The sequence below is a fragment of the Pinus tabuliformis genome, chromosome 3_1, assembly GCF_031772625.1.
Source record: "Pinus tabuliformis cultivar Carrire ecotype Pingquan chromosome 3_1, CPIR1, whole genome shotgun sequence".
Taxonomy (NCBI): Eukaryota; Viridiplantae; Streptophyta; class Pinopsida; order Pinales; family Pinaceae; genus Pinus; species Pinus tabuliformis.
The window spans coordinates 686692200-686764288 of record NC_142301.1 but is presented as its reverse complement, the minus strand read 5'-3'; positions in this window follow the sequence as shown (position 1 = coordinate 686764288).

The window sequence follows — 72089 nt, the reverse complement described above, 5'->3', positions numbered from 1 at the left end:
ATTCCATAAATAAAGAAACAACATCGAACAAATTACTTTCAGAAACATCCTCCAAAACATTCGAAATGCAAAGCCAACACTTGAAGACTATAAACTTCTCATGTCATGAACACACTCCTTCTTGTCTGAAGATGCAATACATTCTTTCCATGATTTCATGCATTTATTCCCAACTGATGCTCAAACATTACTACATAATAAACAAAAGTTGAAATCTTTAAAGACTCTGATCGCAAGATCCATTGTAGAAGACAACAACTCAAATTCAACCCTTTCCTCAGAAGACAACCAATTAGAGCCAATCATCTTTCTATGCACAGACCAAAAAGTGATTTTGATCTCAAAATTTTGGGTTTTAGTTGAAATTTTCAATGGTTTTCTTGGGCATATTATATCCATCTTATATAAATAATCAATTGCACCTCCACAACTTCTAGCCTTTGTCATTGTAGCTTTTCCTAAATACATTGGGCCTCCTTGGGATGAAAGAAATCCTACTCACTTTCCTATTCCACTAATAAAAAGAAATGGGCATATGCAAATTCCCCTCAAAATGGCTTGGGAATTAACTATACATAAATCCCAAGGTATGACATTGCCAAAAGAAATAATAGACATTGGGAAGATTGAACGTCAAGGTCTTACATTCACATCAATATCAAGAGTCCCTTCTCTACAAGATCTTCACATTTATTACACATTCACTTTCGATTGTTACATGAAAATGCAAGACAACAAAATTATTGCACGGGGAAAACATGCAGAAGAACTCCTCCATTCAATTCCTCCACAAGATGAGCTTCTCCAATGCATAAATTAAGATCTCCAAAAGATTTCACATAATAAATAAGCTCTTTCTATTTTTATAACATACCTTATCTATCTATTAGCAATTTTTATATTCACTCATTATTAATGCATGGTTGCATATTTTACATTGTTATTATATTTGGTAAATACTTTCTTATGAAATTCTCTATCTTTTGGAGCAGGACCTATGGACTCACAAATATCAAATCTCTATAGTTACTGCGCAGAAATAGAAGCACAAGAAATTGCATTGAAAACCACACAAAAAAGGTTTCTACCGATGCCAAAAGCATACATACCACTGTACTACCTCCAAGCAAATTTACAAGTATTACTTAAAACCAAATCTCTTCTCAAACGTATAATTCACATACATGAATGTGACAAAATGCAAGTAGTTTGAGTTGACTTACAATCTAGAAATATGCATCTTCAATGGTGTTTAATAAGTCATCGTTCCCCTTGCGTTTATGGCTAAAAGTATTGAAACTGCCATGACCAAGACAACTCCATTTTCAAACACTCTGCCTTTTAAGTATAACACATGTTCTGGTGAACTAATTATAATCATTTATTAGAGTAGACTTTCATATTATAATTATAGTCATTTATCTGCATATTTTGTGGGGAAATTATTTTGGAGGTCGATTATTGCTCATTCCATTATTCACCAAGTTCCATAAGTTGCAGGATCGATTAGTTTACAATATCATTTTGGTGCAACTACATCAATACTCTCTCACAGACACCACAAAAGCTACTTTTCAGTCTATAAAGTCAGTGGCACTATTGCATCCATTCCCTTCTTGAAAAGTGAACACTAACAAATGCACGAATGGAATGACTTCTATACTTCAAACGACGTTTGAAAGGTTTAAATGTGACATACTTGAGTGTAGTATACTTCTTGGTGCTCGGTTACTTAGGTTATGTGACATCTATGAAATTGTTCAGTTATGAAATATTTGATTCTTTCATTTCTTGAATTGATTTGATTCTTGTGCCCCTTTGGTATAGTGTTGATTAAGGTACAATTCTAGTTAAGGATATTGTTACTGATTACCATTAAGTGTCAATATCTCATATTCTTTTTAATTTCAATAGTAAACTTATATTTTGTGAATATTCCCAGTGGAAAGTGTGTACAAAATGTTTGAATAATTTTTCTGACCTAATTATACATTATGCAAATATCTCGTCTTTTTCTCAATTTCAACTGTAAACTTACAGTTTCTAAATGTACACATTGGAAAATCTTTCAATAATTTTGGTCATCTAATAATTACACATTATGCACACTTACATCTATTGTCATTACATATTCTTCTTGGCAATACCCAACTAATTATATGGAGCGTAGGCTCTGTTGATTTGTACTCACTATTAAACAAATAAACATTCATCCTTGACATTCTGGCATACAAAGAATTTCAACATGGGATGGACACTTAATGGCCATGGGTTTAAGCTAAAATTGGGGATGTTTCTCCGATGAAAAGTATGAGTTGTAACATTAACCTAAGAGCTTATACAACTAATTGGTATTGACAAATAAATCATAAGTGCAATGATGTTGTTTAAGTATGTATTTATACTAAATGAGGTATGCTTTCAAACAAGAAAGTGTTGTTGAAGAGATGCTAACATAAAGAATATGACCTAAAAGTTAAAGAGTGAAAACAACACCATATGGTATAGTAACTGCTCCATTCAATGATCATATACCCTGCCATATGCACTAAAAATCACAGTAGTCGCTCCATTTGGATGATCAAATGCACTTCCATATCCTCTATAAACTATTACATTTTACCTTGTCCAGGTACATTAGAGAAACAAGAGTGTAGCTTTCCATGTTGCAATTCGAATCTGAAGACTCATTGGTTCACATGAAGTTTACCTTTAGTAAGATTACCATTGTTGCTATGAATAGAGTATTGTACTATAGCAATGAGACATATTTCTTTTGCAGGTCGGTTATTGCATGTTCCACTATTCACCAACTTCCACAGGTTGTGGGCTATGTTAGTTTAGGATATCATTTTGGTGTGTCTACATCAAATAATCTCTGACAAACATAACAAAAGTTACTTTACAGTCTCCAAAATCAGAGGCACCATTGCATCCATTCCCTTCTTACAAAGTGAACAATAGCAAAAACATGAATGGCATGTCCTCTGTACCTCAAATGATGTTTGAAAAATTTAGATGTGACATACTTGGGTGTAATATACTTGTTTGTGAGGCTAATTAGGATATGCGACATCAATGAAATTGTTTGTTATAAAATATTTGATTCTTTCACTGCTTGACTTTATTTGATTCTTATGCCCCTTTGGTATAGTGTTGATTAAGGTACAATGTTTGTTAAGGATATTGTCATTGATTAACATTGAGTGTCAATATCTCATGTCCTTTTTAATTTCAGGAGCAAACTTACTTTTTGTGAATGTACCCACTGGAAAATGTATGAATAATTTTTTTGATCTAACCATACATTATGCAAATATATCATCTTTTTCCGAGTTTCAAGTGTAAACTTATATTTTCTAGATGTATACACTAGAAAATGTTTGAATAATTTTCATGATCTAATAATGACACATTATGCAAAAGCACACCTATTGTCACTAGAGATTTATATTTTCTAAATGTATACACTAGAAAATGTTTGAATAATTTTCATGATCTAATAATGACACATTATGCAAAATCACAGCTATTGTCACTAGAGATTGTTTTGGCAGTCACCCAACTAATTATATGGTTTCTAGGCTCTGTAGATTTGTACTCACTATTAGACAAAGAAACATTTATTGTAGCCATGTCGGCCTCCAAAACATTTCAGCATGGGCTGTACAATGTATGAGCATGGGTCTAAGCTAAAATTGGAAATGTTGGTTCAATGAAAAGTATGAGTTGTAGCTCAACGGACTGCAAAATTGCAACCTCTCACTGTGGTCATTTAATATTCTAGAGTTAATCCCTACTTATTACATAGAAACTACAATAAAACACGTTGCAGATCCATTAATGTTGTTTTTGTTAAAAAAAATGCTTAATGTTTGGTGAGTTCTAAATTTATCCACAGTAATGCAATTCATATAACTTTGCCATGATTCAACTTGTGTATTCTGCTTTAGACAATTAGGTAGTGCAAGAGAAATGTTTGTTCTTTTAGTTGTGGCCATTCCTCGATCATTACTGCATTCCGTGTTGTTATGCTGCCAAATATTCTTACTATGCACAACATTGTACAACAAAGATTTTAATAACTATAAACTAAAGCATCACACTTCACTTATTTCGATATATCAAAGCAATATTAGTTTGGGCAAAGTATATTAGAAATAAACCATTCTTTTTATTTAGTTAAAATTGCTCAAAAACGTAACACTCAATACCAATTTCATTATGTTTTCTAAATTTATAATTGTTATGATTATAAAATTTTATTATTATTATTATTATTATTATATAATATATATGTTTTTTAATTTTTTTTATTAATAAAAAATTATAAAATAATATTATAAAAAATATTTTTATAATTATAATTAATTTAATTTGTTCTATTTTTTTATAGTATTTATTTTAAATAATTTTAAAGTTTTTTTTAATAGTTTAAAATTTGAGTATGTAAATTAAAATTTAGGTTCTGCAAAATTTAAATTTCAAAATTTCTCACACAAAGCTTTCTAGAACTTTCTCTTTACAACATATACTACAACTATTAATAATTAAACCATAATTAAATTAAAATTTATTTCACACATAAAATACTGATAAATAAATAAAATTCCATAAAAATTTTACTTCTATCTTCTATATTACTCTTTCCTAAGCTCTCTAGAACTTTCTCTTTACAACATATACTATAACTACTAATAATTAATTAAATTAAATTAAAATTTAATTTAATATTATTCAAAATGAACCCTCATCATAAATAAATATATTTGATTTACAAATAAATAAATAAATAAATATATTGATTTACAAATAAATAAATAAATGTTTCAATTTCCAGGTAAATAAATAAAAATAAATATTGATTTCAATGGTGAAATCGTTATATTGATTTCAGCGTAAAGAAATAAATATATTGATCTCAACTTGTTTCAAATTATGTGGTTTATCGTTTGAGGTTTTAAGATTTTACAAATTCACCGGAAATTATGAGGTATCTCGTTCGACTTTTACAAATACTCTGAAGAATTATGTGAAGAAAACTCATTAGGATGTCGGGTGAAGACATAACAAAGTTAAAAGACCGTTTGTTAAATGGACAATTGTTCATTTTTATATTTAGTTTAAATGACCATTCGCCTCAGTATTAACAGGAACAGAATATCTCTCACATTGGTGTTGTATCTCTCACACTAATTTTTTCCATATGAAGTCTCAGACCATTCATGGATTAAAAAATCCCGCGCGCTGTTAATTAGGTTTCACATAACATGAACCATATTTGACTTCTAATTTCAATAAGATACCTTTAAAATTTTGTAATGGGAAAAAATTAATTAGCATATTAAAAAAATATGCTTATATATTTTAAAATCTATTAAATCTGGATATAATCTGAATATAGATGTCTCTGGCTATGGCTTGCCGGGCCTCCTCTAAGTTGTTTGGAATATAAACTGCAATCCAATAATCCAATAATATTTTTTTAAGATTTAAACAAGAGAAATCTCATTAAATCAGTTAAAACAACTTTGAAATATCTAGCCCTTGTTATACTTATGTACAACTTTGAAATATCTGACCCATATTATCCTTATGTACTGTAAAACAAATTGATACAAATAATTCAGCAAATCGAACTCACGAATATTCAATTTTTTTTTACCAATTCACCAGAATTTGGAAACTATAACATCAACTATAGAATAAAACTCGTCTATATACTGCTAAACAAGTTAAAGCACATTCAAACACATAAAATTCCAATCAACCAAAAGTTTATATGCAAGAGTATAGACATTCTTTAAATATTCTCAAAATCTTTACCACTTAAATTTAACATTCTAACAAACTACTATAGATGAAACAAAATTTTATAGACTTCACAATTTAAAATTACAACTTTAACAAATTTTGGTTCATGCAACTTACATCCTATGACAGTCTCATGCACCACTGCCCACTGGATGCCCAGTAATGAATGTTACATGAGTATATATCTTCTTCCAGACTTATCATCTACCGCTCTCAATAGGGGCTTGGTACAGATAGGGCAAGTGGAATGAGATAGAATCCAGGGGCCAATGCATTGTGGGTGAAAATAATGCAAGCAAGGCAACAGAAATGCAACCCGCTCCCCGTTTTCAAAATCATCGAGACAGAAAATGCACCTCTTCGATTCTCCTGAAAAACTGTATTCAATGTTTTTCTCCACCACCATAGCCATCCCCCTACTGTAATTGTTTTGTTCAACGGTCTCCTCAAAGTACGTCCAATATGCACACCATGAAAAATAAATTAAAGCATGAACCACACAGTCGTGACTGGGAACCTCGAATTGTAATGACATCGAAATCGCACTTATTAAAATCAGAGCGCATATCGTCCATAGCAGCTTCATCGCTGATAGGACTGCTTTACGTCTACCAACCAATCCCCAATGCATATTACCTGCCGGATATTTTCGTGGATTTATAATGTGCAGTAAAAGAAAGTGTTTTCAATCATGCGTTCATATCTATCATGCATTCGATAATAATTTTTGATCACTGGAGTCCATCATGCATTCCATAATAATTTTTTATCACTGGAGTCCATCATGCATTCGATAATAATTTTTTATCACTCGAGTCCGCCCACGTTAAAAAAATAATTTTTTATCACTCGAGTCCGCCAATGTTAAAAAAATACATGTTAATAAAAAATTCATTGTTACAGTGCAGGTTAGTCCTTACAACTCAAGTTATAAATTATATTACTCTAAAACTAGATAAAATATATATAGAAAAAAAAAAGATAAAAATTATGTTACTCTGCAACTAGATAAAATATGGCCCTGGAGTATGCCCTAAAACTGCGTCTGCTTGGCTAAGAGCTCGTCTTCCTCGGACGTAAGGAAACAGGTTAACGGCCCAAGACCCAGAGGCATCTGGCAGGAGTGAAAGCCTGCTCCCTTACTGACCACCAGCGGGTTATTTCAGGTGGCGTGGTTTTCCTTGATAACAGTGATGTGTCAACTGACATTTGCGGATAGCAGCGAGAGATGGCTGTCCTCACTGTTGGTTTGACAAACTGAGTTTGATAGGTTTTTCCACCTTTTGAAAAAAAATAAAAAAAATAGATAAAATATGTATTGAAAAAATAAGAGATAAAAATTATGTTAATATTAATTATAATAATTATGTTAATGCTTACCATAATAATTCGATAAAAATTATCTTAATGTTTATTTCAATGCTCCCATTATGTCAGTGATATTTTGGAATAAAAAAAAAATCAAAACTCAACTTTAGGCCTATCATGCATTCAAAGTAACTTTTTCATCACTCGAGTCTGCCAATGTTAAATCTCACTTTCCAATCGATTTTCAGTAGATAATAGTTGCAGTTATGGTTTCTATACCAATTATATAAAGATATATATTAAAAAATAAAAATATAAAAAAAATTATAAAAATATTAATTAGGTTAATGTTAATTATAATAAAATATTTAATAAAGTAAAAAATAGTGTAGGTTAGTTTTAACAACTTAAATTATAAATTATGTTATGGTGAAAATCAAATAAAAAAATATTATTTATTTATATATTTATATATATATATATATATTTGGAAAAATAATAAATACGTTAATACTAACTATAATAAAATATTTCAATGTTAAAATAACATTGACTAAAAGTAACAAAATTCAATTAGTTACTAATAAAAACAAGTATTGCATGGCAATGGAGTCTCCACCTAAGTTATAAATTATGTTTAATAGTCAAACAGAATCTTATACTATTACTTTGGCATGAAATAAATTAATTAATTACTTACTCATGAACAAGGACATGCATAAATTTTAGTGGGTAGTAGGTTTACACATTTACATTTTTACTCTAAATATTGAGGAAAACATACATAAAAGTGGAAAGTAGGTCTCTTTAAACATATTTATTTACATGTTATTCCTATTATTTTTATGCAAATACTTACTTAAATTATGATGAGATGTAACTAATGGTAAATATATTATTTACTAAAAGTGGGAAGTAAGTAAAACTAAACATATTTATTTACATGTTATTCATATTATTTTTATGCAAATACTTGCTTAAATTATGATGAGTTGTAAGTGATGGTAAACATATTAAATTATGATGAGCTATAAGTGATGGTAAACATATTATTTACTTGAGTGTGAGCTATTTTCAAGAATTTGATTTTTGGAAGGTTAAGAATAAAAATTTATGAATATTGCAACGGTATCCATAATGATGACATGAAATATATGAGGTAATTATCCACATGACATTATATTGTATAAAGATTATGGTCCAATCATATGTTTGAAAAATAGTTTTTTTTTTTTTGTTTTTTTTATAATAATATTGAAAAATAAATATTTATTTTTTGGAAGTTAACATTATAAGTTGCATTAATAATGCTAAACTAATAGTAGTCAACAAAAAAATCAATTTACATGTTATTCCTATTATTTTTATGCAAATACTTGCTTAAGTTATGATGAAATGTAATTGATGGTAAATATATTATTTACTTGAGTATGAGCTATTTTCAAGAATTTTATTTTATTTTTTGAAAGGTTAAGAATAAAAATTCATTGCACAAATATATGAAATAATGTAAGAATATTGCAACGGTATCCATAAATTATGACATGAAATATATGAGGTAATTATCCACATGACATTATATTGTACAAAAATTATGGTCCAATCAAATGATTGAAAATTAGTTTTTCTTTTAATAATATTGAAAAATAAATATTTATTTTTTCAAAGTTAAGATTTAATGATGCTAAACTAATAATATTCAATATAAAAATCATTTGCTAGGCACTACTCATAGTAAGAGAAAGATTTATAATTCATTAAATTCTTAATATAAAATTAGCATGTGGTATTTAAAAATTATTACTAATGATAAAAAAATTAATATAGTTCATAGATCCATGTTAAGGAAAATATTTCAATATCAACTATATCTATATGGTTAACAATTGAAAAAAGGAAATATTATGGTTAAAAAATTTCTAGTGGCACTATTCTAAATTTTTGGTCACATATATATGCAATTTTGTATCAATCCATTAAACATCTCTGTACAAAATCCAAGTGGCCAAGGAGATTTTCAATGTATTAATACATTTATTCATTCGAAAATAAAAATTAAATAATGAAAAATGATATCTATATATAGATGTATAAATATACCTATTTTCACATAGTGGGAAAAGCTATCGTAACTCAGTGGTATGTTGAAATGTGCAACAAGAAATGCTTAAAATAGAAAATGCTAAAAATAACACTGCTATAAATAGCCCAGCTATAAATAGCAGTTCAACCATTGTGGATCTTAGCAACAATGGGTGAAAAGTGAAAGTGCTAAAAATAGTTTTCCTAAAAATGGCATTTCAGGATCCCTTCTTATTTTAGTTAGTCCCTGGACTAAACATAGGAAGTAAAATTCGAATTTGATGTTAACAACTGTTTGTAAATTGATTAATTAATTCATCTTGAGTTAATTAGTTAAGGAATTATGAACATGAAGTCTATGTGAGGAAATGCAACAGTTTCTGTTTTGATTGAGGGATTTATCCATCAGTTAAAGAGATAAGAGTGAGTTGTAATTAGTTGGCTCAGTTAACTGAGTCAAGTCCAGTTACATTAATTTAACATTTTGCTAAATTAATGAGAGTTCAGTTAGCTAATGCTTGCATGCATGTAACTATTGTATTTCAGATAAACGAGTATTCACTCATGGATAACTCATGCATGTCACTTTAGTCAGAGACCCAGTTGAGATTAGATGGAGGGACAATGTACTATCAGTTGCAATAATATTCCATTGTGGATATTCATTGCATGCAGAAGGAATTTTATTCCTTAAGGATTGCGTAGTTGGATCAGAGGTTACAGTGAGTGTGATGAGGCCAATTCACACATGTGACATCATTGGACCCCAATCAAAACTGCACAAGGAAATAGGAGGCTTGGAGGGCTTGAGGAAGATATATCTTATGTCTATTGAGTCTATGAGCTATATTGTTTGATTACAGAGAGAACAAGATAGCTTGAGCGCTGATTCTTTTTGTAACCTGAACAAGATTTCCACTTGTATGATAATACAAAGTTGGGGTTTTAGGTTGGTGCTTTCCCCAGTGTTATATCTTCTGTGTTATGGTTGATTACTTCTCATTCTCAGTTATATTTGTTCTTGGTTGATGTTGCTCATGTTCGATTAAGCTTTCGCTAAATTGTTTGTAGAAGTAGATCAAGTGTTCTGCTTTAGTACATTGCATTACCAGGTGATCTACAGTGGGAATTTCTACATGGTCAAGCCAATGGGGAGAACAACCATCACTAATTGTTATTCACAAATACATACTGACTCATCACCCTTATTCAATGAAAACCACACCATTTAGAATTAATCCACTAATGATCCATAATGGAGTGGGATTTCATTCCTTCCAAATGCCTTTGTGTCTTGGGCCATTAACTTGTTTCCTTATGCCCAAGGAAGATGAAATCTTAGCCAATACGAAGTGGGTTTAGGGTATAATCTAGGCATGGATCTATGAGGGGCATACTTTTAAAAACTAACCGGTTCAAATCATAAATAAGATAAATCGGTGAGTTAGAAAATCTTGGGATCAAACTAGCCCAACTAATTTGATTCATAGGATGGTCAGGATCATTTAAGGTGCCAAACTAGCTGATTTTTTACCAAACCAACCATTTTGGTAGCTAACAAATCCCGACTAGCCAATTCCATCAAAAACTGGTCAGTTGAGGTGGAGTGCATGTGGATGGAAAAGAGGCATCCACAAATGGTTTTTGGGAATGTTTTTTTGCAAAACACAAGTAGTTTTCCTTGCAAATCCACCCCCTTAAATTTATATAAATTCCAAGCTCCTATTCACCTCATACATTAGATTTCTAGTGTTTGTGAGCATTTGAGAGCTTAGAAATTACAACAACAACATTTTGTTTCATAACAAAAAAACCAATTTTAGAGGTTCATTTTCAGCTTGGAAGAGTTTTCTAGTGGAGTTGGCATCTTTGGGAGGAGGATTCATAAACTGATTTTAATTTTAGTATACCTTACTTTGTGGCACTTTGCTATCAAGCTCTCATATTTTAATATTTGTGTTATTTTTGGTCCACAGGTATTTGCATGAACAAGTTCCAATGGCCTTGATTATGAGTATTCTTTTCTCTTGAAGCTTACTCTAGTTTGTGTATTATGTTGTCATGTCTTGCAAATCGTTCCATTCAATTTTGAGATCTTTGGAATGTCTCTCACTACTCATGTTTTCCTAAGTTTTACTAGATTGTAAAAGCTAATATGATATATCCTTTATGTTGTAAGAAATTTTCATCCAGGGAAAATTTGAAGGATGGAAAATTATCTTGAAGTTTAAAAACATTGGCGAATCTCACTAGTCCCTAATATGAAAACTATAAAATGTTTATTGATATATTTGTAAAATTATTCAAATTTATAATGACTTTATATATACTCTCTATATAATGTTGTCTATTTTTAAGATAAAAAAAATTTATATTGTAAAATTTGGGCGAATCATTTTTATAAAAAATGGAAATTGGCGAATCCTTTTTTTTTTGAAAATCACGGAAAATTAACCCACCTATGAATATTAGTTGCTAAAATTTTCCATGTTTTCATCCAATTATATCAAACAACATTTTTCTCCTTTAACGTCATCTAGGACATACACATTACTTGTGGTATTAGTTGCATTTTTCACTAATCTTCAAGAGCCTTCTTTTCTTATCTCATACCCTTTGGAATGAAATGTGAGATCACATCCTTGATCACATGTTTGATTGACACATAGAAGAATTTTTGAATTTAAACTCCTGTGATCCATAATAATTATAACAACATCTTTCGGTAAAAATCACATAAGAGATAATCTCGTCGACGCGTTTCAAACCAACTAGTGTGGTTCATCTTCAGAACAAGATGAGGAACCAAATCCAGGAAATGCAATAAATAGATGTAGAGAGCAACTAACTAGCCATTTGGGAGTAACAACTAGTTTGACTAGAGACAGAAATTAGTAAATAGGATTTGACCAAGAAGGGTAAGGGATCTAACTAAAGAATTTAAATTTATAAAAATATTATTAAATTAATTCTTATTAATATTATAAATAAATTCAATTTTTTTTAGGTAATAGTATTATTAATATTATTATTTTAATAAAATAATATTATAAACCATGTAGTTATAATATGTTAACTTTATCCTTATTAATAAAATATTTTTGTTTTGTTTTGTTTTATTGTTTTTTTTTTATAGCACTTTATAACCCTATTATTATATATAGTATTCTAATAACTATTATTATTAATAGGTTTAAACATACATGACATTTTGAGTCATTAGAGAAATTTTGAGGTCTAAAATGGCCCTCGTAAGGAATATTATAAAATAATAGTAGAAATAATAAAATAAGATTAGATTACCTTATCATTTTTTTGGAGGGAAAAAATAAAAAACTACTTTTTAAACTCATATTTTCAACTTATCTCCTTATGATTTTACTCAAATTTTGAGTGGGAGCACTCGTTGGATGTAAATTTTAATTTTGCATCGAAGGAGTACCCATGTTGCATACTTTCGATGGAACCTACAACATGGAAAATGTGAAATACATGAAAATTTCTGATTGAAATCATCACTTTTCATGTATTTCACTTTTTTCGTGTAGTAGAGCCCATCAAAGGTACACACCATGGATACTCCTTGGATGCAAAAATAAATTCTGCATCTAACGAGTGTTGGCACTTGAAATTTGAGTAAAATCGTAGGGAGATAATTTGAAAATATGAGTTGAAAAAGTAGTTTTTTTTTTCACCTTTTTACTTAAAAAATGGTGAATTATCCCCCATGGTTGACATCATTATATTGAATCTTATTGGTTTTTATAAATTTGATTTTTGTGGTAGATTTTAATTTTGAGACTCATTTTTTACCTCAAAATTTCTCTAATGTTTAATGTTTCCATTACTAAGATTGACTATTCCTTTTGCAGTTGTCCTTATTAATGCATTATCTCCAAAAGTGGAACTGCCACATTTTTCTTCTTTTAGAGTAAGAAATTTACTATGTTTTCTCATCATGTGTTTTTAGCATCAATTACTAATATACTATTGACTTCCTTTGTTTTGAGCATATAGTTCAAGCCCACATTATTCATGTTTTTCTCACTACCTTTTCCATACCTTTATGAATTCTTCTTTATGTCGAGAAATATCTTCTTCCATGCCTTGCTTAGGAAGCCTTATTATGTTTCTTCTACAATCACATGCTTTGTTCCCATAGTTATAGCATTCAATTTGATTTGATAGATGAGAAAATGAATTGTGATTCCTAACAACACTTTGATTTAGGCTCCTACTTTTGTTGCTCACAAAACCATTCTTTGAGGTCTTATAAAATCATATGTTTATATTTCCCACATAATCATTTCTTACATAAGCTCTATAGTTTATTACTTTATACCCAAAATCATTATAAGCAAAGCAATAACTAAAAAAGAGATTTTAATGTTGAGATATGTAAGAGCTTCTTGGTGGAACAACTCTTATGAATTAATTCTTATTGATCTTGTGAGAAAAATAAAGGCCTTTCTAGTCTTTATCTCCTTTCCTGATTTCATTGTTGAAGGAATTCTTGAGAACACAACATAGTTTTTTATATTTTCTTCCTTTTCATTTTCTTATGGCTTTGTGCTTGATTCTCACTTGGAAGTATTATGATTTTCCTTTTAGAAAAAACTTATTTTGATGAAATGTAATCTATAATAGCTGAGAATATCATCTAATATTTTGGTACTTTTTTGAAACCTCAAGCTTTGATTAAATCGAGAATTTGCGTTCTCTAGTTCCTTTTTCAAGGAAATAACTTATGCTTCTATCTTTTCACAATCTTCTTCCTTTTCTTTAATCTATCTTCTTTCTAGTTTTTCCATCCTCTTTTCCTCTTCTAGTTATGTCTTTAGGATGAAAACTATTGCCTCAACAATATCAAGATCCTTTTTCTTCTCATATTTATGCAATATCTTCTTCTATTTTTTTTTCTTGCCTCTAACTCTGTATATTTCTTCTAGAATGCTATCAAGTTCTACTTCAATATTGACTTCCCCAACAACGTCAACATCATCCTGTGAGTCTGAATTCTCTTCTTGATTGTCTTCATATTCTCTATTAGTAATATTTTCAACAATGGAAATGAAAAATAAATTCTTCTTTGTCAATATAATTAGATTCATATTCACCACTCTCTTGTGATAAGATATTATTTTATTTGGAATAAATAACTTATTGGATATTTGCCTCTTTTGTATCTATAATACCTACTTCTATTTTCAAATCTTCTTCGTCATTTATATCCTCATTTTGCATATGGACATTTAGTAGAAAAACACTTATTCTACCACAATTAAAATGTTTTAATGGCATCTCAACGTAGGCACCAACCTATTGATACAAAATTTGTAGAAACCAATCTATTGTTAGAAAATATATAGTAACTAACCTATAGGAGGCACCAACCCCCCTATTGTAATATTTGTGGGAACCAATCTATACGAGACACAAGTCGCCCCTCTGTAAATTTGTGGGCACCAACCTATAGGAGACACAAATCCCCACTATTACAATCTTTGTAAGTACCAACCCACATGAGACACTAATACCATTGGTTGCAATATTTATAGGCACCAAACTACAAGAGAAACCAATCCCCTCTACTGCAAGATTTGTAGGAACCTACCTACATGAGACACTAATCCCCTTTGCTACAAGATTCATAAGCACCAACCTATAGTAGAAACCAATCCCATATGCTACAAGATTTATGGGCACCAACCTATAGGACACACTTATCCCCACTACCAAAAATATTCGTGAGAACCATTGAGACTACTTACTACTTCTAGCTCCACTAAGTCTATTATTTACTTCTTCCTTCACTAGGTTCATTTGTTGCTTTTTCCTTTACCAAGTCTACTCACTACTTCTGCCTTCACTATGTTTTCTTATCTAAAACTTTTTATTTTCGGCCTCTTTCCAAGAACAAATTTGTATATCATGCCACGTATCTAATTTTTCAAATGTGATTAAGAAAATTTTTCTTCAGGAACATCTATATGTCTACATGGACCTTTGAAATTTTCAAAGTTTAAAAAGTGCTGGAAAATAAGTTATAACAAAAATTCCAGACTAATTAATTTGAAGTTGATTTAGGACTATTCGGTAACTCTATATTCCATAAGGAATCTCTCTGAAATTATAAAGAACCAAAGTCAAAAATTTATACCAAAGATACCTAGATATCCTAACTCTATCTCTTCAATATTTCACAGCCTGAAACATCTCAATAAAAATGTTATAGAAAAATGTCAGGTTGGCCTATTTGAAGCTAATTTTAGTACTACTCACTAACCCTAATTTCCATAGGGCATATCTCTAAAATTATAGAAAAGAAAAGTTTGAAATTTATAGCATGGGTCCTAAAATATCTCATATTTGAATCCTCAATTTCACATTATGAAACATCTCATAAAAAAATTATAGAGAAAATTATAAGATGGCATGTTTAAGGTAGATTATTAGAATATGTAGGATCCTTGAATTCCTCAGAGAATATATCTAAAATTAAAATGAAGTATATTATGAAATTTTTACCCTAGGAACAATAAGATCTCCCCTATATATCCTCTAAGTTTCACATTCTAAAACATCATATAAGAAAATTTATAGAGAAAATGGAATAAGGTCATCTTTGAAGCATATTTTAGGGGCATTTAGGAACCATAGCTTCCTCAGAGCATATCTCTGAACTTACAATGAACCAAAGTCTTAAATTTATACCATATGTATAATATGAATTCCACTATATCTACCCCACATTGTTTGGTCTAAAACCTTTCAAAAGATGATTTATAGCAAAAATGTCAAGTTAACATTTTCAAAGTAGAATTCAAGAGCATTTAAGAACCCTAAATTCCTCAAACCATATATCCAAAATTATAGCGCATTAAAATATTAGTTTTTTACCACAAGTACATTAATATATCCCCTCTATCTTCTCCAAGTTTCATAATCTAAAATATCCATGGTAGAAAGTTATAGTGAAATTTCGAAGTTGAACTATTCACTCCACAAATCACACATTTCTGCTTGTTTTGTCTTTCCTAAGCCATTATCTTTGGTTGTCTTATTTAAGCCTTCTCCAAGGTATCCAAATGTGTAAATAAAATTATCTTTTAGAATCCTTTTTTTTTAATCCTTCTCTAAGGAATCCAAATGTGTAAATTACCTTTGAACCTATTTCTTTACTTTATTTTTCTTCACAATATTTGATTCTGTGTTCTCATGTAATTCCTCTGAGTGCCTTACTACAATTTATTTAAAAATTTTAACAATAAATCTCTTTATACCATTATTTTATGCCTTCATTATATTGGTGGATAACGATGGTCACCCACCTATTTCACTAGCTCACAACACAATTTCCATATTTTGAAAGTTTTCTATATTTTGACAATTTTAGGTCATGAACTTTTGAAGCTGTTTTGATTCCCTAAACAATGTTTTTTGGGGAAAAATGATGACGATAGTCATAGATTACTAATGGAAAATATAAACTTCATTTGGAAGTTTGAAATTTTACTCCTCAGATAGACCATTCCAATGGGATGTTTTGCATGTCAAACATAGATCATATGCCAAAGTTACGACCCTCAAAAGTTAACATTCCAACTTACCCCATCAGAGCCCATAATTCTTTAGCACTTCACCTCCTAGTGTTATGTTTTTGGATGTTTATGGTTTCTCATTAATTATTCATGATAAAAAGGCATCAGAGCCTCAGTATAACACAATTCCGAAGGGTGTAGTTGTCACATCTATTCTTAGAGATAAGTTACCACCATTCGAGCTAGTCTTCGTTTATTCTGCATGCATACAATTTCAACATTTTTTATTTATTAATTGAAGTCAAGTTTTATCATATCCCTTTGTTTTGGTTTTAAATTTGTATTTCATTTCATTCCCTTCATAACTTCATATTAGTGGTATCAAAGCGATCTACTCTTTGTATGTTATTTTATATGTGTCCTCAACGAGTTTGTGACAAAGTTGGGGTATAAGGAGTTAGGAATTAAATAGCTTGAGACATTGCAACAAGATCCTTGCTAACATAGCCATCCTCCCATGGTGGAAGAAAGGAAATACGAGGGACGAAGAGATCCTATCATACTATTATTCATAGAATCCCTTGAGTAACAAAGGAATGAGATGATGGATAATTTTTCCCAGATTACTCGTCGGATACCAATGAGTGACATATCTTCATTTAGTGGCCACTTGAAAGGTGCAACCCCCTTTTTGGATCTTTATGGTTTCTCATTACTTCTTCATAATAAAAATGCATCTGAGCCTCATTATAACACGATTTTTAAGGTGTAGTCATCACATATATTCTTAGAGATAAGCTACCACCGTTCAAGCTAGTCTTCTTTCATTGTGCATGCATACAATTTCAAAATTTTTCATTTATTAATTGAAGTTGAGATTTATTATATATATATATATATATTTTGAATTTAAATTTGTATTTCATTTCATTCCCCTCCTAAATTCATAACAATGGTATCAAAGAGAACTATCTATTATTTTGTGTGTGTCCCCAATGAGGTCACAACGAGGTCAGGTATAAGCAGTTGGGACTTGAATTGCTTGATCCATTGCAAGACCATCCTCACTAAACTTGATAACCTCCCATAGTGGAAGAAAATAAAGACAAAGGACCAAGAGATATTATCAAAATATTATTCATAAAATCCCTTGAGTAACAAAGGAATGAGATGATGGATAATTTTTCCCAGATCCTTTGACAAATACCAATGAGTGACACATATTCATCTAGTGGCCACAATAAAGGTGCAGTTCCATTTAAGGTATAATACTTTTGATATTATAATATTTTAAGGAAAAATAGATGTAGATGATTTAGACAAATGGTTAAATCTACTAGAAATATTTTTTAGTCCATAATTTTTGTGATAGAGAAAATATTACTTTTACACTCCTTCAAGTCGCCACCCATGTCAAGGACTATTGGGAAAAAAAATGTGAAAAATGGCCATGGAGAAATTCACATTATATTTAATCACACCCACTTAGAACTTTTTTAGGGATGCTATTAAGGAACGATATTACCCTATTGGAGGCTATGAATACAAGTCCATGAGATAGACCACATTATAGTAGGAAAGGGAACAGGCAATGCCAGAGTTGACAAATATATTTCATACCTTGTACACCAAGTTGGGTATTAAGGAATTTGAGCGACATTTGATGCTACCATGGTTGTTTTCACATATACATACAGGTATAAATGGAGTTCCTAAGCATCTCCTTTCTTGTTGCAACATACTAATATGCTATCAAAATCAATCAAAATTTTAAACAGAAGAAACGATACTTTGGATCTGCAAAATACAAAAGAAGTAGGGCAAGGGGATTTCCAAACCACAAAACAAAGGACAAAGTTAGGATGGACCACCCCAAGAAAACAAATAGTATTTTCAAGAAAATAATGGTCAATTGAAGACAAGGAAAGACACAAGAAAGTGATGCAAGTTCCACGAGAGCCACATTCATAAAACAAATGAATGTTAATTTTTGTAACTACAGTCAACTTCCACCTTGGATAACTCATATGACCGAGATGATGATGGAATTAGATTTCTCTTTTTGAGAGGACCAAAATCAACCTAAATATCACCTTATTTGAACAAGAAAAAGTTGATTTTTGAATTTATTTATTCACTCATGTATATTGGGTTAGGTCGGCCTTAATCACGTGTTAAATTGGTCAAATAAACCCCAAGTGGACCCTCATGAAAGCCTATAAATAGAAGAGATCTAAAGCTCATTTGGACACATTTATCAAGCCATCTTCTCTTCTCTTATTGTCTTGGTTCGCATGAGTTTGTTGGAGGGAAGTTCACGCAAGGGTTCAAAATCTTAGGGGCGAAGCTCACACTGATATAAGGTTTTATGATTCTTGGACGCCGACACAAAATTAGGTATTTTAGTCCCTAGATGCTAGACTAAAGTGGTCTTGACAACATCTAGGGAGCCTCAGATGTTGACATAGAGTGTTATGGAAGCGTCTGGGAGGTCAGGGTTTCCGCTGCTCAAATTGGTCCCAGACACATGCATAGTATGGTCCTGAGAGCATTTGGGCTACCATAGAAGATCGAACAGAAGCCTTCTGAGAGTGTTTAGGGCTTGAGCCAGATCTGGGTATGTTTTACCCTAGATGCCCTCATCTAATTCACTTGGGAGCGTCCAGATCTGTTCTGGACTTAGTCTTCCAGTTCTAAAGAGAGCGTCCAGGACTGCTATAAACAATCGCAGAGCTCCTCCTCCCTGCATCTAAGACTCAAAGATGAGATTTTAGTATTCTGAAGATTCTACTCAGTGACAACAATGTTTATAAGTATCCAATACTTGACTTCAACCAATGATAGCACATTATAGTCATTAGAATCACAATTGTGATTAGAAGCATGATTAGATCTATTTCATGGATATCATAGTTGTTTTGTTGCATAGATAAAGTTATGGACCATTGTACTCTCTTTTCCTAAATCATTTGATGATGATCTAAGAAGAAGAATATTTGCAAGGGTTTTCCCTAGTCTTCGACCAATCCTGGTGTCTCTATGTGTGTGCATGCTTTTCTTTTATTGTTCCTTTATGTTTCGCTGCATTGATGATGATGATGTTGTTATTTCTATATAACTGCATATGATGATGAATAATGGTGTATATATGAATAATTTAATGATGATATGGGGTAAAAGTAATGTATTAATGAAGATATGCAATTATCAAAGAAAAGAACAATGTATCCCTATGAAAAATTAACATCGTATCAGAGTTGGGATGATGAAAAGTCATGGAGATCACCCTAATTATGACACCTTTGATGGAAGTAAGAAGGGGATGGTGGAGACCTAAAAAAATTCTAAGGTTTGAAGAAGACCCTATGACACTTGATTATTGGGGTTTGATGGATTTTATGAGGATAGGGCTAAAGAGAAAACCCTATTTTATGGAAACAATATGAGATATGGAACCTAGCTGGTGAATGTGAAGATACTCAAGCACTTGAAAATATTTGATGAAGCCCTAGATGGGATAATCCCTAACATACTTGGTTGGATAATTGAAGGCAACATTGGTATATGGACCATGGACATTAATGACTCTTGAAGATTGGTTCAAGAAGGAGAGGATCACCTCTCATTGAAGATAAGTATTTCTTTACTTATGATGTCTCTTACTTTTGTTTAGACCTATGGATATGATTATTATGTTTATTTCTTATACTTCCTGCATATGTATTTGAGTATATGGATATTTATAACCTCCTTGATGAGATGTGATTAGTGGATTTGTCTTGAGGATCATTTTGAGATGTAGGAAATAAAATATAGATGTGGAAAGAGGTAAAGAGGCACTTGATGGAAATATGACAAAGTGCTTCAAGAAACCTATATATAATGAAAAGGTGCATATGTATTTGAATACCAAAAGGTATGCATGGTATGATGTATTTCAACTGTAACATTGGATGGATTGGTAAGCCCTAAGGTATGATGATAATGTCTCTTTCTTTGATGGCTCATACATGAATATGAAAGTAACTTTGATCTATGTTTCCTATGATGAAATGATGCACCTGGTGTTGAACATTTTGATCTTCTTGAATTCTATGATGCTATCTAATGTTGATACATTGATATACTTGATGTATGGCTAAAATCCATCCATTGGACATCTTGATCCTATAAATAAGGTTAGCACCTTGAATATAGTAAATTATACTCTTGACACTTGTCATGATGGATTTTATATAGAAAGACAACTCTTTGACTCCTATACATGAGTCTGCTAATAATGCTTGTGATAAGCATGACGATATGGAAAGAGAGATTGGCACTCTCATTATTTTGATAAAGCTTTATTGATGACATTACCTGATCCCATTGATCATGATAAGCATGATGATAGAGGTATACCTATGATATTGATATTCTAGACCTCTTACTACCTGTGGTCATGTCTTGATGGAATATGGTTAAACTAAATGTCCTAACTTGATGAAGTGATTTGATAGAAAGTGCTATTGTGTTCATAATATTTGAGATATGATGTTGCATCTATATGTTGCCTTGAGTCTAACCTTTGATGAAGATTAATGTCATAGCCATGATAAATATATGTTTATGATCTAACGTATCTGTTATTTCTTGAATCTTGTAGAGATAGGTTGATGACATAGATTCCCAGTCAAAGGGAGAAAATCTTATCAAGATTATTACTCTTATTACTATTTTCATTATGTACTATTGAGGTATGATTTATGTGCATTTGACATTATTTATCTGCAAGAAAGTCTATGATATAAAGCTTGTACAAAATTAGGGTTTCTCCTCCATAGGCAGGCACTAAACGGGGAAATATCATCCCTGGACGCACACATGCTAAGGCCCAAGTAGTGTCTAGGTAGCTAAATATGCCCCCATGCTAACCTAAAGGGAGCATCCAGGGGTTTGACTACAATTGGCCATCATATAAAGCTTTCTAAAGCTGTCTGAACTCTGAATTAAGGTGTCTCTAACATATTTTGCCACTGTAATCCAATTTCTGAAGTTGTTGGGTTAAATTGTTGATCGCATAAAAATGAAGAGTTGTGCATGTAATCATATGGTCACCTAGGAAATGTCAATTCCACAAATATGTTGTAGATAAATCGATCTACAAGCTGGAAAAGGTTGAATTTTTTCCATAACATGAATATGCAAACTGAACTTGTGTTTGTAGATGACCATGAGATACATCTTTATATGTCGCTATGTTTGTGCTACAAGAGGTTGGCATGATTTAGATAATTGATATAGATGAAAAATTTGTTGTCATGATTCTTGAAAATAACTTTCAATTGATGATTGAGATATGTTTTGACTATATCCCTCTCTACGATAGAAAATTTGGACTTGACCTGATGCCTAATGATCTAATCAATGCTATGTGGGCATAATGAATTATGCAGGTATTTAGAAAAGTGATTTTGTATTGGACTCCTCATTCTTAGCACAATGGTTGAGGTACTGATAGTTGTGATTCAACATGAAATTATTGCATTTGCACCTAGTGACAGAAATGACTTGTATTATGATTATGATAATGAATTGATAAATTGTGGATTGATATTGCATGGTTGATGACAACTTGTTTTCATGATATTAGATGAAGTAAAGATTTTATATGAGCTCCAGCTATCTCCTGGTTGAAGGAATTGATACCGTGATGTTGATGACTGATAATGGTTGTGATCTGAATTCTAAACTTTGATAAGATGACTCTGTTGATGTGATGGTCCAACATTGATGTATGTAAGGCTAATTATGCAGGTTGATGTCTAAATTCATGATTGAGATACTTTATTCACATAGAATTACCATCGAGCATCCTTTGAAACATCTACATGAGATATTCTATTTTTGAGTCTAAGATATTTCTCCTATGATATTTGACTGAATGGGTGTGTTGTTGTTTATAAAGATTATTGTTAAGCACATTTGGATGCTACTTTGGTATGAGAGCTGCTATGATATCTTGGATGAGAGGTCCATAGTATGATTGAGGATGAGTACAAAGTTGATAGCATGGCTAGCTATGAGGCAGGATGAAGAAGCTCCTTAGAGAGCTGGCTGAGCATGATCTAGATATGACATGGATACATTATGATGACATAGAATGAGATCCGATTAGTAGAAAGTCTGATATTTATATTTGGGACCGAGATACTCTCATATATTGAGACAATGCAACTATTCGAAAAACTCTCAGGCTTGTGGTTGGCACCTCCTTGAGAGGGAGGGTGATTATGGTATCCTTTTGTGACATATGATTTTTTATGTTCTAACATGATATTTGATTTGATGTCTTGTATGAACAAGAAACAACTGCTATTGAGACAAGCCGATACCATATTTGAGACACTGAGCTAACTCTTCCTCCTCGCCTAAGCTCCCAGGGTGAGGAATTGAGATCTAGGGCTCCTGGGGTTGAGGGAACTATGGAAAATAGGGTATGACCCTTATATTTTACTCATAGGGTTAGAGATGCTACTACCCTATCTTCATAGGGTAGGATAATGATGCTCCCGTGTTTGGTCATTGCAGAGTATACCTCAGTTGGCATCATACCCACAAGTTGGGCTTGTCTGGAATACCGCTCCTCATTTGGCCAATGAGTTGAGAGTGTACTTGGGGTGTACAACCCAAGTTGATTATGATGCAGGGGTTCTACCACATGACTATTTAGAGTCATCAATGCAAAGATCAGTAGGTAATAGGATGGGTTGAGATAACCCTATGTGATTTGAGGTTGAGATTGAGCTCCCTGATGAGATCCTAGGGTCGATATGTGCTCCCTTGTGTGTTTGGATATCCTATTACTTGATATGGGGTTGTATATCTATAGCTCCCCCATGAGATTCCGGGTTGAGATGTGTTCCCCGATGTGGTTCCAGGTTGATATGTTCTCTCTGATGATATGCTCTTCGATCATGATTGATTATGACATTCCAGGTAGTAGCCTGCTGGTAGAGATTCTAGGTAGTAACCTGATTGATAAAGTGTGGTAACTTAAGCTCCCCTCTAGTAAAAAATTCTTCTTCTTCTACATTTGAGAATGTTCAACATATGAGAAGGAAAAATCAAGAGATAATCAAGAATAATAAAGGGATAGATCGAGATGTACATTGATGATTGTGATTATGAGATGCTTGAGGTGGTCATGGAATGATGACTACATGATAGATATGATTAGAGAGGATACGTGATGACACTTGAAGACACAAGAATGGAATATTGATCGATGGACACATATTGGTAGGTGGAATTCTCCCTAGTTGAGAGGGAGTGTTAATTTTGGCAACTGCAGTCAAATTCCACCTTAGACAACTCAGATGGAGGAGACAATGTTTACATTAGATCCCTCTTTTTGAGAGGACCAAAATCAATCTAAATATCACCTTATTGAACAAGCGAAAGTTGATTTTTTAATTTATTTATTCACTCATGTATATTGGGTTAGGCTGTCCCTAAGCACATGTTAAATTAGACAAGTCGGGTTCAATCCCTAGTGGACCCTCATAAAAGCCTATAAATAGAAGATACCTCAAGCTCATTTGGACACTTGCACAACTCCTCCTCCCTGTGTCCGAGACTCAAATATGAGATTTCAGTATCTTGAATATTCTGCTCAGTGACAACAACATTCAATAGTATCAAGTAGTTGACTTCAGTCAATGAAAATACATTACAATCATCAACATAAGGTTATAAGCATGATTAGATCTGTTTCATGGATATCATAGTTGTTTTGTTGCATATATAAAGTTATGGATCATTGTACTCTATTTTGATGAATCATTTGATGATGATCTACGAAGAAGAATATTTGCAAAGGTTTTCCCCATAGTGGATTTTTCCCTGAGAAATAGATAACTAATACATAACTCAATGCCATCGTTTCCACCATCAAGGTCTAGTAAAGTGAGCCCAAAGATCCAGAGGAAGGCATGCGTCTCTTTCACTCACAAATGTGGGTAAAGGATGCTCCACTACATTTCATTTATGATAGTGAGAGTAAAAAAAACCCAATATCAACATAGGTCATTGAGCATTTAGGCCTATTGAAAACATCACACTTGTATCCATACACCATTGGGTGGTTCCACTGAGGGTGAGATGTATACATTATCCAACAGTGTTACCTGCCCTAGAACATCAAACCTTTCATGGATGAGGTATTTTTTGATGTTTCTCCCCTTGAAGTTTGTGATGTTATATTCGACTAACCATACTTTTGGAAGAATCATGCTATGTATGATTCCATACCTCATAGTTTTATTACTAATTTAGGTATTAAACTATATAAGATACTTGAGGTAGCCCCATCTATAACCATTTCTTTGATCTCTGCTAAACAATGTAGTTAGATCATTTCCAAGGCTGAGAAATTTGTATTCTTCCCGATTTTCTCTTAAAGTAAGGAGAAGTATATGGCCACATCCATGGCCTCCACACAAGGATCTTATGTGTAGAATAGCCATGTGGATAAGGTCATAGAAGAGTACATAATCATATTCTCCTCTCCCACAGGGGTACGTTTTCACTGTCAGGTCAAGAATTCAATTGATTTGACCCACGATGCTCCTCTACCTAATGGGTTAATATATTGTCACTCTCTTTTAGAAAATAAGGAAACCAAGTGGCATATCTAAGATCTACTACAGAAATGACACATTTGATTAAGTTCCTCACCCTGTGGGAGACCAATTATACTCACTCAGAAGAAGGATGGGACCTAGATACTCTTCCTTGATTATTGGGTTTTGAACAAAATCAAATCAGTAATGTACTTGATTCCCCAGATTAATGACCTTCTTCATTGGCTCAAGGGGCCCAAGTATTTTAACAAGATTGAATTGATGTCCAATTATCACCGACTTCCAATAGAATTAACTGATGTGTGGAAAACTTCTTTCAAGTCCATGGAAGGTACTTTTGAATGGTTGGTCATGCCCTTTGGTTTTAAAATTCCCCAACAACTTTCATGAGGCTAATGGATGCTATCTTGCAACCTTTCAACAACTCTTATGTTGTTGTATATATGGATGATATCCTCATCTTCAACAAGAGTTGGGTAGATCACTTGTAGCATATTCAACATGTCCTTCACAATCTATGGGACCACAAGCTATGTGCTAACTTGGAGAAATGCTCCTTTGGCATGGACAAGGTCCAATGTCTAGGTTACATTATTGACAAGAAAGGTGTGCATGTGGATCTAACTAATATCCAAGTCATTCAAGATTGGTTAGCCTGACGACTCTAACAAAGATTCATAGGTTCTTGGACCTTGCTAATTTCTGTCAAAGATTCATGTTGGGGTTCTACTATATCATTTGGACCTTAAGTCAAGGTACCAAGGTGGAGAAAAAACAATTTTTTTGTTTTTGTTTGAGACACAACATAACCCATTATATGAACTAAAAAACCACCATTTCTCTACATGAGTCCTCAACTTACTAGACCTACACCAACCATTTGAGATTGATACAAATGCCTCCGACTATGCTATTGGTGTAGTCCTCATATAATAAGGACATCTGGTGCCCTATCACAATGAGGAACTCTTTGATATTGTCCAAAGATACCCCACCTATAATAAGGAGACGTGTTACATCATGCAGGTTTTCCAAAAATGGAAACATTATATTCTAGGTAATAAGACAATCATCCACATAGATCAGGTGATTCTTCAATTTATGTAGACATAGAGGAATATTTAGAATGAACGCCATCATAAACGGTGCACATATATACAAAAGTTCCATTTGAACATCAAATACAAGAAGGGTAACACTAATCACATCATGGATTGCCTCATTCATCCTCCGATTGTAGCACTGACTATTGTTATCAACTCATGTGGGAGTGAGAACTTTCGATGACCATAACTACACAACAATGATTCATAATTTACTACCACACTAGATGTTGATGACAAGAAAGCAAGTTCTAGACTTCCATCTCCATGATGCACTATTGTGCTACCTAGTACACCTTTGTGCTCCTTTAAGCGAGTATGCCAAGTTGATTTGGGAGGCACATTTTAATTGGGTAAAAATGATCTTTGGAATGGAAAAGATAATGGAAGTATTGCAGAAACATTTTTATTAGCCAAAACTGCAACAAGATGTTTGCAATTATATCAAGTTTTTCATTACATGTGCCATTGCCAAACAAACCATTAAGAAGCAAGGCATGTAAAACCCTCTACCTACTCCTAACTAGCCTTGGAAATCCATCTCAATGGACTATATCTGGCCTTCCTTCTACCAAGCATGGTAATGACTGTGTGTTTGTGGTTGTTGATATATTTTCTAAGATGGCCATCTCGACTGCCTATAAAAAGAGTAGCACAACAAAAACCACTACCAAGCTCTTCTTCAAACATATGTGGCTACATTTTGGGATTCCATAGACCATCATATAATATTGGGATACCAGGTTCTTAAGGGAATTATAGTTGAGCCTCTGGTTATTGTTGGAGACCAAGCTCATCAAATAAACTAGCTTCCACCCCTACACAGAAGTCGTCAATAGGATTATCATGCACATTTTGTGCATTTACAACTCCAAGAATCCACGAGCATGGGTTGAGAGTCTCCCTATATTCATCACAACTACAACAAAAGTATCCATAGCTTGACTATCCATATCATGTTTTAGGCGAGCCTAGGATTTCGACCACTAGGTTCTATTGATGTCACACTACCCCTTGCCACTACATAGGTAGAATTCACACGTCTAATCCGAAGCCAAAAAAGATACCAATTTCATTTAAGGGATAAATAACATCAATATTTCAAAAAACAAATACTAAGTATATACATATCCATAATTAAAATTGTGTGCCATACAATTTTCAAGTGGGTCACAAGGTTTGGTTACATATATAGAAGGAACGCCTTATAGGGGCCCATCGAAAGATTTGGCCACTGTATTATAGACCTTACACCATGAAAAAGGCTATGGATGACAATAGTTTTGAGCTAAGTATCCCCCATTCCTCGGTTTGTACCCAATGTTCAATTTGGACTTCCTTTAACCATATTTTCTACGGTTGTTGGAAACACAAGAAACTTTAGAGTAGTTGACACAAACAAAAATTAACTCGCATTGCATTGAACATACCACAATTGATATAGTCATGGATGCATAGTTTAATGACACTCACCAATAAAGGGTCTATTTGTATTAGGTTGTCAAAGCAGGCCAACTGCTACACCAATGCAAGTGGCTCACAGCCAGGTGTCATATTCGGAAGAAGTTTCCCCATCTCATGGAGGTACTCAATGCAATGGAGACCACTGTAATTAATTCATCTTTTATTTGAACTATATTTAGAAAATGTAGATTTCATAACTGCCTATCAACTCATTCCACTTTGATTTTTTTTTCCTTCTTCACTGTGTCAAAAACATCTATCCAATATCTAAAACTCAAAACAAACAAGTTGTTGAATTTTGTAGCTGGTTAGTCTTCATAATTGATATTTTAACCCTTGAAATATTTGCAATAATTAATATAAGACATGTTCTTCAGGTTGGTTTGAAAAGAGAAAATTTTGAATTTTTGGCTCTAAAAGTAATCAAGTCCACCCTCGTCCATGTCAATTCAACCCAGTTAAAGTGGCACTGACTTGGCCTCCTTGAAATCTATATATAATACACTCAACCTCCTCCTCTAGACATAATTTCATATCTTATGACAAAAAGTATCTTCCTTTCATCCAAGAAAATAAGGAAAAGAGGAATAAGGTCAAATTTGTCCAACAGTTGACCAAGTTCTCTTTCTCTTGTTTGATCTCGCACATGTGACATCCTTCTCTCTACAACTTCGCACGTGTGAAGTTTCTAGGAATCTCTCGTAGCCGGTCCAAGATTTTTTTAGCATAGAAGAATGCTAAATTTTAGCCTAGGTAGATCAGATAGGGATGAATTGGATGGGAAACATTATGGCTTCACAAAGGGGAATCTTGACCAGGTTTGACCATAATTGTATTGTTGGTTAGTTTTACTTTATTCTTGGATGTTTCTCTTATTGAACTAAATAATTTCATTTGGGAAAAGGTTGTTTATTTTTTCCAAAGTGGGTTTTCTTATGGTAAATATTTTGTTCTGTTTGTTTGTTGTGATATCTACTATCCTACTACTTTTATGGTTGAATTTCTAAAGTGTAATTTCTTAATGATAATATGGAAATGTTAAAAATAATATCTACATCATTATAAGTAATTATTAGTTTCCAAAAAGTAGTGCTTCTAGCCATTGCACTTGAAAAATCAACATGGTGTTAGCTTCGGTGAAAGAGTATCTTTGACAAGTTAGCCTATTCTGAAGGAAAATAATCCTTAGTCATTTGATCTCTGTGTTGAAGGAGTATTCCCTAGAAGTAATCCAAATTACCTACCTTAGTTCTGGCCACAAGAATGCCTATTCTAAAACTTCATAACAAGAAGGCCAAGGTTATTTGAGGAGGTCCAAAATGGCCTCAATCCTATTCTAGTAAGGCCAAAAAATATATGATGAAAGTTACAAAAGCCAAAGAATCCGAGAAGGTTACCCTAACTAGTTCAATATGCCTTATCCAATGACAAAGCCAACAAATTTGTCTTCAGTTCAAGAAGACTACTAAAGTCTGCTGCATTGTAAGGCATGTATTATTGCTCTCAATGATTTTGGTTGAAATCAAAATTCCTTTGGAAACAATTCATGAAGATTTCACTAAGAATTACTCATGCTCCTTGGCCACATTGCAAGAGATAAAAGGATAAATCATTACATAGGACTGTGAGACAATATACACGTTTAAAAAGGACTTGCATTCGAATAAGTAATACTTGATCTCAACATTCCTTTCTCTTTGAAATAAAATGTAAAACTTACATGGTGTATCTCCCTCGATCTCTAGTACAAGTTTGAGAATACAAACTCAATATTAGATCATGCCATATGTCGTAAAGAAAATTCAAGGTGTTTTTGTTCTTCTTGCAAATAAAAGGCAGTTTAACTGAGTCTATTTGAGTCTATATTAAAATTTCATTCAAAAGGATGAATAAAGACAATTTCAAAGTATTTCCAATAAACGACCCTCTAAAAAATGTTTTCTTGTCTCGATTGTTAGAGTGTAGATCTCTGTGGAAGATATTGAAACATCTTATTTTATTGACATGATATCAATTAACAAAACGGAAACATTCCTTATTTGAATAATGACCTTATTATTTCTTACTTATGATCTATATAACTACAAATTTTACAAATTAGTAAATCTAAAAGACCTAAAGGATGTGTGTAAAGGTTTTTACCAGTAAATAAACATCTACTAGCACATAAGACGACCTAAAATGTAATGACTTCTTCAAAGTTATGAATATGGTTAAAAAATTGATGAGGCTAAAGCTAGAATAAGAAGAATGAACTAATTACACTTGTGCCAAGATCATTTGGCATCCTGAAGATGCGTTGGATTAAAGTTTTGTATAGATCTGTGTGAAATATAGTTCCTTGATACATATGTATTACTTGTAAAGTTACAGGAATCCAAGAATATTTCATCTCTATGGAAATATCATACATTGTACTATGGTGATTATGATGATATTTGGTTCCATTAACTTTATGACAAATTTCTTAAAAAGTATGGTACTTTGATCAAAGAACATGTCTTTGAAGTTCCTCCCTAGATAAAAGGAAGTTAAGAAGGACATTTGCAAGAAATATTTTTATAGGGTTTCCTAAGCCAAGAATAATTTATTCGACCTTTAAGTGGCTTGGTTATTAAATTTGAAGCAAATCCCTTGAATTAGTTTGTTAAGGAAGAATTCATCTGGGATACACTTGTTTCAAGTGTCATGAAGTTATAATACATTTTGATGAGTTGAATTTAATTCGTGCTCAAGGGATTTGTTTAATTTTGAAGGCATGATTTAATTATTGATGCTGCTACAACAAGAAAATTGAGTTACTTGGAAGGACCAAGGGTAATATTATGGCTTGCACTAATCAAAATTTTCTAATGCATAGTTGTAAGGTGGATAAAGTTATGCTATAAAATTTTATATAGGACATTGGATGTCATACCCTTATTGGATAATTTCTTGATCGTTTGCTAACATCACATATGAGGTGGCACAAAAAACTCTATGGAATTAAAAAGAAAATTTGTTGATGACATATATGAGTATTATACAAACTAGGGTTTGGAAGTCCTATAAGACTAGAATTATTGGATCTGAAAGCCCTAGGGTTTGTGGATAAAACCCTAGAACTAAACCTGGATCAACATTTCTGCTAAAATAAGAAACCCTAATAATTGATGATGGAGACAAGGATGAAAAGGTTGCATAGGATGATTTTCGTAAGATGGAAAGAATCAAGAGGGAGTTGACAAACCCCATCGATTTATCAAAATATAAGTAACTTATATCTCTCTTCCTTGATTATTGTTTTCTTTTAACTTTAGTTACCATCTTCATTTTTCATCTTTTGGTTGGTTATAATTTTTCTTCCATGGCACCCTAGTGAGAATTTTAGGTACATCATGAAGGCTACCAAGGCTTTGATAGCAGATGGAAGTATTGGAAGATCAAAGAAAATTTTATGGAAATAAGATTCTCTAAAAAAGAATCTATGTTCAAGGGGGAGAAACAGTGCCATTCTACATTACAAAAAGAGCTTCCAATTCAAATGGATTTGATTATTAGACTAACAAGTCCAGAAGAAAGATGTATATGAAAATGTGTCGAGACTTGAAGGTCTGTGTTTTTTCCCCTAGACCCCTTTTAGAAATTAACCTTGGATTCTAGCCTCATGGGATCTCTTTTATTTACCATTTGGTTCTAGGGATGGCATTTCATGAGAAACCCAAATTTTGGTTGCATGGTCCCACTCCCTTATCCACTTATATTACCCTCTTTTCATTCATTTTTACCCTATTCATCATTTTTCCCACCTTGGTCCACATCCCTCCGCTAGATCTACATAGGGTTAGCGTGCCCATTCCCCATGCCCACATCTTGGGTCATGACATGGAATGAAGCCTGAAGGTTGATGCAACTAAAAAGAAAGATAAAATAATAAATGACCACATTCAACGAGAAAATGTAACACAAAATGCAAAAGATGGTCAGGACAAACACATTTAGCACGTGGGAAAAATCCAATACATGAGCTCTACCCCATCATCATGGCCATCACCCCGGTTCCTACCAGTTCTATGAGCCTTCTTCATCATATAGGAATCCATGATTGTCCCAACCCCTAGTGGGTGATGAACCACCCCACCTTAAAGGGGGGAATTCACCGCTATACCTTATACATCATACTCTAACCCCTTGATCCCCGAGCAGTTAATCTAATAAAATCATAAAAAATGAAAAAGGCATTAAATAAGAGTGGAAAAATCAAGGTTGGGGGACCTCATGTGCCACAATTTCTCCCTCCTATCCATTATAAACCCAAGGATGGGGTTCTCTCTTACTAGCTACCCTTGTACCCCAACATGTGACCCATGGTTGCCCCTTCTCATTCTCTACTCCATTCACCTATTTGTCATATGCCACCACCTTTTGACGGATGTACCTTGAATATATTATTCCCTTTAGAAGTAGGAACCACCTAATACGATTATTGGTTAACCCCATTTGGAGTTTAAGAGACATTAGCACATCCTGAAGCCTATTATAGAAGGGTAGGCCATTATGAAGTCCCACATGTGATCCATGATTAGGTAAGCTCATTTACTCGATTTCTCTAATGACTTGTTGTACTCGAAGGCTAGGGGAAGCATTGGATCTTATGCAAGATTGCAGATAGTTTCCATCTTGGGTTTGGTCTCCCTATACGAGGTCTTGATCCTCTAGAGGGATACATTGGCACATGTAGGGTGAGCATTGAGAGCCATGGGCCTCCAAAGTAATAGATTGCACTCCATATATCCCCATAGCCACTCAAATATTGCTCGTGATTCACTTATTGGACGAGGAGGATGTGCTTGATCCATCATGCCCAGTCGACCCCATATCTACACCATACACTTAGCAGATGATCCAGGACTTGCACGATGATGTGGCATCACCTACATCATCATCCTAACCCTTGCAAGTTACCTACAGGCATCTTCGATTAGTTTGGAGACCCATGAGGACACTTTTGTGCCGTCACATGTCATTTGGAGCACCACAGGTTATTACAAGGGGCCAACACATTGTCCACTTCTTTTGAGGGTGTTATTCTTCATTATGGTACCCATGGACCTCATTAGGCCTCTTAGAGGGCCCTACAACATGCATAGATTATTATTTGACCTCTTGAGAGGCTTATCTTTTCATTTATGAGCTAGTTTGGTGGGCTTGTCACCAAAAGTTGTATTATTAGAACATTATTTTATTTTTGGGGCTTATGTAGGCTAAGGAGGCTAATTCCAACTCCTAATCTGTGTATAAATACATGTGATATGAGTTCATTTATCACCATCACTTTGGGTTCGGTCTCTTATCTCTCTTGAGATTTTCATACTTTTTCTAAGGATGAATTGGAGCTTTATGGATGAGTTTTGGTGTGTGGATATTGGTCTATTTTTCTTGGATATTTTTTATTGTCAATTTTGAATGGCTGGATATATACTCTATTACATGAAAGTGTGTACTTTTGATGTTATTCTTGTTTACTTTTGTGACATATGTTGGACTGGGATTTTCATTTTTCTAGGACTAATTGTTGCATGCATTTATTGCTTAATATTGTGGAATTTGTCTCTATTATAACAATCCTTCAATGTATGGGCCATTTAATGTGAGTGAAATATCCTAGGGGTAAACTTTGACCTTGACAAGCCATTCCTCTTGCGCATCGAAGTATAAAAGCTGCGAGGTTACTTCCTCTTGACCTAGAAGGCAAATCGAAATAATTTTGAGGCCTCTTGGACTGTAACCAAGAAATCCTACTCTTACTAAACATAGATTCCATTCTCCCAAAGATTAAGGAACTGATCTATCAAGGGTGGTTACTAAAATCCGTATTTTCTCACATCCTCCGAGACTAACCATATTGGTGTACCTAGGGCATCAATTTCCCGACAAGCTAGCCATAAAAAAAATTGATCTCCTAGGTCACATGCACTGGCCTTTCCTCAAGCTCTCCTCCAATTTTGAAGCCATTTTGATGGTGGATTTGGGAGAAAATTCAAGCCCTAGTTCTGAGATCAAAACTTGCCCCTCCATCCCCATGGCTAGTGCCTCATAGGGTCAAAAAAACATCATTGAGTGAAAATACTTTCTTTGATACTTTCCCCACCTCGTCGAGGGTAAGAATATCATTTATTGTTTCATACCTTCCTCATACCCTAGAGCGGGTCCACTTGGTTCTGTTTGGTCCCGCTCCTTCAAAGAACCATTCTTAAAGAACCCTTTTGGATACCAATTCTAACAAGGATTTTAGGGTTTTGGCAACTCCTTTACAAAGACTATTCCCATACACCTAACCTCCAAAATCCTCTCTTCCTTTCCCTAGAATCTATAATAACTTGCTTAGTGAGCAAGCAAGCTCCATCTTTCAAACCTCTTTAGGAAAGGGTTAGTTTGGGTCACTCATATCCATTGACTCATCCTTCATTAGTGACTCCATAGATACTGGGTCTCCTCCCATCGGTGAAATTCTGTAAATAGAAGGGGGCTTAGCTGAGGTGACAGTGGGATAAGTCTCCATTTTTTTCCCTTGGCCAAACATTTGTCCTTTAGGGATCCCCCTTTAGATCCCCTTCTAGTTTGAGCGATAACAAGGCCTGAGGAAGCCACCTAGGAGATGGAGGATGAAATGAAAGAAGCTTTTCCTATGTTGTTTCAAAGGAAATGAAAGTGTGAACACACCAAGGATGGTGTTCCCTTTTAAGGGGAGGGGAGATCTAATAACCCTTAGTAAATTAGTTTTAAAATTACTTTTATGATTTTATAAATTGGACATGTGGCTAAGAAGCCAAACAATAAAATGTAAATATTTTATGAGAATGCAAATATTTTTTTAATAAAATAATATTTTTTTACTTATTATTATTTTTGGAAATAAAATAAAGGTCGTCACATGAGAGGTCTAACTCGTAACTACCAAGAAACAATTAGAATCATCTATGGTCCAAGAAGGGATATGAAGGAAAGTCAACAAAAGAAAAAAAACCTCCATTCTGGCCACAAGCACTATTTAAGTTGATCAAACCACCAAACAGATAAATGTCATGGGTGGAAGTTATATGAAGAGAACCGCGAGAGATAAAGGTATTTTGAACTAAAAGAAAAAGTGTTAGTGGGAGAGAAAGCCTGGAGTATAACTCAAAACTAGAAATATGCTACTTGGTCTAAGGAGGTGTGAGTCATGAAAGACTTATAAATTTTTTATTGGCGAAAAAGGAGCCTAGAGCTCGGGGGGGACTACTAGAAATCTAGTTCAATAGTTGGGAGGAATGTGGCAACCTTTAATGTATTTCCAAGAATTCTATATAAGTATATGAGTACTTTGGAATCTGAATTAAATAGGCTAAGTTTCAAGTTCATAAATGAGAATGTGTAAGGTAATACTTTGTTATGAACATGTATTACAAATGTGTGTATTGATGAGTTAGGGTGGTTAATACCAATGTTGCAAACATCAACATCAAGATAAAATCAACAAAGGTCCGGAAAACCAAAAAATCATAAAAATTAGGGAAATATCAGTAAAAATCGGTAAACATCGGCAATATTAAGATACCATAAAAATATATTTAAAAATCGGCAGACATCGGCTAGGCCAAAAAATCGTGATTTCGAGAAAAAATTGGGATGATATCAAGATGTTCGCAACACTGGTTAATACTACTAATAATTATGTGGAAAAGTATATAGGCATATATAATTATGTGGATAAAAGACTTAAGATAGAGTATCTAAAAAGTTAAAGCCCTAAATATTCCTCCTACTGTAGAAATTCGAGTGAGGTAAACATATCCAAGAGCCCAGAACTAATTCCCACTATATAGAGGGAGTACAAGTTTGTTGTTGATATAAAAATAGGAAAGTCAAAGAAAGTTGGATAAATTAGATGTTTACCCAAAAAAAATAAGTAAATACATGTGAATAATCAACCTCAAATGTATAGCATTCAACTTGTTTATGAATTTGTATACATATCTTAGTTTGCAAAGAGAGATAAAGATTACAAAATAGAAAACTATAAAGTTGAATGAGAGTAGAAATTGGAGCCAAGGTTAACTTATCATAGGCCGTTGAGAGAAAGGAAAACCTAGTTGACCTAGCATGAACATGAAATCCTCATCTATAATAATAATAAGGCTCTGAAGGAACCTTAGGTAGAAACCCATGACATGAGTCTACCATGCTTTCCAACCTATAAACTTAGTTCTAAACCAAGATAATACATATACTATTTGTGAAGATATGTTATTTATAGTAAGACTAACTATTTTATATTGAAGAAACGACATACTCAAATCTCCGTGCATGTAGAGAGAATCTTCAAGAAAATCATATTATGGTTGAAAAGTTAAAAGAAAAGTAAACCCAACATTGCCATGAGCTCATAATCCTTATGATTAAAAAATTACAATAGAGTAAAAGAATTAAATACATTATAGTCATTTTGCAAAAATTGGTTTCAACATTCGTCTATACAATTCTCGGTCATAACCAAAATTAAGGTATATGGAGTAATTATGTTTGCATTAAGAGGAAAACCTGCATTCAAGAAAAAATATAGATACTCTAACTACAAAGGTCAGGCCTATGCCATATATCCAAACAAAACTCTCAAAGAAATTACACAAATTAAATAGGAAAATCCCTTATGCATTAAGGCTTTCCATTTCCTAAACCCTCATAAAGATAATGTAGCTCAATGAGATAGAGCCAAACATTCAGACAATTACTTCGAAACATGTGAAAGGCATGAAGAGAAATGAGTACCTATAAGTGCCAGAATGGAAACGAGCAACATTACAAGCAAATGAATCGTGAGTGTGCCTTTCGAATGAAACCAAAATAAAGAATCAAGGCCCAACCTGTAATTATAGTAACCTTTATTCATATATTGGAGCCATGAAGAAATTATACTAGAATAAGTAAAAATGAAATTCCATCTCAAACAAGTGTTTTACCTTGCAAAAGGGTAAGTGAAATCCCCACATCACTACCAACAAATAATGGGGTTTACACTCAGTTAACATAATAAAAGAAGATAGAAACCATATTGGTAAGAAAACAGAGCTAGGGTTTAAATATTAGGGTTGCCATGAGAAGGGAACGAGGCCATAATTCCACAGAAAGTCTGGCTGTTGTGACTGAACCTTGGAAAAGAGTCCATGATTCCCCTACAAAGAATTCAAGCAATGAGAATTAAGAGATTAACTCTACGCCAAATACATGCCAATAGTTGTAACTTAAGGAAAACCTAAGTAAACTATGGAAGGGCAGGGTCAGTATGGACCTAGTTCAAAAACCATGCCACTATTGATGAGATGCAATCTTCGTTGAAAAACAACTTTAAACAAACATGATCCATGGAGGTAACTTTGTACATGGCTATACCTTCTATTTCCCATTTTTTCCTCCATAATTGCAAAGTTCTTCTCTTATATAGGAAAATATGCAAATGGCACAATTCAATAGAGTAGGAGAGGGTAGGCAGTTACCCTAATAGTACTAGGTTTCGTCTCCAGTGTAGATCATTCAAAGTTGATCACCACCATCCCAAGTGCATGATCACGTGGCTGGGGTGTGGTCCGACATGTGATCTCATACAATGTGGCCCCATCACGTGATTTAGATTCTGTGTAACGTTTGTGTAAGAACCAAGGTTCCACGAAGGCACTCCAACAATTAAAAATTTCGATACATTTCATATATGTATAACAAACACATGAGATGGAACCAAGGTAGACTTAGTAACAATGATATAGTGTGTGCGGTGGTATGGTTATTATAAGGCCACCATAATGGTTAGATATGTTGATATTAGAAAAGCTAATTACTATCATATACAATATATGTGTGGACTTGTGTAAGGTCATTGACCTAGCATGGCCATGGTCTTAATCCTAGCAAAAAGAATGTTTGAATGAATATGAGCTTTAAGGAGTAGTCAAGAAAAGCCCAAATACAATATCTAGCCTCAACTTGGGATTCAAGCGAGATTTGAAAATAAAAAATAGTACAATGTTTCTTGATAATGAATAAAACAAATTGAATTGATAATGAGATGTTTCCTTATCATATCCATGGTTTAACCATTTTATTGTCACAAATAATGTAAGCAATTTAAAAAAAATTACTATGTAAGTAATAATTTTAATTTTAATTTGGGTAAACTTAGACAAATGTTACATTTATTTATCAACGAGAGTAATATATATATATATATATATATAAAACATGTCAACTCTATATTAAATACTAAAAAAATTACACATCACATCTCCTATATACTCAATTGTAATGTTTTATTATTCTTAAATATTATTTTCCTCTATTTTTATTATAATTAAATTAACCTAAATTTTCAAATATTAAATAATTAATTTATAATTTTAAAATAAAATCTAACAAATTAAATTAATAAATACCAACTGCAATGAAGGAAAAAAAAGAAGAAAATACTATATATCAAACAATATGCAACCATTCCTTTAAATTTTATTAAACCAAATCATACAAAAGTTATATACAAAATAATATGCAAGAAACACTCCAAATTCCGTGTGACTTGCAAAAATCAATGATACTCGTTGTATCGCTTTATTCAAGAGGTGTACTACACTTATACAAAACCGTATGTAAAGACTTTTACAAAACAACTGGTCAAATTAAAGTAAAATTATAAGTACTTGAATGGCATTTTCAGCGATTCAAGATTAAATGTTTTGACACCATGAAATCCACCAACCTTCACCGAAGCTACTCATACAGTGCAACAAGGAAAAATATATATTAATTTACTTCGCAATATTAATTTTTTTTAAGGTCGGTAAGACTTTTACCTACTATATAAGTTTATATTTGTTTACCACCAAAAAGATTTGAACCCGGAATTTCCGGGACCAAAATGTTCGCTCACACGGTCATCTTCAGCGGGATGTCTCACTTAGCAACATCAAATTATCTTTATATAAAATTATTTCGCAACAGTAAGTTATTTTTATATAGTAAAACTTATATTTGAAAACTAGTGAAACTAACCCTGGGGACTTCACCACATTAAGTTATTTTTATATAGTTTATAAATTATTTTTATATAGTTTAATTTATAGACGAAATGCTTTTTTTTCAAGTTTACTTTTCAGGTTAATTTTAATTAAATAATTAAAATCTGACAGGAATTTTTAAAAACTTAAGTTTAAATGGTTTAATCAGTGCTGAATCTATTTATGCATTCAAAAATATATTTTAAATAACACGAAATTTTAAAATTATATTGCTAGATTTTAATAAATTCTAGTAAAAAAAACTATTTCACCTATAAATTAAACTACACTATATCAAAATACCAATTATAATGTGATGCAAGAGATTTCACCTCCGGGTATATGGGTCAATGTGCCCACATTCTATGGTACTGTGATTCATGTCGTATGGGGACCATTTTATGATCTTTTTTGTCCTTCGCAAGGGAATGGATGGCTCCATTCGCATAAACTACAACCACATATCTCAGTGTTTGCAAATATCGCTGGTTGTGGGTTTTGCCTCTTATCCCCAGAATCTATCTATATTTGGTATCTAGATCAGTGTTTGCAAATATCGCTGGTTGTGGGTTTTGTTTCTTATCCCTAGAATCTATCTATATTTGGTATCTAGAACATTTGTTTTGTATCCAACATTTTCGCTACATACACTGTTTATCGAACTATAAGCATATGCTTCTCTATCCTACTATTTTTATATTTGGAATCAATAATTTATAATACTATCAAATCTTTTTGTACTGGAAAAACTACAACCACACATGCCTTTTAAAAATGAAAATAGGGCGTGGGGCGTTTAGCTCAAACGCATTCACAACCCCTCTCTTTGGTAGGACATAACTACGGCGTCCCTCATGCCCCTTTGGGCATGGTCAATCATCAAAGTTGAATTTACAAAAATATTCAAAATAATCCTTAATTTACACAAATATTTAAAATAACTCTCAATTATTTTTTTTAAACGAAAAGAAATAAAATTAGGAAATGATTGGTTATTTATAAAAGTGTGTGTATTATATAATTTCAAAAAGAAAGTATTATTTTCAATTATATTTCAAAATCTTTCAATTATATTTCAATATCTAGATTTTGAATTTTTAGGCTTTTGTTTCTTTTATATATGTATTTATTTTTTTTTAATTAAATTTTTTATTTAAGAATATTATAGTAGTTGTCTTTCTTAGTGTATTAATAGAGAAATCACATTAGCAGCAAAATTACAACTTTTGCAATATCCACCTCTAAAAAGTTTGAAGTTTAAACAAAATTATTAAAACATTGTACTAGAGGACTAAATTGGACTAAATTTTAGCTTCAAAGACAAAATAAAATATAAGCAACTAAAAAATCTTGATTGAAAAGAACCTGCCATTTTGAATGCATGGAGACTGAGGCATCCACAATGATTCGCTCTTTGTCGGTGCCAAGAGAGCATCCTAGTTCTAGGGGAATGCCCAATTGAACTTTAACACATCCCAACTTGCTATCCAGGTTTTTCATAGTTAGTTGTAGCTCATATAACATTAGGAGGATCTCCTCTTTGGATTCATTTTGATCAAGTAGAACTTGGCCAAGGATGAGCTTCAAATGCTAGTAGATATCAATGATGTACATGTATTGATTGAAGCACCTCCTAATGTGACCGATATTATGTACACAATTAGCAATCTCCATCAACACCTCAAATTTTGTTAAGCATTCTCTCACACCAGCAATTTCACATTCAACTTGTGTAATTTCTCCTTGGATAGCCTTAGGAGTGTTGGCCCAATATCTTTGATCTGAGACCTCAACCCTTTGCTAGGCATGAGAACCACCTTGTTCCCGTAAGTATGTTGCCCCTCACCTTCTTTGAGCCCATTGATGCAACATTGCAACTAGAAAATCACTAAGGGACAAGGGATTTGTAGAGGCAAAAGTTTCATGAACAACCTAAAATAAAGAGGGGGAGGGCAAAGACAAAGTCAAGTGGGAGAGACAAAAGAATGAACCAAAGGGAGCATGAAGAGAGAGAGAAAACTCCCAAAGGGATGGACAATGAGGGGCTGCTACAATGATTCAAACTTTGGTTCTATAAGAGAACTAGAAAATAGATTAGAGACCTAGGATAGAATCCTACTAAGAGATAATATAACAAAAGTGGCTATATCTGAAGGACGCATTGAGGAGAATGTCAAACGAAGTAAACACTTTGGAAAATGTTATTAGGATTATTTACCTTAGAGAAATTTGTTGAGTAAGGAAGCCAATGCATTTGTTTAGACTCCAAAAGACTATTAGAATTAAAGGAAGGGTAATGAACCATAAGGAAATTCCCACCCAGAGTGAGTGGAGTGTGGGTTGTAAACTCTATAAGCTACGAAGAATGGAGTAGAATACAGTAGAAGAAACTTAAGACATAGTAATGTATAGGATACCTAAAGAGGACGAGTGGAGTAACAAGAGTAATGAGGAAGCATGAAGCCATGAAAACCAATAATACACATTCCTACTGACCCAGATGTGCTGGTAAATCCATGTGCGTATGGTGCAATCTCCCTTTGCTTAGAATGAGTTTCTCCTCTGGCACAAGACTATTGTGCATGGGAGATTGTGCAATACCTCCCATATGTATGAATCATTAGAATGTTGATCCTCCACTTGCTCTACCACATTGAATTATTAATCATTCCACCATTAAACCATGTAACCATCTCAATCAAATGCACGGAGTTGTGTAGAGGAGTTATGGTTCAATTATACACCAGGGGGCATGCAGGCACATACTCATCCCTGGATGCTTGGCGGGAGGGTGATCATGTGTCCCCCCCAATTGTTGCCACCCTAACACCCCATATGGGGAGCGTGCATCTTTCAGAGCTAACTCTTCACATTTTTTCTTCAAATTTAATTCTAGAATGGAGATCTAGAAGTAGTTTTCTAATTATACATATGACTTTCATCCTTTGTTGGTGAGTTAATTAGCAATGTTATGACCCAATATTAAGAAATGAGAGGTAATAAACATCAGGATATGATGAAGGAGAATAATATCCCTTTTCGAGTTGCTTTCTAAATGCTTATTGCTAGAGAATTGTTGAGGGTAGTGCCATGGGGGATTTTAGTGATTATATGCATAATCAACTTAGAATCTTGTTTTATTATCAAAATGGGGAAGGAATTCTCTTGGGCTATCTAGAAGTCTATCTTGAGCACTTCAAGTTTTATTACATTATTTTTATTGAGTCCCATAGGACTAGAGAATATAAATATGATCTTGCCTTAAGGATCTATGAAGATTACTCCAATACTAGCTTTCTCAAGGTTACCTTTGGATGCTCCATCAAAGTTTAATATGAGGAAGAGAAGGGAAGGGGTTTTCAAAACCACTGAGTTGGAGGGAGATCGAGGGGGTTGTGTGAGGAACGTTGAAAGAGTGAATGACTAAGGAATAGTTTCTAGCCATTTTGGATCATTACCTCAAGATCTTTGGCTTGTCAATCTTGTTTTGACCAAGCTTGAGAGGAAATTGACTCACAAATGTTGTCTTGAGGTTTCAAAGGGATGTTGGGAGGAGCGAGAAAATATAGAAGATACAACTACTTTTCTTTCCAAAGGGCCTAAAGAATGAGTACTGGGAGGAGATTCCAAATTCTATTTGGGATAGGATTGAGGGAGATTTGTTTGCACCATAGCTAAATGGTTAGGGAGATGTTTTCAAGATTATGTTTGAGTGGTGCATGTTAGTTTCCAAGTTATTCCATATAGAGATAGTGTAGGGACAAATATTAATTAGATGTCTAAAATCTTCTGAGGTTGATTTGCATAAGTGGAAAAATGGATGGTCCTACAAAGCCTCTTTTCATAAGGTTGTCCCGAGAGAGAGTTTTCTATTTGACTAGAAGCCATAGGGAAAATGAAACTTTTGGCCACAATTTTTGTCCCTGTATAGATTTTTGGATTGTTTCTTTTGGGTGATCTTGGAAAACAACCTCTAGGTGATATGCTTCCTTAATTGTGAATGTTCTTCTAACATATCCCCTACTATCCCTAACCCCAACTAAGGGTAGAAGGAGGTGGTTACTATGCTAACCTAACCTCCAATGTCCCATTATGGAAATAGGGTCCAAATTTTCCAACCTTTTGACTTTTTTAAAACTTAAAACAAACAACATCATTTTATTTGTCTCATTAATACCTTTCCAATGATATACGATTTGTCCCAATTCGACTCCCGGATCAAAAGATATGGTTGATCAATGATTGGTCTATCAGTTAGAGCCACGTTGATCTAACCTACCACGTGGTGCCCACGTGGCTACTCGATAGTCACCTTACTGCCACACGACAATACTACCCAACTTCTAACCTATTCACACTACACCACGCGTTGTCCTCATCTCGAGGTTTAACAAGCCCATCATGTAATATATATGTATGTATGTATGTATGTATACATTAGAGAACTTTTGAGGTAAAAATTGGGCCTCAAAACAAAAATGTACAACAAAAATAAATTTTATAAGAACCAATAGGATTCAATATGATGGTGTCAACCATGGGGGATGATTCACCATTTTTGGAGTAAAAAGGTAAAAAGATAAAAATAAATATAAAAAAATAAAACTACTTTTTCTACTCATATTTTCAACTTATCTCCCTACGATTTTACTCAAATTTTGAGTGGGAACACTTGTTGGATGCGGAATTTAATTTTCCATCCAATGAGTACCCATGTTGCATATTTTTTATGGACCCTACTACACAAAAAATTTGAAATGCATGAAAAAATGTGATTGCAATCATGTTTTTTCATGTATTTCATATTTTTCGTGTAGTAGGGCTTATCGAAAGTATGCAACATGGGTACTCCTTAGATGCATAACTAAATTCTACATCCAACATGTTGGCAATGTAACTAGTTTTGGTCTTCATAGTTGTTATTGTACTCATTTCAATATGTATCTTATGTAACGAACATAAGAAGAAAAAAAAAAGGTTATTATTTTAAAGCACGAGTTTCATGCTCCTTATTGATGGTCTTCTATATAAAAGCATGTTCTTTGTGTTTCTAAGGTTTGTTAGGTCATAGAATATATTGTCATGAGTCAAGAGAGTTGACATCATGTTTATAAGACCCTTTTGGGAAAGACTATAATTTGTAAAAGAATTTATTTTTGAGTCCAGAAAGACCTGGAAGCCTCCTAGTACAAGTCAGCCCTAGAAGAGACAAGTTGGCTGAGAGAGGGGATATTCAACCTCTTGGAAAGGATATGTATAGAGATGTCTTCAACCTCATTTGACATATCACATCAACAAGTTAGATCTACAATAAAAATAAGAAGAAAGAAGAGCAAAGGAAAATGAATCAAGGATAAAACCCTAGCGAAGGAAAGAAGACAAGTTTTTGGGCATTCTCTTTACACGTTAGAGATTTTGGAGTAGACGTGTGGGCTGAAATTTCTGAAGTAACTGCAGGTCCAAAATTCTATTGCAGAGGGGGGTAAATATTTTAAATTTGGTGCAGTACTAGAAAGGTTTGCCTCTGATTGACTTGGTTTGAATTTGACCGAATTGGAAGGTCTCTTTGGAGGGTTGACCTAGTGTTGGAGAAGGACTTGGTCTAGGGTGTTTGGGTCTTGGTTTTCCTCATTTGAAGTGTATTCTAGAAGAAGAGAAGATATTTTCTGGGTTTTCCCCTTGGAGGGGTTTTTCCCTGGCTTGGAGTCTAATTTTTTTGTCACCTATATTTATTATTTTGCTCTTGATATTTGTTTGATAAAGAAGAACTAATAAAGTAAGCAAATGAAGATAAATAAAGATCACAATAAATTATTAATGTTAAGGAAAATAGAAATTAATAGCCGTCGCATTGCATTTTCAAACACGGTATCAAAGCTAAGGTGAATAAGAGAAGGAAACTAAAAAGATCATCTTATGAACACCATAAGGGTTTGCTAAGGGGAATCATTTGCATAAGGACACAAGGAAAGAAGAAGAAGACCTATTGATCTAGAAGAGGAGGACTACGCCAAGCTTTCATCAAAGAAGGGTTGAAGAGGAAGATTTCAAAAAGGTTTTTGATATCTCTTGGAAGGAGATCTATTCAAAGGCTCATTGGAAGACATCCTTGAAGGAAAAAACAAGGAATATCGGTCTCATTCATCACTCCTTGAAATTTTTGTTGAAGGCATCCTAGAAGACATCTTCCTAGGACATCACTAAAGTATCTTTAAATATCTTAAAAGTCTCTAGATAGTTGGAGACATCATTAGAGAAGGTAAGAATATTAATTGACGAGTAAGTATCACATTATTTCTCTACTTCTGAATCTAAAGGTCATATGGGTTCTTTCTGCAAGGAAAGCAATAAGCTCATTGGCTTAACAAATTTCCTAACATGAAAGAAAAGTATTGACCTAGCACTTACAAAACATGAAGTAATATAACATGTCCTCAATGAAGTTATTGAACCTAGTAAAGATAGGACTCAAGAGCTAGCAAAATACAAGAAAGGGGAAGTAAGGGAACAAATTATCATTGTTGAATCCATTAAGGATCATCTAGTTTGCTTGTTTCTAATTTTAAGACTTGTAAGGCTATGTATGAAAATCTAGTAAAATTGTACTCTATAAGTACATCAAGTCAAAAAATGTTTTTGAAAGAAAAACAATATAAAATGAAAATTGAAGGATGAGGATATGTCCCCCTTTATAATGAAGATCTCTCAAATAATATTAGTTATAGGGGCTTGGGGAGACAATTTCATATTCTACAATGCCGCCATCGCCGCCATCGAGAGGAGAGGAACTTTAGTTGCTCGACCCCCGGGAGAGGACCGGCAACGGGGCTCGATCTTAAGCCCCCCCACCCAATAAGTAAATTGAACCTTTAGGGTGCGTTGTGTATTGAATGATTTTCCACCATAATGGAGTGTTTTTGCAATGAGCATCTACTCTAATAAAGACTCAACTCCTTTTGATGAGTTGTGGGCTCAATGTATCCTAGAAGAAACTATAATCAGGGCAAAGGATGACATCGAATCATATGAACAGTCCCAAGCCTTTATTGCAAGGACCAAGAAGCTAAAGAAAGGAAAGTTTGGAAAGTCCAAGAAGAAGTTTGATATGTCCAAGGTTCAATGCTTTGGATGCAATGAATTTGGACACTTTAAAAGGGATTGTCCAAAGAAGCCAAGAAAAAAGAGAAAGGAAAGAAGCGAAGCTCACACAACTAAAGAGATGGTAGAACTTGAGAAGAATCTGAAGAACAAAGATGTCAAAGATCTTTACTATTGGAGAAGGCATCCTCTCTGTTAGGTTCTTTATGAAGATGGTCTTTCATTTAGCATCCATTTTTGTTTACTCTAGAAGAATCTTGGTTTTGTATGGAATCATAGATAGAAGCATGTGATAGTAGAAGATTTATAGTCTACTTGATTGAGTTGCTTTGTAGGAATCATCTAGTCTTTCAAAAATTAAGAATATTGGACCATTTTGCATATTATTGTTCATCCAAGCATTCTCTAATATTATGTTAGAAGTAGTCATTTTGTTAAGGTGGATCATCATGATCCTGGAAGAACCATCATTTTGGAAGGTTCTTGGAATAAGCATTATGACAAGGTTAGTATATATTCCATATAATATGGAAACAATACTCTTGAAGGATGAAAGAATGTAGTTGGTCAAGTTGCAGGCTCATTTTAGGGCACATAGCTAGATGATTATATGAAAGCATAGGAATGCATATTTGAAGTAAATTATGGGTAGGATTCATATATATAAAATCTTGTAAAATAAGTCGGTCATAAATCATGCATGGTGAGTCTTTTATTTGATTGTATGATGCCTAAAAAAATGAATTTGTCTTACTCTAGAATGAATAAAGGATTAAGACTTTCTCACTAGAATGAATAGAATGGTGTTCAACATCTAGTATAGTCTTGGAAAGAATATTGTAACTTGGTAATGAAGTTTGATCCCTAGGCACTTTGATGTATGAAGGAAGACTCTTGTGAAGATGGTCCATGAGGATGTTGATGTTTTGATGAGAAGGTCATCATAATGAGGTAAGTCTAATGTTAATGATTTTATTGGTTATTTGGTTAACATATTGTTTTTCTACCTGGAAGGATATTGCAGGGATACATGTTGACATTTGAGGCAAGTTTAACTGTCTGGATTGAATATATGATATTTGGAAATCATGAAGTCAATATGCTTTTCATCTCGGTATTGAATGGTAGTAGTGCTAGAAGATAACATGAAGGTCAAGTTCATAGAATAACAAGGAGATCACTTTCATGAAGAAGCTATGATCAACTTGAAGTGTGGAAAGGATCAATATATAATTCCTTCTTTGATGATAACAAGATGAAAGTGATGTGCTAGATTGATGATCTAGATCCTTTCACAATATTGGAGAAAGAAGATGGCTCCATGATAATGCGGAAGGAAGAAAGCTCAATATAATAATATGCAAAGGAAAGAGGGAGTCATGCAACTATAAAGAATAGGTAGTTGATACTCTTATGAATACAAGATACAAGGCTTGTGGTGTTAAATTCCCAAATAGAAAGGAAGTCTAGAATATCCTCTGGATTTGAGAGGGAGCAAAGGAGTCTCCTTGAATAGTAGAAAGGATCCATCCTTTAGTCAAGAAGGAATGGGGATATCTGTTGGCATTATGGCTAAAGTGTTGTCCTTGATGGCAACCCATTCAGGTGGTAGTTCACTATTCTTCAAGTCAGCAGCAGAAGTTGATGATCAGCTCTCATTTTATTGAAAAATTATGAAGGACGCAGGAAACCAGTTCAGAAGGTGCGTACCCGCAGGTACACCATGCAGAAACTGCGTCCAGGGACGCAGGCCAGCCGTTCAGGGGGTGCGTCCACCCAGTGCACACATTTCAAGGCAGAGAAAAGCACGTGGGGGTTTCTTGTGTGGTATCTAGCCGACGGTTTTGTGTTTCTATGGTGTCGGCTCGTGGTATTGTTCCTTGATTTGAGGAGGAGATTGCCTATATAAAGCAAAGGAGATCATTTGGTTTGAGTATGTCTTTTGTTGAATATCTTATGAGGTGAGATCTGGTCTAGATCTAATGAAGGCGAATCTATTAATGGACCGAGATCTCTTGGCGCATGTTCAGATCTGTGGATCTGATTGTCTGGGTTACTTCTAAAGTCTTGAAATCATCTATGCCCGGAGGGACGCAGGTGCAGTAAGGTTCAGGTGCGTCCGGGACGCAGGAGCGAAGAGTTTCAGGTGCGCCAGACGCAGGCGCAGAAGGGTTCAGGTGCGCCGGGACGCAGGCAGTTCAGTAGACTCAGTGCGAGGGACGCAGGCTAGCAGTTTAGCAGGGTGCGTCCAGGGACTCAGGCCAGCAGTTGAGCAGGGTGAGTCCGGGACTCAGGCTAGCATTTGAGCAGGGTGAGTCTGGACTCAGGCTAGCAGTTGAGCAGGGTGCTTCCTTCTCTTAAAATCTTTGTTTATCATTGTTGTATTCCGGGTTTGGTCCTATTATTGTTGATCTGGTTATTTCAGTTGATTGGGTGTTTCAGAAGGTTGTTTGAGCTTCAATGTTGTTGTTGGGTCCAGTATGAAAATTGGATGAAATGTGGCCTTTCAGTTTATGGGTTGTGCTTTAGTGTATCCAGTATGAAAATTGATGAAACGTGGTACTTGAAGGAGAGAAGATTGTAGGCCGGCGCCTACGTACTAGTATCTAAGCTAGTACAAGAGCTAAAGGAAATCTTTGGAGCATTGTAACAGGTAGTAGCCTGCGTACTAGTAAATGGATCGGCTAGTACAAGAGCAAAGGGGGTTGTAGCTCCCGTATTGGTATAAGGCTGCACCAGTACAAATATTGTAAAAGAATTTTCTTATTAAGAAGAAGATTGAGATGACTTGCAGCAGGTGGTTTTTCTCCCGCATTGGGTTTCCACCTTACATCATTGTGTTCATGTGTGTGCCTTATGTGTGATGATCTACTTTATGTTACTGCATCTGTTAACTGATAATATGGTTGATAATGTTCTAATGCACTCATTGAAGATCGATTAACTTAATCATAAGAAGTTGTGGAAGTAGCATATATGAATCTGATTATGGAAATGAAAAAGTTTATTAATATGATAATATTGATTCACCCCCCCCCCCCCCCCCCCCCCTCTCAGTATTATTTCCAACAATTGGTATCGTAGCCAGGTTCTTTGATAGAAGCTTGATCGCTTGAAGGAGATCCGTGGAACAATGGGAAAGAAGCTTAAGAAGAAAGCTAATAAGAAAAAGAAGTCATCTCAGAAGAACTATGACAGTGGAAGAATCGATTGGGGATTAGGCATAAGAAGTTCTTCAGATTCAGAATCAGATTCAGAGTCATTATCAGGTATGAATGTGTTATCCTCTGATGTTCCAGCTATATTTCCTTGTGAAAGAGATGAAAGTGATAGCGAAACTACTGAATTTGCTCTTATGGGTGAACAAGAAAGATATCAAATAGAGGCAGAATTTAAAAGGCTGACAGACAAAATTAGAGATCAACAAGATCTATTAAACAAAAAGGAATGTGATTTCAAAGAAGAAGCTACCAAACTAAGGGCACAACTAGAAGAAGGAAACAAGGTAAGAAAGCTACTCAAGGACAAGGAAGACCAATGTCAAAAATTGCAGCATGAAGTGACATCATTAAGAAAAGAAGTCAACGAAAGAAGCACAACCATCAAGAAACTCAAAGATAGATCCAGCTACTATGAAAATCTTGAAGCTACAATCCTCTCACTAAAAGGAGATCTTGAAGAATCAAAGAAGCAGAATACAGATCTACTCCAAGCTATTGCAAAACAAGAAAACGAAGTCACCAGCTTAAAATCTCAACTGGAATGTGCCTTCCGAGTTCGTCAAATGCAGCAAGATCTGAATGAAGAACAAGAAAAGGAGATTCTCAAACTAAGGGAACAAATGAAAGCTGAAGAAGTTTTGAAAAAGAAATCTCTTGAAAAGGAAGAACAGCTTCAGGTTGAGGTAAATATCTTGAAAGGTAAACTAGAAGAAAAGGATAAGCTTTTACGATTTCAAGATAGCTCTAAAGTATTGGATGATATTCTTAGTAGTCAAAGGTCCCCTGCTATAAAGACTGGTCTTGGTTTCCATGAATCTGTTGAAGGTGAATCTAGTTCACAAGGTGAGGCAAGAAACTCTAAAAGGAAATCTAAAGTGATCAACGAAGAAGTGAAAGATCAATCTCATCATCAACCAAGGAAAGAGATTCCTCAAAGAAAATCCTTTACTCCTCCTATGAATAATGTTGAATGTTATGTATGTCATAATCTTGGACATGTTGCAGCTAGATGTAGAAGAAGAAGAGTTCAAGACCATTATGCAGAAAGGTCATCTCAATCAAGGTACTTTTATGGATATTGCTTTGCTTGCAATATGTTTGGTCACAAAGCTACTGATTGTTACAGGAGGAATATGAAACATGTAAGATGTTATGCATGTAACAAGCTTGGACATATAGCCAAGGAATGCAGGAACAAAGTTTGGGCACCATATCAAAAGGAGAAAATGTCATCATCACGCTTGAAGATATGGAGGAAAAAGGAAGTACAGTCAGAAAAGGATGGCACAGTACAATGTACAGACATACCAGAATCAGAGGAAGCTGAAAGTACAGGACGCAGTGCAGTAACAGGAGACCTGCGTGCGGACGCAGGCCAGACCAAGTCCAGGTGCGTCCAGGACGCAGTTCAGTAACTGAAGATCTGTGTGGGGACGCAGAGCGACTGAGGATCAGGTGCGTCCCTGAAGCAAAAGGACGCGGCGCGACAGTAATTTTGGGTGCGTCCCTGAGTAAAAGTACGCGGCGCGATAGTGTTTTTGGGTGCGTCCCTGCAGCAACAGGACGCAGCGCAGCAGAAGATAAAGTGCGTACCTGTCTCAAAGCATTTATTGGTTGTTTCTTCTTGATATGCATGATCAGATTTAACAGATGGCACTGGTTCAGGGAGAGCATATGTCCTAAATTCATTGTTGGCATTATGGTCCTTGGTGACAATGCTTATGATTCATCTTGCTATTATGAGTTGGTCACATGATCAGATGCATGGTTGATTCTCTAATGATGCTTGCATGAAGTCTTTATTATCCTTGGCACATATATGGATGAGGTTGGCTGATTTCGTGGATGATTATTCAAAGTCGCATTGTTGGAGACATGATGATGATGAGTTACTCATATGCATTTCATGATGATGTTGACATGAGCAAGATGCATGATTTCTTTCTTGGCACAAATGGATGAGGATTGTTGGCTGGATACAGGGATGATTATTCATACATATGTTGATTGATGCTGATGCTTTCATTTGATGGCTCTTGATTCATGTAGTCTGAATGGTTATGAGTTGATGTTGACAGATACTATGGAGCAGATTATACAGTGCTGTTGTTTGTCATGATCTTTAGATGTTTGGAAGGTCGTAGCAAGACTCATGTTGTAATAGTCTATCTATTATCGTCATCTCTTCAGGTCATGTAACGGCCTATGTCCCCCCACTATGCATAGGATGAAGATGTAATGTATTTGATTTTCATATTTCTGATGTATTCCCACTTGGTTGGATGGATGATCCTTATTGTGATGGGTGATGGATGTATGTATTTTATAGAGTCATGTTCTTCTTGTAGAACATCTTTTTGCAGACCTTGCTTACAGTCAGGGGGAGCTTGAGCATGAACAGCACTATATAGCAGAGCAGACATCTCAGCTTGTTCTCAGAAAGACCATTATCAGATTGGAGCACCATGTCATATTCAAAGGGGGAGCTCATTCAGAGACTTCAGCAGATCTGGTTTATAGTCAAAGGGAGCATGTTCTTAGGGGGAGCATACCCCTTTTCCCTTGATGTCAAAGGGGGAGAGTGATCTGGTGTTGTTGCCATCAAGTCCAAAGGGGGAGATTGTTGGCATTATGATGCATGTGTTGTACTTGATGGCAACCCCCCTCATAGAAGACCATCTCACTTATATACATTCAGAAGAGTGTAACATAATACATAGATGCAGGACAGCTCAAAGGAATCAAATGGCAAGTTCTTAGTAAGCTTTGCCATCAAGTCCAAAGGGGGAGATTGTTGGCATTATGGCTAAAGTGTTGTCCTTGATGGCAACCCATTCAGGTGGTAGTTCACTATTCTTCAAGTCAGCAGCAGAAGTTGATGATCAGCTCTCATTTTATTGAAAAATTATGAAGGACGCAGGAAGCCAGTTCAGAAGGTGCGTACCCACAGGTACACCATGCAGAAACTGCGTCCAGGGACGCAGGCCAGCCGTTCAGGGGGTGCGTCCACCCAGTGCACACATTTCAAGGCAGAGAAAAGCACATGGGGGTTTCTTGTGTGGTATCTAGCCGACGGTTTTGTGTTTCTATGGTGTCGGCTCGTGGTATTGTTCCTTGATTTGAGGAGGAGATTGCTTATATAGAGCAAAGGAGATCATTTGGTTTGAGTATGTCTTTTGTTGAATATCTTACGAGGTGAGATCTGGTCTAGATCTAATGAAGGTGAATCTATTAATGGACCGAGATCTCTTGGCGCATGTTCAGATCTGTGGATCTGATTGTCTGGGTTACTTCTAAAGTCTTGAAATCATCTATGCCCGGAGGGACGCAGGTGCAGTAAGGTTCAGGTGCGTCCGGGACGCAGGAGCGAAGAGTTTCAGGTGCGCCGGACGCAGGCGCAGAAGGGTTCAGGTGCGCCGGGACGCAGGCAGTTCAGTAGACTCAGTGCGAGGGACGCAGGCTAGCAGTTTAGCAGGGTGCGTCCAGGGACTCAGGCCAGCAGTTGAGCAGGGTGAGTCCGGGACTCAGGCTAGCAGTTGAGCAGGGTGAGTCCGGACTCAGGCTAGCAGTTGAGCAGGGTGCTTCCTTCTCTTAAAATCTTTGTTTATCATTGTTGTATTCCGGGTTTGGTCCTATTATTGTTGATCTGGTTATTTCAGTTGATTGGGTGTTTCAGAAGGTTGTTTGAGCTTCAATGTTGTTGTTGGGTCCAGTATGAAAATTGGATGAAATGTGGCCTTTCAGTTTATGGGTTGTGCTTTAGTGTATCCAGTATGAAAATTGATGAAACGTGGTACTTGAAGGAGAGAAGATTGTAGGCCGGCGCCTACGTACTAGTATCTAAGCTAGTACAAGAGCTAAAGGAAATCTTTGGAGCATTGTAACAGGTAGTAGCCTTCGTACTAGTAAATGGATCGGCTAGTACAAGAGCAAAGGGGGTTGTAGCTCCCGTACTGGTATAAGGTTGCACCAGTACAAATATTGTAAAAGAATTTTCTTATTAAGAAGAAGATTGAGATGACTTGCAGCAGGTGGTTTTTCTCCTGCATTGGGTTTCCACCTTACATCATTGTGTTCATGTGTGTGCCTTATGTGTGATGATCTACTTTATGTTACTGCATCTGTTAACTGATAATATGGTTGATAATGTTCTAATGCACTCATTGAAGATCGATTAACTTAATCGTAAGAAGTTGTGGAAGTAGCATATATGAATCTGATTATGGAAATGAAAAAGTTTATTAATATGATAATACTGATTCACCCCCCCCCCCTCTCAGTATTATTTCCAACAATATCCTCTCTAGTTGAGCAGGAGTGATGATGGACATCACATGTGCATTCTCTTCTTCATGTGTCATGCACTTGACTAGGACTAACAACCGTAAGTCTAAGGAAAGGCCTTGTTGAGAGAATGGTGGAGGATTAGATAAGCATATATGGTTTCCTTTAGGACAGAGCATCTAAGAAAGGAAAGGGATCAACACTCTTTGAGGATAAGATAGGTATCCAAGATATGAGTGGTCGAAGAGGAAAAACATGCTTTGAGGATTGAGAATCCAATATAAGAATAGTCATAATAGGACATAACTTGCGAAAATCCGGATGGGGTATATGCCTTGTAGAGGTAGTGTGGTATCACATGTAAATCCTCCCAGCGTAATTCTCTTGAAAGAAGATTGAGCTTGTCTAGTTAGGCCTCAAAGACAATGTTGGTCATAATGTTGATGCTTATAGTTAGCTTATCAATCTGACTCTTGTTATGAGAACTCTTCAATTTGAGAATGATGATAACTGGTTGTAAAATTATGAATACCTCCACAGTTAAGAGGGAGCGTTGGAAATGTAACTAGTTTCAGTATTCATAATTGTTATTGTACTCATGTCAATATGTATATTATGTAACAAGCAAAAGAAGAAAATAAAAGCATTATTATTTCAAAGGATGGGTTTCATGCTCCTTATTGATGGTCTTTTAGGTAAAAGATGTTCTTTGTGCTTCTAGGGTTTGTTAGGTCATAGGATATATTGTAATGAGTTAAGAGAGTCAAAATCATGTTTATAAGACCCTTTTGGGAAAGACTATAATTTGTAAAAGAATTTATTTTTGAGTTTAGAAAGTCCTAGAAGCCTCCTTGTACAAGTTGACCCTAGTAGAGACAAGTTGACCTAGGGAGGGGCTATTTAACTACTTGGAAAGGCTCTATATAGAGACATATTTGAACTAATTGAAAATATCACATCAAGAAGTTCAATCTGCAATAAAAACAAGAAGAAAGAAGAGTGAAGCACAAGGAATCAAGAAAAACACCCTAACGAAGGAAAGAAGATGATTTTTTGGGCGTTCTCTCTCACACATTCAAGTTTCTGAAGCAGTTGCAGGGGCCAAAATTTCTGAAGTAACTGCAGGTTCAAAATTTTGTTGCAAGTGGGGGGGGGGGGGGGGGGGATATTCTGAATTTGGTGTAATACTAGAAGGATTTGTCTCTAGTTGAATTGGTTTGACTATGACCTAATTGGAAGATCTCTTTGGAGGTTTGACTTGGTGCTGGAGGAGGACAATGGTCTAGGGTTTTTAGGTCTTGATTTTTCTCATTTGAAGCAGATTCTAGAAGAAGAGAAAACATTTTATGGGTTTTCTCCTTGGAGAGATTTTTCCTTGGCTCGGATCCTAATTTCTATGTCCAATGTCTTTATGATTTTGCTCTTAGTAATTTTTTGTTGAAGAAAACTAATAAAGTAAACACAAGAAGATAAACAAAGATCATAAGGAATTATTGATGTTAGGAAAATCGAAATTAATAGCTGCCGCATTGAATTTTCCAACACAACAAGTGCTCCCACTTAAAATTTGAGTAAATCATAGGGATATAAGTTGAAAATATGAGTTGAAAAAGTAGGTTTTCTTTTTCCCCTCCAAAACTTGATGAGGTAATCTAATCTTATTTTATTATTTCCAATATTATTTTATAATATTCCTTATGAGGCCCATTTTAGACATCAAAATTTCTCTAGTGTATGTATGTATGTATGTAAGGGATGCGAGTGTAGGCCCCTCTTTGGCCATGTCACCCCAAGGAAAAAATCCCAATGGGTTCCAATACAAGCCCCCGTTGAAACTTCCAAGGATGGTCTTCTAAGCTGCATGGTAATTTCCACTATGCAATATGGGTTGGCCTCCTGCTTGACCTATAAGTAAACATATCCTCACCAATTGTCACCTATCCCCTCTGAATGGGCCCACGCACCATGTTGCCCTAGGACTTAAATCTCAAGAGTTTTGCCATGTCCTCCATTTGAAATTGTTAAGGATAGAGGTTCTAGGGTGATGTCATCTATTGTCATGCCCTTCACATAACATGGGTTCCACATAATTGTTTCTCTGCATGGTACAATTGAATATTCATGTTATATGTTTTTGGGGGTCTCCTGCCTCAATGAGCTAATCATTGAATGAATGACCCCACCTCCCACGTCATCCCGACATTTCATTCTTGGTGGGACTTACTTGACCTCCCTTTGAAATCTCTGGGGTACCAAACCTTAGGGGCATGTGGATGATACCCATGATCTCTCTCCCCTCTATGACTCATATATCTCCTGCCTTTGTGCTTGGACTTGCCTCCTGGCCATACAATGCTTAAATATAAGTCCTTTTCTTCTACTTTGGGCCCTGGTCTCTCGACCTCATGGCTCTTGGTCACGATCAATGTAAGTGTAAGGGGAATTTTCCCAAGCCTCCAACGCATAGTATATGGACATAGAAGGGTTTATGCAATCCCTTCCGGGATATCCCTCCTTCATTTACCAAGGCCTTAGCCCAGCTTGCTAATACATAGATATTCAGGCATATATATATATATATATATATATATATTAAAGCCATCCCTTCTAAAATTTATGGGTAAACACTCGCTTGATAGCCAAACTAATCTATTCAATTTATATATTTGTCTATATCTTCTATATACATCCATTTATACCAATTTAAAGACTTTGGATGAATACATGAGTGACCCACTCCTAAATATTGACTTAAACAATCATCAACCATGTTATCAATTACTATTAATAATACAAGGAACACGAGTAACATTATTGTATCACTCTCCTAGGATCAACCATCCCTCATCATTTGTACAACATTTGATATGGTTTATTCACGTAGGAACTTAACATTCCTCAACAGTGACATAGGAATTTAAATCAACACATTAAACTATGAAAAATACCTAGCCTCCCTGGATTATAGATTAAAGACAAAACCTACTAACCATTCTTTTAACAATGTATAAACATTGAAAACTATCTCTTTGACATTTAGGCACCCAGGCTATAGTTCTGATTCAAGAGCTTAGGAGATTCAAACACTCCTTGTAGACAAGCCATTTAGACTAGCATTGTGCATAATTTAACACAATAATCTAAACAATTCCATATCCATGCCTTTAAAACAACAATGTTCATTTAGATAGGAATACCTCATTCCTCAACATTAAAAGTTTTGATAATTAGTAGATTAAGCAAGCATAAAGAATTCATAATATAAGATCATAAGTGGACACTTATCTTTTATATAATGAACCATGCAACTGAGATTAAGACTTGAACTCCCCTCCCAAACTTAAACACTTCGCATCCAACTATTTCTTACAATAGTCACCCCCCCAAACCAGATTTTAGAGCTTGAGGATGAGTGCTTAAGGGATTAAAACAAATCTACTAGCTAAAATAGGGACTCCAGAGGACCATACACCTCCAGCCACTAGCTACTTCCTATAATTATTGTCTCACATGGAATCTAGAGGTCCACCACCTCCACCCTTCAATTCAACAAGGGAATATAGAGGCTACACCTCCACCCTCAAAATAACAAGGGAATCCATAGTTTACTGTAAAAACCAAGAAAACAAGTAGAGGGGGCTAAAGAACTCTCCTACTAAGAATCCAAGGAATAGGCCTCCACCCAAGCTGTCTAGGGAATCCAAAGAAAGCCATTTCCACCCTCTAGTCATATAGGGAATCTAAAGACTACTATCCTCACCTGAGAGTTATTCTTCCACCTCCTAATGCTCAATCAAATGATGGTTCTGCTCCTTGTGTTTTGGTAACAACACATGGTTTTCTTCTCTCACTCTAGTTTAGGTGCTCTCTCATGTGCTCTTTGTCTTTCATTGTATTGGTCTCCCCCCTTTCTCAACATGTGCAAGAAATCTCTTTGTGAATTATCTAGTTCTTGCAGTGCACATGGGTCCCCTCTCTTCGAGAACACCTTTCTTTTACCTCCTCGTGGAGTGTGATCATGATCCTCCCCATTACATAGTTGCAACCATTTGTTGGTTTCGTGGTCAGAAAACACTGTCCCCCTTCCTTATCAACTATGGTGGTTTTATCATGCGTGATGGTGGGGATGTTTTGTGTCAACACTTCCTTCATCCCCACTTCCTGTTTCTTTCCTTCTCTTTCCCCCAACTGTCAATTCTTCCCATTCTACATTTAATTTTGTCCTTTATAACTTGTGGATTTATCTAAGGAAGGCATGGTTATGTTGTGCTTTCTTGCTCAATTAATTTGTAAAACCAGTCCATTTAAGGCAAAATTTCTAGCATTCAATGGTTGTCATTAAATAGTCAAGCTTCCTTCTAATCCCAAGAAATATCCTCCCTAAACCAGAAATTTGTGTTCCAATCTCAAGCATTCTAATTAAAATTAAAGTATATTAAATATTACAATGAAGGGGAATTAGCCTAGGGCTATTACAGTCCCTCAAGCTTGATACCCCCATCTAATTTTGTATTGCATGTGGGAAGTGGGGATTAGATGTAGCTGGAAAATTTGCTAGAAGAAAGACCATTCACCATTGGTCGGTCTAGGATTCCATTCATCTTGAGGGATTCACTGTCTCCATTGAGTTTAAGTGTGGGGATATATCCATTAATATACAACTTTATATTTGTTGTTTGTTGTTGCACTAATCTTGAGCTCCTTAAGTTCTTGCAGTTTATTTAATTTTGGGAGTTTCTACCAAGAATCTTCCAAGAAGAGAGTTGTTTTTCTGTCACGGGCTTCCAAAATATTGGTTTCCTGGATGACATGCATACTGCACTTAGATAGGTTCCTAATATTGTGATATTTTCTTTTTTTTTATGACCTCTACCACTCCTATTTAAGCTCCTATGGTTTTGTTGTGATGAATCTCCTTGATTTGAGCTTGAATTGCCATCTCTTTGTAAATTGACTACGCCATATACGTAGTTATGTATTTCCATGCCTCTATTGTTTCTTCCTCGAGCTCTATGACATTGCCTATGATTTGCAAGAATTCTCAAGGAATCATCATCCTTATTCATTCTTGTCCCATGAGATAGAAAATACTTCATCAACTCATCTAGGGAAAGTTGTGTTAGATTCTTTGAATCTTTAATGGAAAAATACAACATAAAATATTGCTAGTAGACCCCTTAAAATCTTCTCAGCAACCTTTTGGTTTATTATATCTTCACCTTTTGCACTTAAATAGTTTACTATATCTAGCATCTAAGTCATAAACTAGTTAACACAATCAAAATCCTTCATCTTTAAATTCTCAAAGATCCTTCGAAGAGTCCACAACTTTACTATTTTTACTTTATCTCTACCTTGATAGGGAATTTGTAAAGTGTTCCATCCTTTCTTGGCATAATATGCTACTACAACTTTTGCAAAAATTACGTCTTCTAATAATTGTTGAATAGGGAATAATGACTTTGAATCCTTCTTTTTGTTTTCACTCAACTAAACTTTTTGAGAATTTGTCATACTCTCTATGAACCCATTTACAAGTACACCCTAACAATCCTAAGAGGAAAGGAATATTTTGATTGACCAAATTTCATATTTTTTTGGTGTTAAAATTTGTAACATAGTTACCGATCAAACGAGAAAATTACCGATTACCCCTTTTTCGAAGTAGCAAAAAAAACACCTGATTTTGAAAAGTGATTATTCAGTATAACCCTTTTTTTTTAACATATTTTTGGCACTTTAAATTTTCTAATGTAACATTTTTTTTAAATGTTACTAATTTTCAAGCTGATTTTGAAAAGTGTTGATGCAACATCAACCCATTCTTTTCAGTGGGCTTATTTTTGACACTTAATTTTTTGATGTATCAAGTATGAACATTTGTTTTAGAATGTTGGTGATTTTCATGCTAATTTTGAAAAGTACTATGCAACATCAACCTTTTTTCTTTAGAGGGCTTATTTTTCACACTTTGAAAATATCTATAAAAAAAAAAGGGAAATTTTTTTTCAAAAAAACACATAATTTAAGGAAATAAAAACTATAACAAAAATAACAATTTTTTTAAAGTTAAAAATAAATTAAAAAATGGCATAATTAAAAAATAATATAATAAACTAATTAAAATATTTTTTTTAAAATAATAAAAATTAAAAAATCAAAATCAAAATAAAATTTAAAATAATAAAAAATAAAAAATTATTAAAAGAAGAGCGAATTTAAAATAATTATAAAATAAAAAAATAAATAAGTTATTATATCTTTTTAAATATATAAAAAAAAAAAAAATTAAAAACGAGCCTCCCGCCCAAGTGGTCGTGGGTGCTCAACCCTGGGCGAGTGGCCAGCTACCCGCCATAAATAAGTTATTATATTTTTTTAAATATAAAAGAAAAAAATAAAAAATAGGCCTCTCGCCCAAGTTGTCGTGGGTGCTCAACCCTGGGCAAGTGGGCAACTGCCCGCCTACCTAGGGCCAAGCCCCTGCAACCACTTGCGTGGGGGGAGGTCGATTCCTGAATCGACCTCCCCCTACGCAAGTGGACGCGGGGGCTCGACCTTAGGCGGACGTGGAGCCACATGGGCGGGGGCTCGACCTTGGGTGAATGGGGAGCCAGAAGGGCGGGGGGAGGTGGATTCCGAGAATTGACCTCCCCTCATCAAGGTGGTCGCAGGGGCTCGACCCTTGCGAGGACGAGGAGTTGCGCAACTCCCCGCTAGCCCAGGGTCGAGTCCCCGTGGCCACATGGGCGGGGGGAGGTAGATTCCAAGAATCGACCCCACTTGCCCAAGTGGTTGTAGGGTCTCAACCCTGGGCGAGCGAGAAATTATGTGGCTTAGTGGGCTCGGCTCTAGGCGGGTGGGGAGCTGCTCTAGCTCCCTGCCCACCAAAGGCCAGAACTCGACGGCCACCTCGGCGGGTAGGGAGCTACCCGCTTGCTCAGGGTCGAGCCCCAACAACCACCTGGGCGGGAGGCTCATTTTTAATTTTAATTATTTATTTATTTATTTTAATTTTAGGAATTTTTTTTTAATTTTAACTTTTTTTTTTAATTTTTAATTTTTTGTACTTTAATTATTCTATTTTATTATTATTTTTTATTATGAGGTTTTATATTTTTAACTTCATCAATTTTTTTTTGTTATTTTTTTTCCTTTAAATTATGCGAGTCTTTTTTTTTAATTTTTTCATATATATATATATATATATATATATATATATATATATATATATATATATTTTACAAGTTAATTTGTTTTTTTTAATGTTTTTATGGTTTATTTTTATTTTCATTTTTTTTGTCATGTGTTTTATTGTTTTTTTATAAGTTTAATTTTTTTAAATGTTTTTTTTCTTATTTATTTCTTTTAAAGTTTTTTGTTTTTGTTTTTTTGTTTTTAATTTTATTTTATTTAATATTTTTTTTGGTTAGTTTTGTTTGTTTTTTTGTTTTTTTTAATCTTATTATTATTGTTGTTGTTGTTGTTATTTTTCAAATATATATATATATATTAAAATTATGTTTTTTTTGAAATATTTTCCCTTTTACTTATTTATTTATGATTTTTTTGTTTTTTTATTTTTTAAAATTTTTATGTTTGATTTATTTTTGTCCCTTTTATATATATATTTTTATATTGTATTTTTTCAGGTTATGTTTTTAATTTTTTTATGTTTTAATATATATTTTTAATTTTTTTGTAAGCTGAGGTGGTGCCTTTCTTTTTCTATTTATATAAAAGCAAGTTGAGCCATATACATCATTTTGGTGGCTTCAACTTGCCCAAATGAGAAACCAAGTCTATTGGCCACCTCAAGTTATTATAGGCCATCCAGTAGCAAAAATTAATAAGTCTGTTGTGGAAACCTCGCAACAACAAACACTAAACATGTTCCAACCTATCATGAAACTATTGAAACGAACAAACTAAACAATTACAAGAACTAATCCTTTTTGTCTTCCACATTCTCAGGTGATGCTACCGCATCTGTCATTGCTGGAGATAGCTTCTTCAGTTGTTGTTGGATTTCCTCCAGCTTGTTGTCCTGCATTATCATTATAATTTGCATGTTTTTCATATCTTTCTTGATATTTGGCATGCCTTGGGCAAGTTCTGCAATTTTGCCTGCTTTCTGTTCCAGCGCTTTGGCAAGTAAGTGTTTCAAAACCCTGTATACGTGTAAGGCCTGCTTGTAGATAGTCATCCTTCCCTTGGTATTTCCAGGGTCTGGAATGAGATCTCCCCATTCCTCCAACTCGGGCTCAGAGTCTCCTTCCATGACATTGTCTTCCATTTCTTGTATGAGCTGACGAATGTCAGCGTCAGTTCCTTCTTTATATGCCCATGCAGCCTCTTGCACTGTTTTCCTCATGGTTTTCCTACTACACCTCTGATATGCTGGCATGGAGGTCTCCGGGTTGTTTCTGCCTGGCTGGATTTGCCGTCCTCTTCCTCCACGACCCCTTCCTCGCCTGGCCGTGCCATCTTACTCTCTACAGCCGCCTGTTTACCATGGCCAACATCAAAAGTTAGATTATCAGAAGTTACTCTTATCCCCATCGCTTGTATATCCCTTTCACTGATTTTTCCCTCCCCACTCCAGGTTCTCTCGATGGTCTGGCTCCTCCCTGGTCTCTCTCCCCTTGGGCTAGACATGGGAATGCCCTCAATTGTCCTATCCCCCTCCCAGATTGCTTGCTTAACTTCCTCAGGCTTCCACTTTGCCCAGCACCTACAGAACCTCAGCAGGCCATTATTCCGGTCCTCGCGTTCCTTTATCATACAGAACTCTTCTTTTGCATTCCTCCTCTTGCCCCCTTTACTTTTTATTATTTTTAAATTTTATTTTTTTTGTATTTTTTGTGTTTTTTTTCATATTCTCAATATATTTGAATGGATGTATATGTCAAATAAAAAATATGTACAAGTAATAAGTCTACGAGAACAATGTCTTGTTGATGGTGTACTTAGTTAGCGGTCAATAGGATTCTGGAAACGACATTTTTTTGTCGCATAATCTTTAATATGTTTATTAGTTTCGATTTATTAAATTGAAAAGAAATATAAGTTTAATATTAAATTATTATTATTATTATTATTATTATATGAAAAAAAATAATATATATATTTCTCAATAATGAAATATAGTTTTTAAAAAACACTTTACAAATTTCAAAATCTTAAAATGATTTAAAAATAAAATATTTACACAAATTTCCAAAAAAACAAATGTTTTAATGCAAAGAGTATAAAAAACACCAAAATCACATACAAATTCATTTGTTTTGCAAAATTGTTCATTCATTATAACTGAAGCGTTCCTATCCCGTGACTTCAATACATTATATATAAAAAAAATATTGTATTTAATAAATTGTTATTAATATGATAAACTTAAAACAAAAATAAATTAAATGGTAATAAGTTTTTAAAATAATATTAACACCGTGGCTGAAAATTGTTGGATTTTAAGACTTTTCATAGAGGTGATATTTTATCTTTAATGTCATCCGTGGAATTTTAAGGCTTTTCAGAGACATGATATTTTATCTTTAATACAAGGCCTAAAAATCATTGGAATTTAAGGAGACATGATATTTTATCTTTAATGTCATGCCTATAGTAGTAATTTTTAAGGCTTTTCAGAGTCACGATATTTTATCTTTAACGTCATTAGTAAAAAATGTTGACAATTTACTCCAAAAAAAAAGACTCTATTCCAGCATGAACACATTTCATTTTAGGGTGTTTTTTGCACAAAAAAATGGCTTTTACTTCCATTTTAAAAAAAATGTTGAAAATTTACCCCGAAAAAAGAAGAAGTTATTCCAACATCAACACTCTTTGTTTTTAGGCTGTTTTTTTCATGTTTTTTTTGGGGTTTTTTTGGTTAGAGTTCTCGTTTTGAGGTAATAGTTATCGTTTGATTGGTAACTTTGTTTGGTCCTTCAGGCTATCCTAGACTACCATTAGATTCCATTTAATGAATTGTTACTTTTAAAACTCTAATGCTGGAAGAAGTAAGAACTTTTACTAATAAGGCTTGAAAGGTCCTATGGACAAGGGTTTTCCCTATGTTATAACTCTGATATATTGGTAGGTTCCAACATTAGTGCTTGGTCCAATACATCAAGGCTCTAACTATGGAGGAGCAATTGTACCCTTACTCATACTACCTAATTACCCTCGTATGCGAGCGTATCTTATGAATGCCGCTATAACTGTGGAGAAATCAAGTGGGTAATCTGGGGTTGATTTCAAAATACCTATAAGAATTTTGATATACCCAATGGTACATGGAAGTGAGATTCCATGTATAGGTATGTCTAATGAGGTACTACTTAAAGGGGTACCAACATGGCCCAGTGGGATTTCCAACCAGATGAAACAATGTGTTTCAGCCCACATGAAATCATGTGTAGTTCCCACGTATATTCTTTCCCAACCATTATTTTACTTAATTAACATAGATTATTGTGATTTTTTGTAGATGTCGAAACGTGTCCCTAGCCTAGAAATTTTCTAAAAATTGTAAAGGAATCATTTTCTCACCAAGCCCTGAAGTGCAAACAAAATCACCTCATGCGAAAAAGAAATGCATAAAACCATTCCCTTAAAAACATTCTACTCACTTAGATGGAAGCTCATGTACCTTGCTATATGCATCACTTGTCAAACTCCCTTGGGTTTTACAACCTCTTCATTTTGTAGCTTTACTCTCTACCCTCTCGTTGTAAACCATAGCTTTGTTACCACATTGATGAAAGGTACAACAAATTAACCATAGCTACAATTATATATTCTTAAGAGAAACACACAAACAATCACATAAATGAGCTATGGCTCATAAGCTTCGGTCAAACCTTCATTGCTTGCATTGCTTTGCAAATGAGATATGTACACACATAATTTATTCTAGATAGGCTTTCTAGAACTCTAAGAAACATATAGAGAAAATATTTCTAGAACTTGATTTACTAATAATAAACATTTTATACAACTAAGTTCTTCTATAGATTTCTATAATAGAAGAATCTAGATTTACTCTAGATCTAACTATGATAGTTCTATAACTTTTTGCAACTAGTAGGAGTAATTACAATAATACAACACAAACCTAGACCTGCCATCAGTTCATAATGATGTCAGAATTTGCTACTATTTCCATGGCATGTTTAAGTTTCTACTTCCAAATTGGAGCACTACTAATTTGATATGATCAATGCAATTGAATTAGGCATTTTCATAACAACTAGGGTGTATTATAAAGCTAAGATTGTTATCACAATTGAGAAGGATGCCATAAACATGAGGATCCAACATTGGCAGTGAAATAATTATATTTATGCAATTAAATAATTTTTTGGAGCTAACAATGATGACAATGCTAGTGGTGGTGGTGGCGGTGTTGTTGTTGCAGTCTACTTTAGTAGTGATGTTGTTTCCATCCAACCTATTGACAAGTGAAGAGCATGGAAACGTAGATACTCTGCCCACTACCTAATTATTGACAACACTACCCTATGGTGCAAACATATTATCACAGCACCATATTATCACAATTCTCTTGTTTAAGTGCTTGTTCTTCTTACAACCACCATAAAAAATAACATTATGCAAGGCTCTGCCTTTGGTCTGGTAGCACCTGCAACTCTTGCACAATTAATGGGCATATGACAAATTATAATTGTTATAATAATATAACTAGGTGTTAAGTGTATCACAAATTTACAGAGTTCAACCTTCCATACTATTTGTCTATGATCCGAGTCAAATCTATTTGAAGAGATGCAATCACTGGAAACAAGGCTCATGGAGGCAAAATTTAGAAATGAGATTATTTGGAACAAGATATAACACTTATTCAATTTTCCATACAACTTTATTGTTGATGATCATACGGTGTTGGGTTGGAATACATACGGTGTTAATATACAAATTTTTGATCATGTGGTACTCACCTACTCTCTATTTACCTCAGAGGTTTCGATGGCCGGAGAATATTCCGAATGACAACAATTTACAAGTACATCGATGGTGGAGTGAAATCATTTCAGAAAGAAGTGAGCACTCTCACCAAATGATTTGAAGGCAATGAAGAGGAAGGCATAGACAATGTAGAAGGCGATGGAACACGCGTAGGTGTGTAGAAAGAAATCAAAGACAAAGCAGTTATGAAGGTGGTGTAGCCATCATTATATAGCGACAATGATTTTAAAAAACAAAATAAAGTAATTAATTAATATCACTAAATAAAATAGTTAAATAATGCTAAATCAATTAATAAATAACGCAAATCCTTTATAAAAATTATAATTAGAATTAAAAACTTTTGATCTTCAAAATCAAAACCACTATGGGAATTATTTGAATGTATGAAAAAAATACGAAAATTATTAATCCTAATAATGAAACTTCTTCTAAAAGTAAATTTAATCTCCCTTAAATTAAGGCATCATATGCTATGAATCTGTGTTCTTACTAACCCAATAGAAATACTCACACGAAATGCGAATATCCTATTGGTTTATTTTCTTATCATAACGGCTTCCTTTTGGCCTTTATCGATTGAGTTCGTCTTTTCTTAAAACCTTTTAAGTGTATTCGAACATATATGATTTAAGAAAACCTGTCAGTGTACTCGAATATATATGATTATATGATTGGATAAATCATATACAAATATAATATACATATAAAACAATTCTAATTCTATGAATTAGTTTATGACTTTATAGTTAAATTAAAATAAAAAATAATTAATAAGTTGAATTTAAATTTTAAATTAGTTTATGACTTAGTTTAAATATAGTTAAATTAAAATAAAAATAATTAATAAGTTGAATTTGTTTAAATTTAAAGACTAATTTATTATAAACAAGGTTTATTTTTTAATAAATTTATATATAATTTATCATAAAATTTTTTAATAAATTTATATATAATTTATCATAAATATATATTTGGTGGATTAGTTTAATTGAATAAGTTTACAATTTACAAAGAGATTAAATTATTATTTTAATTGTTTTATAAATTTCATAATTTTTCTACACTCCAATCAAATATACCATTATATACTGCAATAAGAAATACATTTTTTTATGCACTTCATCAACAATATTCTTGTAAAAAATGTTGTTGTAAATCACTGGTCTTGCATTACACTGACAATGGTATAAGATTGATTATATATTTTTCATGGAATTCTAATTTCTAAGAGTGCTGCTCATTTAGTTTTAAATAAGTATATATGAGATGGAATTGTTGTTCTAACTTTCAAAAATATTAAATTATAAACCTCTCAATAATTGGAAATGTAGAATTATTTTAGTAGTAAGTTTAATAATTACTTCCTTGTAATAAATTATAAGTTCAAATCCAAAAGAGATAGAGTATGGCTCTAAAAATAAATTGTTATTTGAATCAACATTTATTATTGTTTTTATTACTATATATTATATATTTGGAAAATATACTTTTAAAAAAATTGAATAAATACATTTTATTTTTCTAAATTGATAAAATTATAAAAATGTTTATATATATATATATATATATATATATATATATATATAACCAATTTATTTATTTTTATTCTTAAATTTATTCTAATATAATTAGTTTTAATTTTATTTCTTATATGTTAATTTATTATTAACATTAAGTTTACACAATTTATTGATATGGAGTTTCTTTTCATAACAATTTAGTTATAGATGTATGCTTTTTTCTTCATGCATACTCTTTGTGTCTTGCTATTTGCAATATGATTTTGTTGAGAAAGTACATTTGAGATGCTTTGTGCCCAGTTTATTCGTGTGGTGATATGAACTCTTGTGATCCACATTATCAGGGCCTCGAGTTGGCACCAAGAACAAGAAGCACCCATGACTTCCCACAAACACTTAGAGAGTCGAAAAATTGAAGTTGGATTGAGTTAGGAAGAGCACACAATGGGAACACCCACAAGAAGGCAAGGCACCTATAAGACGAGGTGACTTGCTGATGTGCGCACACTGGAGGGAAAGTTGAGAGGCGTGAACATTTTAGAGCGGAGGGCACCCACACAACTCAAGCAAGGAGCGTTCATCGCAAAATTATAGCGACAGACTTGTGGACTCGTGCCCATGGGCGCACCTACACCAAGGGGTGCCCAAACATCAAGGTAATGTGACACAACAACAAGGCATAGTGGGTAGGTAGCGTGATGCGATGGGTGGAACGAGTGGCAGCGATGTGGAGTACTCGACAAGTGAGTGCCCAAGTTCAGGTAGCATGTGTGACGAGGCAAGTGTCAGGCAAGGGTGCCTGCCTACCCATATGTAGGTCCACCCATGGGTGCACCTGCCCATGAAGGGGTGTTCAACACAAATTGAAGGTTCGACTCAAATCAATGGAGGGGCGTCGACCACATAAAATGGAAAGGTAAGAAGACCTATATATTGGAGAGAAGGAGCTTGATCAAAGGTGAAACCAAGCAAGTCGAACAAGGAAGAAAATTGTAGAGCAGGTCACACTTAAGTGAGTCTACGATATCGCAAAAATTCCAGGAAGTCACATAACACAGAAAAGGCAGTAAGGAAGGCACAAGCAAGGTGGGGCTTGCCCTATGAGCCAACATTGTTGGATAGGACTGCTATAGTCTGTCTTGGTGCAAAAATATTGAGGTTTCTAGGTAGGTCAACGTGTAGACAAATTTGGATAGAACGCATATGTGGGACTCGACGACTTGGTAGAATGTGTAGCCAAACTTAGGCATAACGTAGACAAGGGCCATGAGACTTGGTAGATTTGGGTGGACATGTTGTTGGCCCAGGCTAGGAAAACTTCACTCCTTTAAACATTGTAAAATTACTTTTGTATTATATTTGTAACAATTAATAAAAGATAGGGGTGAAGTACTTGGGGAATTTCCCCCTCCTGTCGTAAACTTGAGTTAATTGCGATATCACACTCTTTCAATGCTATATTACTTTTTTTGTTATCGAAAAATTGAATAAGTTGAAGTAAGATATATTAAATGAAGTAATTTCCACTGTATAAATAAAGAAGTAAAACTTAACGAAAAATTGACTAAGTGTTAGAAGTAGGTGTAGTTCGGATAAAAGTAGCTTTCAAAAGGTGAAATTGTGTCAGTGCGCACAATGAACATGGTGGACTTAGGTCACACAAGAATGGGGCCGTGAGAGATGGTATTAAAGCCTGTTTTGAAGAAAGTGGGTGTTGATAGAAGTTGGTGACACATCTGCCCACTCCGTGAGGAGGCGGTATTAGAGCTTGGTTCGGGAAGGACCAAGCTGATTTGAAGTGTTGAAGTTTAGTAGCGTGATCCAGATTTAAATAGGAATGCAACAAATTACAGATATAACGATAAATACAAAGACGCAGAAGAAATAAAACTTCATTTCATTTAATATCAAATATTGAAATATGCTTACAAACAGAATGGAAATAAGCCTAGCTCAGGCGATGGTAGCTTATCTTTGAGAAGAGATGTGGTAGCTACATGCCTCTGAACTATGTTACAATGAGGCTTAAGGACCTTTTTATTATTGAACAATAAGGGCGAACCCTAAACAACCAAAACACTAACCCGAGGAGATGTAATGCCAAGAGTTTATAGGCCCCGTTGGGGTTAGTTGGACAACCAACTTCCCGGGGTCGCGACTTGGTCATATTATCTTCGTTTGACGTGCATAATACCTTGTTATAAAGATTTCTCTGAGGACTACGATGGGAAAACAATTTTTTAAAAAATTGTTGGCGGTAGATTTCCAAAAAAACGTCGTTTACGGCCTCAAAATGGCTCTGGAAGTTTCGGACCCGAAAAACTGCTAAAAATAGTAAACTGTGCTACAATTAAGGAAACTGAAAAACTGAAAGAAATAATGGTGGGGGTCTAAGTGGAATTGGCGAGTGGCCACCAATATCCACCTGGATCATTCATCCCCCCTTAGGAAGCAATGATCCCCATTGTGTTGAGTTCCTCCATGAGATGAGGAAACTTCTATTGAACTTGGTCCCTAGTGAGCCACTTGCCTTGGTGAAGGAGTTGGCCTACTTTAACAACTCGATACAGTTGGATCTTCTGCTAGTGAGTGTACTTGATCTGCGTGTCCATGAACCGATCAGTTGTAGCTGGTTCCATGCAATCTAGATTTAACTATGTTGGTGTGAGCTGTTTTGCAATGTCGGATGTGTTTAGTAATAGTGGAAAGTATGGTTGAAGGCGGTTCACATTGAACACTGGGTGCAGGCCAAGGAATGGGGGAATGCTGAGCTCAAATGCATTGTCTCCCACAGCCTTGGTAATGGTGTAAGGACCATATCAGAGTGGTTTGAGTTTTCGATAGGCTCTGGTAAGGCGTTCCTTTTGCAAATGGAACCAAACTTTGTCACCCACCTGAAACTTGTATGGCACCCGATGTTGATCATGTCACTGCTTGTACTTGGCATTTGATTTCTCCAGAATTTCATGGACTTGCTGGTGGATATGTTGGATGTGATCAATGAAGTTGTTTTCCTTATCGGTTTCGGACTGGACATGAGCTAAATCTGCTTGAGTATATGTAAATGGCCTGACCACATCAATGGGACATAGTGGCTGGAATCCCAAGCCCACCTGAAAAGGGTTGTGGCTAGTCGAGCTGTGGAGAGCCCAGTTATAGTTGTGTTGATCATAGGGGAGGTTCTCATCCCATGTGCGTGGATGATTTGAGTTGTACATGTGCATAATTTGTACGATCATCTTGTTGACGACCTCTGTTTGGCCATCAATTTGGGGATGGAAAGATGTGGAGTTAGTGATTTTGGTGTCCAGCATCGACCAGAGACTAGACCAAAATGTACTGAGGAACCTACTGTCCCAATCTGAGATGATAGACTGTGGGATCCCAAAGTGTACCCATACTCATTTATAGAAGAGTTTAGAAATGGCTTCTGCTTTGATATTCTTCTTGCAGGCCACCATAATGGCCATCTTCAAGAATCTGTCGACGACCACAAAAACACAGTCGTTTCCATGCTTAGTAGAAGGAAGGCCTGACATGTAATCCATGGAGATGGATTTCGAAGGTCAAATAGGGGTAGGTAGTGGAGTATGGAGGCCTTGCTTCTTGATAGTCGGTTTGGGAATGGTGTAGGAATTGCAGGATCTGATGTACTTATCGACATCCTGTCGAAGATTCGGCCAGCAGAAATACTTATTCAGTACTTCGATTGTTTTCTTGACCCAGAAATGCACAACGGCCCTACTGTAGTGCACTTCCCAAATCATCTTGGCTTTCTAACTTGAAGGAACACAAAGGTGTCTCAGATGGCATAGTAGGGTGTCATGTAGGTGAAAATCTAGAACTTGCTGACCCTCCAAGAGCATCTGGTATTTGTGGCAATACTCTGGGTCGCTTTTGTAAAGAAGTGGCCAATTAGATGTCTCATGCCCACAAGAGTTGATCACGGTGGTTAACGCCATGATCAATGGTTGGCTAAGGCAGTTTGCAACATTATTGGTACTACCCTTATTATACTCGATATTCAAATAGAACTACTACAGGTATGTGGACCAATTTTGATGGCGATCATTCTGCAACTTCCCTTGCGTCTGTATGAACTGCAGGGGTCGGTGGTGTGTGTGGATGATCGTTTCCTTCCCCAAAATGTAATGATTCAATTGTCGGCAGGTCTACATAATGGAAGACAACTCTTTGTCATAAGTGGGATAATTCCAGACTATGTCTGAAAGTGTCTCACTATGATATGCCATAGGATGCCCATGTTGAGTAAGGAATGCCCCAATAGCATAGTCAGAGGCATCTATCTTGATCTCAATTGGCTGTTGAAAGTCTAGTAAAGTGAACACTGGTGCAAAATAGAGGCGATGTTTCGACTCTGTGAATGCCTTCTATTGAGATTCAAAACCTAGGTCATGCCAAAAGTGCATTTCTCCAAATTGGCATACAGCTTGTGTTGCCGCAGTGTTTGGAGAACCTGTTGGATGCGGTGGAGGTGCTCTTCCCAACTCTAGTTGAAGATCAGGATGTCATCCAATTACACCATTACAAATGAGTTGGTGAATGGCCGCAAGATGTCATCCATCAGCTTCATGTAGTTTGCAGGAGCATTCATCAACCCAAAAGGCATAACCAACCATTCAAAAAGTCCCTCCTTGGCTTTGAAGTCAGTCTTCCACACATCGGAGGGTTCGATTGGTACCTGGTGATAGACGGACTTCAAGTCGATCTTGCTGAAATATTTTTCCCCCTTCAGTTGGTCCAGAAGGTCATCAATCCATGGGATTGGGTACCTATTCCGTACAGTGATCTTGTTCAGTGCCTGGTAGTTAATACATAGTCTCCAAGTCCAATCCTTCTTTTGTACCAACACGATTAGGCTCTCGCAGGGCGATGAACTCGAACGGATGTGACCTTTCTGCAGTAGCTCCTAAATTTGCCTCTTGATTTTATCGTTCTCCAAAACGGAGCACCCA